The sequence below is a fragment of the Hylobates moloch genome, unplaced genomic scaffold, assembly GCF_009828535.3.
Source record: "Hylobates moloch isolate HMO894 unplaced genomic scaffold, HMol_V3 SCAFFOLD_16, whole genome shotgun sequence".
Taxonomy (NCBI): Eukaryota; Metazoa; Chordata; class Mammalia; order Primates; family Hylobatidae; genus Hylobates; species Hylobates moloch.
In genome coordinates, this window is record NW_026652291.1 from 17,860,322 (window position 1) to 17,932,410 (window position 72,089).

The 72,089-nt window shown below is 40.2% G+C and overlaps 1 long non-coding RNA gene across 1 annotated transcript; it reads left to right on the plus strand.

The window, feature by feature from the left end:
* The first annotated feature begins 5,895 nt into the window (after positions 1-5,895).
* On the plus strand, positions 5,896-27,423 carry LOC116456314 (uncharacterized). Its single transcript, XR_004244604.1, has 3 exons — positions 5,896-6,053; positions 26,282-26,399; positions 27,154-27,423. It is a non-coding gene; the product is annotated as an uncharacterized LOC116456314 (long non-coding RNA).
* The last annotated feature ends 44,666 nt before the right edge of the window (positions 27,424-72,089 follow it).

Sequence of the window (72,089 nt, forward strand, 5' to 3'; positions counted from 1 at the left end):
TCTATAGGTTTGAGAAATTCTCTGATATTATCCCTTTGAATAAACTTTCTACCACAGTCTCTTTCTCTGTCTCTCTTTAAGACAAATAACTCTTATATTCACCCCTTTTAGGCTATTTTCTAGATTTTGTTAAGTGTGCTTCATTTTTTAAACATTCTTTTTCCTTTTGTCTCCTCTTGCTGTGTAGTTGCAAATAGCTTATCGTCAAGTCACTGATTCTTTGTTTTGCTTGATCAATTCTGCTATTAAGAGACTCTGATGCATTCTTCAGTATGTCAATTGCATTCTTCAACTCCAGAGTTTCTGCTTGACTCTTTTTAATTTTTTGAATCTCTTTGCTAACTTACCTGGTAGAATTCTAAATTCCTTATCTGTGTTATATTGAATTTCTATGAGTTTCTTTAAAACAGCTATTTTGAATTCTCTGTTTGAAAAGTCACATATCTTTGTTTCTCCAGGATTGGTCCTTGTTGCATTACTTATTTCATTTGGTGAGGTAATATTTTCCTGCATGGTCTTGATGCTTATGGTTGTTCATTGGTGTCTGGGCATTAAAGAGTTAGGTATTTGTTGTAATCTTCTCAGTCTGGGTTTTTTTTGTACCCATCTTTCTTGGGAAGGCTTTCTAGGTATTTGAAGGGACTTGATCCATAAGCCCATTAATGCTGTGGTTCTTGCAAACTCGTAGAGGTACCACCTTGGCAGTCTTGGATAAGATTTGGAAGAATTCTCCAGATTATCAGGCAGAGACTCTTTTTCTCTTCCCTTACTTTCTCATAAACAAACAGAATCTCTCTCTCTCTCTCTGTGCTGAGCCACCTGGAGCTACAAGTAGGATGATGTCAGCACTTCTGTGGCCACCACCACTGGGACTGCATTGGGTCAGAACTGAAGCCAGCACAGCACTGGGTCTCATCAAGGGCCCTCTGTAACCACTGCCTGGCTACTGCCTATGTTCACTCTAGGGCTTTGGACTGTACAATCAACAAATGGGAAAGCCAGCCAGGTCTGTGTCCTTCCATTAAAGACAGTTGAGTTCCCCTAGGGCCTGGGTGGGTCCAGAGATGCTGTCTGGGAGTCAGGGACTGGCGTTCTTTTCTTTTGTGGCTAAGCTGGTCCTCAAACCCCAGGACAAAGTTCTTCCTGCTCTGCTTTCCCTCTTCCACAGGCAGAGAGCAGTTTTCCCTTGTGACCACCACCACCACAGGCCCATGGGGAGTACTGCCAGGCCACCACTGATGTTCACTTAAAGCCCAGGGGCTCTTCAGTCATCTTATGTTGAATGTTGCCAGGCCTGGGACTCACCTTTCAAGGTAGTGGGCTCCCTCTGGCCTAGGGCAGGTCCGGAAATGCTGTCTAAGATCCTAGGCCTGGACTTAGGGACCCCAGTAGTCTGCTTGGTGCTGGATCCCCACTGGCCTAGCTGGTACCTAGGGTACAAGACTTTTCCTTCTGCTTTTCTCAATCAGGGGTCTCTCACTGTAGCCCCCACAGCTGGGAATCTCACTTGAAGCCAGCACATCTCAAGAGTCTCAACCAAGGCTCATGGTGTACTACCTAGATATCACAATGGGTTATTCAGGGCCCAAGGGCTCTTTAGTTAGTAGGCAGTAGGCAGTGAATCCTGCCAGGACTGGGTCCTTCCCTTCAAGGCAGTGGGTTCCCTTATAGCCCAGAGTCAGTCTAGAAAAGTCCAGGAGCTGGTGCCTGTAAAGGTGGCCTCACGACTCTGCCCAGTTCCCTATGTTATTATGGCAGAACTGGTATCCCAGATGCATGACAAAGTCCTCCTTACTCTTCACTGTCCTCGGCTCAAGCAGAAGGAAGCAGATACTCTTGTTGCTGTGAGCTGTGCTAACTGGGGCTGGGGGAGGGGTAGTGCAAGCACATCCTTATTCGCCTTGTCTGGTATGTCATGACGTCATATGCTGCACTAGTCCACTGGTTTTAAGCCCAGCCCAGAACTAGAAGTTGCCTAGGGGTGACCCTTGTGTCCTAGACCACCTTTCAAGTTTACCTTGGAATCCAAAGCTCTTCAGCCTATGGTGGCAAGTCTTGCCAAGAAACTCAATTCTGACAACTGGGATTGGTGATTCTTCTTTGGTTATGGCTGGTCTAAATGTGCCCTCCATGGGCAGCCATTGGCTGAACCCAACACTGTTTTGCTCTTTGTGGTGACAAGATAGCATTGAGTTTAATGCCAAGTTCCCCCAGTGACCGTGCTTTCCCTCCCCCAAGCACATACTTTCTCCACATCATATGGCTACTGCCAGGGGATGAAGGAGAGGTGGTGATGGCAATTCAACACTGTCTTTCCTACCCTCTTCAATGCTTCTTTCAGCAATACAAAGTTAAAGCCAGGTACTGTGGTTGCTCACCTGATTTTTAGTTCTTATGATGGTGCTTTTAATGTGTAGTTAGTTGTTAAAATTTGGTGTTCTTGCAGGGGGGACAATTGATGGAGATTTCCATTCAGCCATCTTGCCTCTTCATCATCTTTATCTCATCCTCTTCAATTTACCGATGTGTGTGTCTAAAATTTATCCAAAATTGTCCCTATTTTTTCATTATTTCACCGAATATCTATCCTTCACTTTACCATATTCTTTGAAAGAAATAGTGCACAACCACCTTTTCTCTATTTTGTTTCTTGGGTCCCTATAGTCTTACTTATGTAAAAAAAGTTTCTACCTTAACCAACCTGTTTGCAAAATGTCACCGTGTCAGCCACACATTTCATCTTTGAAGCTTTTCCTCCTTATCTTTCCAAAACACTTAAATCTTTTGATTCTTTTTCTTCTGGTTAGTTGATTCTGTGGTTGTCTTCCTCTCCTCTAATGGATCTTTTCTATCTTCCTTCATAATTGCACCATCCCCCATGAGTACACCTCAGTATTCAACTACTCAAACTAAATTTCCAGCCCCATACTTGAGTTCTGCATACCACCTGCTGATTGCACATTTTCCCCTGAATTTCTGCCAACTTTTCAAATGTAGTGTGCAAATGTGAGCTCATTTATTCAGTAGGATTGCTTATATGTTTACCATGTGCCAAGTTCTTTGCTGTGAATGAGATGCAGGCTTCAGGGAGTCTAATAGGAGAAAGAGATGTAGCTACATCACTGTAATGCAGTTCAGAGGATCTATGGTACAGAGATGTGCTTAGGGGTACAATGAAAGCATAGAGGAAGGTCCTCAAGCAACCTGAACAGAGCATTAGATCAGAGGTATTATTAACAGGACAACAAAGGAGAATGGGTGGTGGAGGAGCAGGAAAGAATGGCCCATTCAGAGGGGATTGTATAGAGCAGAGCACACAACTGAGTGAAGGAAAGATCTGGTTTCTATCCAGTGATAAGGTCTTCTTCATGATTTCCCACTTTGGGTCAGTGAGACTTCCCTCTTCTTCAAGCAGTGGCTTAATGCATATGAAAACTTTTGGAGTAGTTCCTGGCTTAACTGAAGTGTCCAATGAGTATTTGTTGAAGAGCAGGAGCGGTAAAATTTAGATGTTACCATTTCACAGATCATGTTTGCCACTCAGGTCATAGATTGAGGATTTCTTGTCTGTGTTAGCTGAGGTCTCTACATGGTTCTCTGGCAAGGGTACGTCTCCTGAAGGCCCTTCCTCCTGGCTTTAGGTGATTGTGACCTCATCTACATGCCTTGTGCTTATGTCTGGCTTAATTTCATACCTAGAACCCTCCTTGCTAATGTCTTTACTAATCAAACAGTCTCCAAGAAAGGATCTGAGCACATTCGTTGGCACTGTGTATCCTCACCTACTGGCTTTGACCCCTAAAAGTCCCCTGGCAATATTTAATGGAAATATTATGACTTACTAGAAGGATTTCAGACTTTTGAAGGTGAAGAAAGTGGTATTTTTTTTTAAGAGACAGTGGCCCTTGATGAAATCAGACCTGCCTATCTTAAGGCTTACTCAGAATGCCCAGATGCCATCTGCCTTTTCTCAAATTCCTGGACTTGGAGAAAGACGACAGGGGATGCTGAGTGTTTTGGTAAACTGGAACTTGCACACATTGCCTAAAGCGTGCTCTTTCTAAGGCTCTCGCTGGTGAAAGCAAGTGACAACGCTTTAATGCAAACCCAGTATTGCCAAATCCACTAGTGATTCCAGAAATCAGATATCTATGTGAAATATTCCCAATTTAAAAACATTGGAATCTAAGTTACATTTTTTTTAGATGGAATCTCACTCTGTCACCCAGGCTGGAGTGCAGTGGCATGATCTCGGCTCACTGCAACCTCCGCCTCCTGTGTTCAAGCGATTCTCCTGCCTCAGCCTCCTGAGTAGCTGGGACTACAGGCATGCACCATCACGCCCCACTAATTTTTGTATTTTTAGTTGAGACGGGGTTTCACCGTATTGGTCAGGCTGGTCTTGAACTCCTGACATTGTGATCCGACTGCCTCAGCCTCCTCCCCAAGTGCCAGGATCACAGGCGTAAACCACTGCGCCCGGCCTCTAAGTTAATTTTTAAGAAAACATTGCATAGAACAAGTGAAGCACCTCTCTAGACTGCCTTCTACCTGCAGGCCTCCAGCTAATAATCCCTGACACTTAGCAAATGAGAGTGAGTGCAAGGCTAGTAGCTCCACTAGAAGAGAAATGTGCTAAAAATCTCTTACATTAAAAGCACCAAGAAATGACTCAGTAGAGTTAAATATGGGACAACAACATGAACACAGCTCTTGAGAAATCTCTTTACTCAGATATGAAAATCAGCCAATGTGCCTTTGCTATCATCCAAGTCCTGTAAGACTCACCAGTGTGTGCTTCTAGAATCCAGATGATCATTTCTTGCAGGGTTTTCCACCCACTGAACCAGAGATCCAGAGAAAGAGGTTGGTCAGCACCAGATTGTGGAGCAGAGAAAGAAACAAATACCTAGAACTTGGGACTTTGTCTGAAAGCAGCATTATTTTCAGAGAGGTCTGAGGAGTGCTAAAAAAGGGCAGAGAGCCCAGTCTATGTGCTCCTCTACACAGAGCGGGGCTATAGATGGCAAACTGAGCATGAAATAAAATAAAACAAAACATCACTGGAGTTCACCAGGGCTGCTGACATAATACGGTGGCTGAGTCTCCCCTCGTTCTGGAAAACTTTCTTCTTGTGAAGCCACTGCCCCTTTATACTCCAGATTAACATTACCATTCTGGGAGAATTTACACTAAAATATTATATATATATGTCTGATTCGAGGCTTTTTTTTTTTTTTTTTTTTTGGTAAGACCATGAAAGTCCCTCTGGTACAGAATGTCACTAAGCATAAATTATGCAAAAACCTTGATTTGGATAAAATGATTTGCCTTTCAGACATTCTTTCCTATTTGTGCATGTCAAAGCAACTTACACCTTTTAGCATAATCAATGCAATTGATTTGTTCAGTGAGATGCATGAATGATTGAGGTACTGTAGAACTCATCGTCTTATTTCAAGGTAAAGAATCGTCCATGACCTATAGAACTGACTTTGTTCAAATGGCAGTTCTGAATCAAAGTAAATGAGTCATAATATGTTCATTTAATCTTCCTAGCTAGATGCCATTCTCTCCATCCTCTCTATCTTTTTCTTTCTCCCTACTTACCTCCCAGTTCTCCTATATTAGCTTTGGGATTTTTAAAAATTCCTCAGAAAGAACTTAATCCTGGCTAACTTAAGCAGAAGAGTATTTATTGGAAGGTTTTCGAGGGCTCAAAATTAAGAAAATAGAGAAGGTGAGTTAGGAATGGGTGCTTCCTGATTTGAAGGCTCTGTTGGGGCAGCTCCAGCAAGAACACTCAAAGTGGTAAGATTCCGGCTGGGAAGTCATAGAACTATCACTCCTTTTCATGCTTGCATTATTTGGTCAACAGAAACTGGTAGCAAATGCAGCAATAGGTTTAGTGAGGATGGATGACTGCCAACTTCTTTCCATTTTTTTACTGGACATTCAATCAGATTATGCCCCAGTCTCCCATGCAAATAGATGCAACCATGTAACAGAGTTGTGGCCATCGGAATGGGCAGAAGTAACATGGGCCCTGCCAGGTGGGTAATAGAAAACCCTCTCACGGACAGCTTACCATTCTCTTTCTCCAATCTGCCAGTGAAATGATGAGGACTCTGAGGATATAGAGTGTAGCTTTTTCTAGCTGTCAGTCTGTTATTTATGTTTTCTTAAATTTCCAATCCACTAGGAAGCCACATGTGCTGCGTGAGTCTGACCCCAACCAAAATGGTCTATACTCTGTTGAGTGAGAAAAATCCACTCACCATGAACTTGAATATTGCAGCAATGGCCAGTTTCTAAAGTTTCCATATGCTCTCCCTCAATTTCCATACTTCCCTCATTGAGACCATTCATAAACGGCTCCTGGGCTAATCCAAGCCATGGACTGGCAGTGGCCTGTGAATGAAAGTTTGCATGGCACTGATCTGGAGAAGTGGTGCCATGTTGGAAGGAACCTGGTCCTTGAGCCACCCCTTGGAGTGGAGCTGCTCAGGAAAACCAACAAACTGGAGACACCTGAGTCGTCACTTTCACAACAACAACAAAAAATCTATATTTAGCTTCTGAAATTAGGGGGTCAGTTGACAGATCCTAACTAATAATGCAGATTAGAGGTACAGTGCTTACCCCCTTCTTGCCAGAAAGCAGCCAGTCTCCTGTGTGGGCATTATCAAGAAGCAGGAAACACACTGGATAAAAATAAGAGGAAAACCCCAAATCAGAGCTTGAAAATGGAGGTAAAAAATGACATACTGTTTTTTCATAGCACGTTTTTTTCCTAATTGCCAAAATGATGTACATAGTCACCCTCACTTTTGTCAATGTCTCTAATGCCTCCAGAATGGATGGCTTAAGATGTAAAGTGGCCTTTGACTGTAGTGATGCCTCTGTGTCTTATATTATAGTCAATTGCACATCTCTCTCTCTCTCTCTCTCGCACACACACACACACACACACACACACACACACACACACACACAGAGAGAGAGAGAGAGAGAGGTAGAAAACTATTTGAGGGTAGGAATAAAAAGGTGCTCTTGTCTTCTCTCCAGTGCGAAGGGCACGAGCATACAGCTGAAGCTCCAGATGGTTTTACTGAATCACTTGATAAATATGAACATCCTCATTTTGGTAGCCATGTGGCTACATTATCTCAATTTTGCCATCCCTTTAGCCCCCACCTGCACAGCTGCAGGACCTCAAGGAACCCCATCTCAGCTTCCCTCTTCCACCCACCCACCAACTGCCAAGTTTACCAGGAGTTCCTTGTCGCACAGTTCTCTGGATGGCCTTGGACTGATCCTGTTCCTTCTTCAATCTCGCTTGTAGTTCTCAGGAATAACTGTACAATGTGCTGAGAATGCAACAGCCTGAGATAGGCAGGAACTAACCAGAACAGCTCAGGGTCTTCTCCATTTCTCCCAAGAAATAGGATGTTCTTTGGTGCTTTAGCCCAGCCTGTCATGTTGTCCCTGGGATATATAACCCAGGGCAGGCTGCATTCTGAGGTCCTACAGCTGAGGTGTAAGTGAAGTACATGCAGATGAGGAGATTCCATTCACCCCAGGCCGATTTCCTGAGCCTTGGGGGGCCAACTTGCAATGAGTTGTAGGCTTCTGTTGTCCTTTGTCTATTGTTCCCATCTGTAAATCATACATCCATTTCATGTAACTTGTTGTGCTTAAGTGGGGCCTGTCTCAGCAGACTGACACAAGCTGGTAACCAGTGCACAGTGAACCTGCTTCAGACTGCTCATCTATGCTCAGGAAATATTCACTTAATCTTTTCATCCCTAATATGCTTTTGAGGTTTACATGGGCATTTGAGCCAGCCATGTCTCTCATATAATCCTACTCCCTGATATGCCAGCATATTGCCATTGTCCAGCAGGTACTGCATTTACTCTCTGGTCACCAGCCTGGGCATCAGGGAGGCTCCACTGGAAGATAATGGCCTTCCCTCTACCACTTTATTGTGACAAGCCCATAGGCATTGGAGTCAAACACAGTTAGGTTCAAAACTCAAATCTGCCACTTTGTGATTTTGGATAAGTCACGATATCTCTAAACCTATATTTAACCAGCTATTTAAAAAAATGAGTTAATAGGAGCCCTGAAGTGATAGTTTATGTTTCATAATTAAATGAGAAAACATACGTACAGCCCCCAGAAGGAAAATTAGTCCATTTAGTAAGCATTCAATAAATATTAGCCACCAGAATTATTATCAGAACAGCTATTGATGTCAATGGAGTTGTTATAAAGAATGATTGATGTCATCAGAGATGACTATTTCCTCTTCTGTTCTATACTACTGAGTTCTCAGTCCTAGACCCAGGTTTCTCTTAATCCTGTGATAGCAAGATTTTAAATAAGCACTTCAGTCTCTTTCTATAGTCACTGACTCTTTATGGTGGCATTTGTACCACTTGCACATGGGACTCTGTGTTTACTGAGGTATGGGCATAGAAGAGGAAACTTGTTACTCCTTTTTTTTGTATATTTATTTGTCTGAATACCTAAACACCGGCATTTATTTTGATTTTTTTATGTAAAGGTACAAACCATGCTCCTGCTACTACTTAAGACATGTGCATGAAGAAAATATTTATTTTTTCTGAACATTAAGCCAGCCAAACACACTGTCTGGTGATAAATTGTGCCCCTATGGCTTTTTCTGATGAAGAAGCTCATGGCTTATAGTGAAAGGCTGTAGCTGCCCATATTGCAGTTATTACCATATAAATGCTTATCTCTGTCATGGATGTGCATAATCATGAAATATGCTACCTTCCAAGTAGGAATGTGCAACAGATTGTTTTGCAGAACGTTATAGCATCTTATAGTATTGCAATATTTATGGTTGAATTTTCTTTTTCAGTATAAGCAGGTATAATAATTTCCTCCTAATATGTCAGTATGAACTTTCTTAGACTTGACTAAAGACCAGAAGTAGATGATTTTGCTGGCACATGTGGACAACCTTAGCAATCCCCCCAGTATTGGTATAATTTATGTATTACACTTTAAATATCCTATCTATTCTGAGACATAAAATAGTTTGAATATTTTTGACTGAATTAACTAATCAACTGATCAACAATTTGAGGACTTACTTTTGAAATCCAGATTTTTGAAATCTAAAGAGGTACTAACATGCATCTTGCTTTCAAATTCAATAACCTAAATGGCATCAGCCCGGAAATTGTGGGTGGCATGATGTCTCATCTCTGATATAGGCAAAATTATTGTGGATCTTTATTGTTTACCGTTGTATCTTCAGGGGCCTGTGACTTATCGATTAATCATTTATTGAAAGGATTCACAGCTTAGTAAATATTTGTGAATTGCACTTTGTTTATATTTGGAGACTCTCCTTTCCCCTTTGTGATCACCACCATGAGCCTGTGAGCTTGAATGTCCTTGCCAAGGACCACTGTGCCTTTTCCCCCATCTTTTACTCATCTATTCCCACTTACTTGTTTGTAGCAAGCACACTCACAGTAGTACCTGTGCCATGGATATTTGCAATTAACAAGGAGCAGAAACCTTAAAATGAAACAATAGCAATCTGACTGGTAAACTTTCAGGCAGAATGATGATTTTAGACATCTGCTTCTTCTTAGAGCCCCAGTACCACACTTGTTTGTGGTTACCAACTCTCATCTGCCTAATATTGCTCTGTTGTACTTAAAAAACAGCTGGACTAAATTGTGCAAATGCACTACTGTTTTTAAATAACTATTTTCAGTTACAAACAAAATTGGGTGTTTTAATATTTTGAATGCAAGGGCCAACTTGTGTACTTTCATGTACAACTTCTTTTACACATTTGACTCTTGATTGCTTCTTAATGTGGTATCTCATTTCCACCAGCAGTATTAGTCAGTGTTATTATTTGGACCAGCATGCTGCATATCCTAGTTCTCTGAAAGATGCTGCTAATAGTTGAACCCAAACAAACAAACCACATCACTTTATTTAATACTTATATTAATTTATTTCAAATATGGGTATATACTTTAAGTAAAATATGCCAGATTTAGATTCTGCCAAGAGTAACACAGATTCCAAGAAGAATGACTTAAACAGAAATTTGTTTCTCTATTACATAAAAGAAGCCTATAGGTGGTATTCCAGCACGGCTATAGTAGCTGGAATATGAAATCGCCTATGATCCAGCTTACTGTTCCACCTAGCATGGAGATTCAGTACTCATGGTCCCAGATGGCTGCTGTATATCCAGCCATCAAAATCTTATTTCATACTGCAGAATGAAGGGAAAAAGAAGGGTATTGTATTAGTCCATTTTCACACTGCTATAAAGAACTACCTGAGAATGGGTAATTTATAAAGAAAACAGATTTAATTGACTCACAGTTATGCATGGCTGGAGAGGCCTCAGGAAATTTACAATCACAGCAGAAGGCAAAGGGGAAGCAAGGCACATCTTACATGGTGGCAGGAGAGAGAGAGCAGAGAAGTGCCACACCTTTAAATCATTACATCTCATGAGAACTCACTATCGTGAGAACAGCAAAAGGGAAGTCTGCCCCCATGATCTAATCACCTCCCATCAGGTCCCTCCCCTGACAGATGAGGATTACAACTCCACATGAAATTTGGGTGGAGACACAGAGCCAAACCATATCATTTCACCCCTGGTCCCTCCCAAAACTCATGGTCTTCCCACTTTTCAAAACCTGATCATACCTTCCCAAGAGTCCCCCAAAGTCTTAATTCATTCCAGAGTTAACCCCAAAGTCCAAGTCCAAAGTCGCATCTGAGACAAGGCAGATCTCTATCAACTATGAGCCTGTAAAATCAAAAGCAAGTAAGTTACTTTCAAGATACAATGGGGCTACAGGCATTGGGTAAATGCTTCCATTCAAAATGGGAGAAATTGGACAAAACAAAGGGCATATAGGCCCCATGCAAGTCTGAAAGCCAGCAGGGCAGTTATTAAATCTTAAGACTCCAAAATAATCTCCTTTGACTTCATATCTCAAATCCAGGACATGCTGAAGCAAGAGTTGGGCTCCCAAGGCCTTGGAAATCTCCAATCCTGTGGCTCTGCAGGGTTCAGTCCCTGTGGCTGCTTTCACAGGCTGGCGTTGAATGACTGTGGCTTTTGGAGGCACACAATGCAATCTGTCAGTGGATCTGTCACTCTGGGGTCTGGAGGACAGTGGCTGTCTCCTCACAGCTCCAATAGGCAGTGCCCCAGTGTGAACTCTGTGTGGCAGCTCCAACCCCACATTTCCCCTCTACACTGCCTTCGTAGAGGTTCTCCATGAGGGCTCCGCTCATGTAACAGACTTCTGCCTGGACATCCAAGTGTTCCCATACATCCTCTGAAATCTAGGCAAAGGCTCCAAACTCTTGCCTTCTGTGCACCTGTAGGCCTAACACCATGTAGAAGCCACCAAGGCTTGGGGCTTGTACCCTTTGAAGCAATGGCCTGAACTGTACCTTGGCCTCTTTTAGCCAGAGCTGGAACTGGGGCTTCTGGGACACAGGGCACCATTTCAGGAGGCTTCACAGAGCAGAGGGCCCTGGGCCTGGCCCAGGAAACCAATTTTCCCTCCTAGGCCTCTGGGCCTGTTACAAGAGGGGCTGCTGCTAAGGTCTCTGACATGCCCTAGAGACATTTTCCCATTGTTATGGCTATTAACATTTGGCTCCTCTTTACTTATGCAAATTTATGCAGCCTTGAATTTCTCCCCAGAAAATGGCTTTTTCTTTTCTACCACATGATCAGGCTGTACATTTTCCAAACTTTTATGCTCTGCTACCCTTTTAAACATAAGTTCTAATTTTGGACCATCTCTTTGTGAACTTATATGACTCTACACTTTTGGAAACAGCCAGGTCACATCTTGAAGGCTTTGCTGCTTAGAAATTTCTTCTGCTAGATACCCTAAATCATCTCTCTCATGTTCAAAGCTCCACAGATCTCTAGGGCAGGGGCAAAATGCCACTAGTCTCTTTGCTAAAGCATAGCAAGAGTGACTTGCTATTGGAACTATTCCCATTAAGTTCCTCCTCTCCATCTGAGACCACCTCAGCCTGGACTTCATTGTCCATATCACTATAAGCATTCTGGTCACAACCATTCAACAGGTCTCTAAGAAGTTCTAAACATTCCCTCATCTTCCTCTCTTATTCTGAGGCCTCCAAACTGTTCCAGCCTCTGCCCATTACCCAGTTCCAAATTTGCTTCCACATTTTCAGGTATAGCAGTTTCCCACTCTCCTGGTACCAATTTTATGTATTAGTTCATTTTCACATTGCTAGAAATAACTACATGAGACTGGGTAATTTATAAAACAAAAAGAGGTTTAATTGATTTACAGTTCTCCATGGCTGGGGAAGCCTCAGGAAACTTACAATCATGGCAGAAGGCAATGGGGAAACAAGACATGTCTTACAGGGTGGCAGGAGAGAGAGAAGGGGGAAGTGCCACATTTTAAACCATTGAATCTCATGAGAACTCACTCACTATCATGAGAACAGGATGGGGGAAATCTCCCTGTGATCCAGTCACCTCCCACCAGGTCGCTTCCTTGACACGTGGGGATTAAAATTCCACAAGAGATTTAGATGCCTGGACATCCAGGTGTTCCCATACCTCCTTTGAAATCTAGGCAAGTGCTCCAAACTCCTGCCTTCTGTGCACTTGCAGGCCTAACACCATGTAGAAGCCACCAAGGCTTGGGGCTTTTGTACCCTTTGAAGACAGAGCCAAACCATATCAAGTATATATTCACTAAAAAGTGCTTCTGGAATATCTCAACATTATTTACACTTAAGTTTCACTGGTCAGAACTTAGTCACGTGGCCACATTTCACTTCAGATAAGTCTGGTAAGAGCAGTTTTTAGCTGTTCAGCAATGTTATCAACTACAAATACCGATTGCGCCACAAAAAGGGAATCACTATCAGATAATGTGTTCATTTTCTCTTGCTCTACAACATATCATCACCAATTTAGTGGCCTAAACCAATTATCCAGTTAATATCTCATTGCTTCTATGAGTCAGAAGTCTGGGAATACTTGAGTTCGGTTTTCTGCCCAGTTTCTCACAAGGCTGAAATCAAGGTGTCAACTGGGTTTCAAACTCATCTGAAGTCTCGACTAGGAAAGGACCTACTTCCAAGAGCTTTCAGTTGCTGGCAAAATGTATTTGCCTAGGGTTATAGAGTTCATAACATCTTGCTTCTTCAAGCTAGCAACAGAGAAAGTGTCTCTGCTACTTTAAATCTTTAACTTCAGGGAAGGTGTGGACCCGCTTTTAAAGGGATCACCTAATTATGTTGGGTGCATCCAGAATAATCTCCTTTTTTTATTAACTCACAATTGACTGATTGGGCACCTAATGGCTTCTTCAAAGTCCCTTCACTCTTGCCATATTGGTTAGAAGCAAGTCACAGGTTCCATCAACACTCAAGGGCATGGGATTATACATAGAGTGACTCACTGGGGACCACCCTGGGGTGTTTACTTTAGGCATATGATTGGCAATATTTGCCCCACACAATATATGATAGTTCTTTTTACGCTACAGTCATCCATTAAACAATGATGTGTCAGATCCAAAAAAAAGAGTTGCCTGAGATATTATTTGATGGATTTATGCAAGTTATTTAAGCTACTCAGTGCTGCATAAGCAAAATTTAGCTGCCACTGGTTAAACTGATGGATGCCATCTATTCAAGTTAGTTGTTTGTCTTATAATTTCAACATATGCTTGTGATATGGCTTGGCTATGTCCCCACCCAAATCTCATCTTGAATGGTAGCTCCCATAATTCCCACATGTCATGGGAGGGACCCAGTGCGAGGTAATTGAATCATGGGGGCAGATTTTTCCTGTGCTGTTCTCATGATAATGAGTAAGTCTCATGAACTTTGATGGATTTATAAAGGGGAGATCCCCTGCACATGCTCTTCTGCCTGCTGCCACATAAGACATGATTTTGCTCCTCCTTTGCTTTCTGCCATGATTGTGAAGCCTCCTCAGCCATGTGGAACTGTGAGTCAGTTAAACCTCTTTCCTAATCCCAGCACTTTGGGAGGCCAAGGCAGACAGATCATGAGGTCAGCAGTTCGAGACCAGCCTGGCCAACATGGTGAAACCCCGTCTCTACTAAAATACAAAAATTAGCCAGGCAACGTGGTGTGTGCCTATGATCCCAGCTACTCAGGAGGCTGAGGCAGGAGAATCACTTGAACCCAGGAGGCGGAGGTTGCAGTGAGCTGAGATTGCACCACTGCACTCCAGCCTGGGCAATAGAGTGAGACTCCATCTCAAAACAAAATAAAACAACAAAACATCTTTCCTTTATAAATTACCCAGTTTTGGGTATGTCTTTATTAGCAGTGTGAGAACAGAATAATGCAGTTTGTATTATTTTATAAAGTAATTTAACTTTTATTTTTAAATTTCACACTGTCAGAAATTAAAAATAATTTTTGCTATTCACTGTAAGTGCACATTGTAGTTGATAAGCACCAGTTCATCATTGTATCAAAAATTGTAACTAAAAATTCTCAATGTCAAAAGAATTTGAGAAATTCTAACCTTGACAATACCAATGGGTTTTTTGAATAGCAGTGAGAGTGGCTAGGAGTTTAACTCTTTCCATCAAATGCAGTCTCTTAATAGCGCTTTCACTTAAAGATGATTATTTAATAAGATTGCCAAGTCTGCAGCAATAAGACTGTCATCAAAAAGAAGCAGTGATATACTGCAGAAAATACTTAACACTTATGTATCCACAGGTCTCCTGGCTCGTGTCTATATCCAATAAGAAGAGTAATAAAGAAGAAGAAAAAAGTACCTGGTCTGTGAATAGATATTAAAAAGTTTGGATATTAAAGTTCATGCATTTACTTGATTTAGGGACTGTCTTGGAAGCCTTCCCATTTGCTTTGTAATTCTATTAGTCTTAGTTATCTGGCTTCTTAGTCCTTACATGAGAAGAGAAATAATTGAACAAGCAGAGATTGAGACCCCAGGAGTGCCAAGAAGTGGCCTCCTTAGGGAAAGACAGAACAAACACAAAACAGAACTAGTTCAAAATTTTGTGTGTGGAATGGTGAGACCATTTATTTCAGGGACATGACACCATGTGTCACTACATCATCTTTATAAACTGAACCATTCACAGGTAATCATAATCATAAGCTCAGGTTATAAAATGTATTGAATGCCTTTTACAAAGTTTCCAAACATGAATGATTCTTATTTTTTAAAATTTTTTCCCACAACATTACAATGAACTGATGGCTCTAAGTGTATGAAAAAGGAGCTGAAATGTAGTAAGTCCTCAGTGATGTTAGTTGTTACTATCTATAACTGTTTATCACCTATGATTAGTTATTATTTGTAACTATAACAGTCGGTTTTGTGCAGCTATCACAGAATATCGTAGCCTGGGTCATTTATAAAAGAACAGAAATTTATTTCTCACAGCTCTGGAGGCTGGAAAGTCCAAGATCAAGGCACTGGCATCTGGAGTCCTCACATGGCAGCAGGCAGGAGGGCAAAAAGGCAATGAATGCTGTTTTCTCACCTGAGAGAAGAGCAGAAGAGAGTGAATCCACTCCCTCAAGACGTTTTATAATGCATTAATCTATTCATAATGGCAGAGCCCTCATGACCTAAACACTTCCAGAAAGGCTCAGTCTCCCAACACTGTCGCACTGGGGATTAAGTTTCCAACACATGAATGTTAAGGGACGTATTCAGACCACAGCATCGTTACTTCTTGGCTAACCTCAGCCATGATAATTATCAATCTTAATATCTCCCATTTCATATCAGCATATCCTGATTCCCTTCCTAAGACACAATTAACCCAGGAGTTTTCTAACAATTTGGGGTCCATATTGGCCCAGCTAGGCTCTCATTCTCTTATTTTTGTAGCTAAGAGTCAGGAGAGCAGTATGAGGATTCCTCAAAAAATTAAAAATACAACTACCATGTGATTCAGCAATTACACCTCTGGGTATGTGTGCACAAAAATTAACAAACATTTTGAAGAGACATCTGCACCCTCATCTTCCTTGCAGTATTATTCACAATATGGAAGATACAGAAACAAACTGTTCATTGACAGATGAGTGGACTAAAAAATGTGGTATATGTATGTGCGTGTGTAAAGATATATATATATATATATATATATGTAATATATATATGAATATTATTCTCATAAGAAGAAGGAGATCTTAACCATTTGTGACAACATGGATGAGCCTGCAGGACATTACACAAGTGAAATGAGCTAGACACAGAAAGAAAAATACAGTATGATATCACTTATATGTGGAATCTAAAAATGTCAAACTTCAGAAGCAGAGAGGAGAGTGGTGTTTGCCAGGGACTGGAATGTGGGGAAAAATAGGGAGATACTGGAAGATAAATAAGTTCTGGGGATCTAAAGTACATCATGATGACTCTAGTTAATAATACTGCATTGTTTACTTGAAATTCTATAGCAGATTTTAAGTGTCCTCACTACACATACATACACACACAGATAGTATAACTATGGATGGTGGTGGATATTAATTAATTTGACTGTGATAATCAGGATACAGTGCATATGTAATCAAATCATCACATTGTTCACCTGGCATACGTACGATTTTATTTGTCAATTAAACTTTTTTTTAAAAGAAATACATTAAATACATTAAAAATGTCTTATAGGTGTCTGTACATGGTATAAAACCACTCCAACTTTAAGAGCCTTATGCGATCTGATCACTGAAGTTGCTTGGTGACTGAACACTTACTTTTCTAGTTATGGCACAGTTCCATGTGCCAACAAACAATTCAACAAATAAATGTGCAAGGACAATAGGTTGCCATGGAAACCAGTATTACAATGCCCAAAGTCATCTAGCTCTGTGACAGTGATGCATTAATGAGATGTTTCAGCAGTTAGTGTGCTCTGGAAAAGTGTGTGCCTGCAAGGCTATGTATGTTCCCCTCTCAATACTTAACATAAGAATCTCATTTTGAGGTAGTTACTTTGTACATCATCATGCGAGATAAAATATAGATGGATATTTTCATAATGCATCTTTTTTTAAAAAAAAAACAGATATTGCAAATGCATCATTTTATTGTTCTTGTTATATATCCTGTGGGTGTAAGAATAATGGTTCCATTAGAATTTTATGTATCTCCTGAACCAGGGAATGGTCAATTATTGGCAACAATCACATTCCCCACACCTCCCTAATGGCTAGTGGCCCACACTGTAAATTAAGTAGAAGACATAGAGCAAGCAGAAAATGTGGACCCCTGCTTTGGCTAATTTAAAAGGTGTTTCATAACATTAACCCTGCGTGGAGAAATTTCTGCCAGTTGCCACGGTACCATAGGAATATGTGTAGCGTATGGATGTCAGATTTGGGTGCTGCATTTTGAGACTGTCATTAACTATCTGGATGGTTACCAGGGTAATGAAGGACGTGGAAACTGCACTGAATGGTTGAGTGATTGGTTGGAGGAAATGGGATGATTTCACTCAGGTAAAGGAAAATTTGGGGAAGACATCGCAGCTGCCTTCAAATATTTGAAAGCCTGTGAAGGAAAGCTGACAAATTCTGCTTTAAGTGGTCATAATTTGAACCATAGTTAGAAATTACAGGTTAGAAATCAGGCTCCATATAAGAAGGAGCTTTAAAATAATTAGAGCTATCCACCAAAGCAATGGTCTACTCTGCGAAGAAGTAAATGCGTACTCTTTAATGTATCATTTCTTTGGAAATGTTCAAACAAACCCTGATGAATGTGATTGTGGATAGGTTTATTATATAGCAGGGGGAGTTAGACTAGATGATATTTTGGGTTTCTTTTATCTTAGGATTTACCTGACTTTCCCTCTTTCCCTCATGCCTCTGCTGTTTTGCTTTTGCACATTATCCTCAAATAGAAAGAATCTTCAGCAAAGAAACAGAGAGACTGACAATAATATTTCATTCATTCCACAGCCATACCTGTGTGCCTTACATATGCGAGCCACCCCTATGTGGGAGAAATTCATGGAGACTGTGGGTGCTTGTTTTTATAGGTTGGTTCTGCACCATTATCCTGTAATATCAGTGAAAGAATAAATTAAGATCATACTAAATGATCTCTTGGAGTTGATCAGACCAAGGAGGCTTTTGCTTCCTGTCATATACTACAGACTGCTAGATGTGGCCTCATGCCACCTGTTCTGTCTTTTGACCCTCACTTAGCTTCAGCTCAGTGCACCTGGTCAATAGCATAGTCTACACAATCTTAAAAAAAATTGCTGTTGCAAAGCATTTCAGAATGCATCCTTTTAGTTCTGGTAGCCTAGTTTCAAACTTTTTAGAGTTTTAAGGTTAAGATTTATTTCCCCTAGAAAAGTTGATTGCAGAGTGCTGGTGAGCTCCCATAATTGAAAGTGTCAAGGGTCACTTGTGAAAGGAGGTAGAGCCGGCAGCTCTGCTGTGACAACTGAATAGATTTGCTGTTTAGTAACTACATCTTCACATTTGGTGAAATCTCCATCTCTGGCCTTGGGCCAAGTGCTCTGTGAGTACTCACTGAATGTGAGTTGGCAGAAATGATTTGTTCAGAGGCTATTTCCACGTAGCCGGTTCAGATTCACTCACACTTAATTGGCTTGGCAATTTTTCTATTTAGGCTTAATAGAGGCTTTCTCCAGGACGGCATGGCAATGAGGGGTTGGGATTGTACTATGTCAAACTGTGTGTTCCAGCTTTTGACTAGCTATTGGAAATTGCAGGAATTTCTGGGAACATCATAAATGTGTTCTACAAAGGTTTCTTAAATTCATTTCAACTTTGAAAAGACAATGTAAGTTACATAGAACATTTTTGGAGTTTCAGGAAGTACAAAATATTAGGAGAATTAGACAATATCTGCTTAGGTTTTCGGAAAAATGGATATTAATTGAGAAGTTATGAAGACTAATATATTGGACAAAATAATGCTTTGATAAAAACAATAGTAGTGCCATACTTTCACTACTCCTTTTGAATTGAAGAAAAGATGGAAGAAACAGGCTGATGTATCCTGCGTTTGGTGATTCTGCTGGCAGAAGTAGTGAGGAAAAAGACTGAATTTGCTTTTAACCAACTACATATCCCAGGAATGTATAGTTATGGCATAGAGATAACATGCTGAAAGTGTTCTTAGTATTTGTCAAAAAGAAGGGAGTGCGGAAGAGGAAAAGCTCTCCAGCCCTGGGTTATTGGGACTTAGGTTGCATTTCTGACCCCAGTAGGGTGTTCTTTGTCCCTTAGACCTGCCAGACTCTGCCTTTGTGGGTTGACTACAGGCAGCACGTTGCTCTTGTTCTCCAAACCAAAGTCAGCTATGTCAATCTCATTTCATTTTCAGCTTTGTGTGAAGCCATTCTCTTCGATATTTTTGACACACATTCTTAGATCAGATCCATATGCTTATTAATTCCAAAAGAAATCCAGTGGGAATCCGATCTGGGCAATTTATGACTCCTCAAACCCTGGAAAGATTATGAAAATATTTTAATAATAAAATACAATATGCAGTTATTCCAGAAATTTTTTGTCACTTATCTTCATAACCATAAATTATTTCATACCTAATTACAAACAGGCAGACTGAATAATTGTCTTCATTGAGGGATGTTTGACACTGAGGAAGTATAGCCTTATTTTATAAACCTTTTAATGTTCAGACTATAAATATGTCACAGCTAAGGAGTACTGCATCTTTAAGTGTATTAAAGCCACTCTTGTGTAACCAAACATAATGGGATTTTTAAATGAATTATAACTAAAGTACTTAACAAACAACTTTTTAAACTTTCAACATGTATAAAGCTATTTGAAACTGTCCATTTCGTGTTAAATGTCCAAAGTATATTCTTAGCCATTTGGCAAAAATTTTGTATTGGTGGAGGCTTTGTCAAGATATAGATTTAATAGAAATTAAATTATTTGATAGAAAATTTAATAGCTGTTCTCCTCTCATATGCATAAGCTATCACATCAATGAGGTGTCAGAGCTGTGTTTTGTGTTTGTGAGAGTTTTGGAACAAAAGCAATGCATATGCATTTAATAAGAGGATTGTCCATCTGTATTTTGGTGCCTTGGAATGAAGTAATGAAGTTGTTAAAAACACAAGCCTTTCCTTTTCAATTCACACCACAGAATGGCTGTCTGGACCTTGGAAAGTAAGAGTCTGAATCTTTATCTAGTCAGTCATTCATTCATTGCCCTGTGTATGTTATTTCAGAATTCTTATGACAGATTGTAATAGCCAGTTTATATAAATCTTCAGTTGACATCAAGATTGGTTCTTAAACTCTAGAAGAGTAAGGGCTCTGTTTTGATCACCACTGTATTCTGGAAAATAATAATTAAATGAACATGTTTTGAATGAATGGATGAATGAGTGCATACACATTTATTGAAGTGTTGCTTGTTGGAATTTGGAAATATAAGGACAAGCAAAAAACCCCTGCTGTCAAAGACCCTACTCTTCAAAATAGAGAATGATTCCATCAGCTTGTGAATCTGGAGAGCTTCAAAGAGAAATGTAGTGAATCCAAGCACCATCTGCCATTTTGCTTTGGTGTTTAACAGGCAGTGACTTTGTGCAAGATGTACTGCCAGAGCATCTGGCTACAGCATTCTAGGCCTGACGGTTATAAAGGTTGATTGACTTGCCTTGGGCCCAGTTTAATCATGGGCAGAAGGACCCTACACTCCTAAATTTATGAGAAACCACTGCATTGTAAAGTCCTTTTGGTAGCAGAAAAAGGGGTGCCACCTTCATCTGAAAGAGATATGTTGGCCATGTCCATCAAAACCCATTGAAGTGACACAGTCTGCACAGTGGCATGAGGAATAATGTGAATGACGCTACTAGGGAATCACTTTTGCAGTATTTGAGCCTTGCTCTCAGAATAGAATGTTTTCTATTGAATTCATTGCAACACCAGTAGCCCAAGGTCCAAGGTGTGTATATTCGAGGCCTAGACTGGGGCCTTTGTTATAATCTCCATGGATTCTGGGTCAGGGAGGAACAAGTTATTGAGCTTGGGCAGTGCACAAATCTCAGCTGTGATTCCAGTTAGCTAAGAAAAAGTCGAGCCTAAAATAAATTATTGAATCTTATATCTTTAAGCACAATTCTATTCCAACAATAAGAAATAACCTAAATGAAGCAAAACCTTCTTTACCACTAGGAACTGATTACAACAATTTGAAAAGACAAAAAGATCTTCCTTTCTTTCTGCACCTTCTCTGATGATATATTCTAAATTCAGAGTATAAGCGTGGGGACCTAATTAATATTTTTATTTCATAAATAACAAACGTCTCAGGCAATGGGGGAAATTCTAACCAAAGGAAGAGCAAAGGATTTAAGTAGTCTTCCCTTGTTCCCCCACTGCTTGTTGTTAAAAAGAAAAAAAAAGTCAGATCTTTCTCCTTGTCCAATGGTGTTTTCTTCTTATCAGAACATCAGGAAATATAAAACTGAGGTTGACTGGGGTTCATGCTTTTCACTTCATCTTTCTGGTATCACTTCTGTGAATGCAGTTATTCTGGGAATAAAATTCATCCTTTGGCCTAAATGATGGTGAGACAGACTGCCCCCCTCCAGCTGTTTGAGATTGTGGGTTGTTATCATGGATGAAAGAAAGATTACAAAACAGAACAGAGCAAAACAAGCAGGGCAGGTGGTACTGGATGGGATGGTCATCTGCTGGGTTATTTCAAAGGATGGCTCCATAGGGATATTTCATAATACAGGGGAGTTTTGCTTAAAAATACGTACTTTCCTTTTTCCTCCCATCAACTTTGCCCTCTTGTCTCATCAACTCATTTCCGATAAAGTTGATTGTCTGATGCTGCTGTGCGTCAAAAAAGTGAGAGACCTCTGTGGACTTCTCTTTTTGCCTTATTTATGATAGCAAGAGCCAAAGCACACAGGGCCTGTTGAGTGTATCAATGAGAGAAGTCAAAGAGAGTTTGCTTTATGCCAGGAAGAATCTGAAAGTCTTTATTGATTTTACTTTTTAAATTTAAGAACTAAATATTTTCCTCTTTCTAAAACTCAATGGATAAAGAGTGATGTGAATAAAGTCCAATGGGTCAGCCAAGGAGATCACACCTAAAGAATGTTTCACATCAGCTGTTATCATTTCTGTATGCGTGTACACACATAACACTCAGAAGATGGAGCACACAAATCATAATAGCAAAGGTCCCATAATAATTCTGAAGCCTTGAGGAGGCCACAGAAAGTTCCTACTGGGTTGCGTGTTGGACTTGATCTCTCATAATTTAATGTCTGGCCTGGCAAGGTTAGGTGGAGATGACTTGTGGAGCTGAACTCCTCGGATGGCCTCCATTGCTCTCTCAGAGCCCTGGGACAAAAGTCCCTTTTCTCTGTGTGTGATGTGGAGGGCAAGTTACATGATCTTCTCTTTAAAATCCTCATCCCTATGAAATGGGAATCTCCTGCTTCTGTCTCTGGACCATAGAGCTGAACACTGAGTCAGCCAAGCAAGCTTCCTTGATGTTAGACAGGATAGTATAGGGTTCAGAGCATGGAGTCTAGATCTAGAGTGCTAGCTGCAAATACTGGCTTTGCCATTGACCAGCAGCCGGCTGGGAGTAAGTTCTACTAACCTAGGAGCAGGGAAGGTTCTTCACCTGTAAGATGGGGGGATAATGGCAGGCTGTGCCTGAACCAAAGCAGTGCTGCAGGACTTATTATTGACACTATTATTATTCACTCATTCATCCTTTTCTGAATCCAATACATATTCACTCAGTGCCAACTCTATACAAGACACTGTGTGCTAGGATCTAGGCTGTAGTGGTAAAAATCAATAAGCTTTTCCTTTCTTAGAGATTCCAATTTGGCATGCGGAGACAATGTGTAAAAAACATAGATATATTATTAAGATAATTTTAGATTTAATAAGTGCTAGTGATAAGTGTGATAAGAAGGAGATAAAGCAGGGTAACTAGAGAATACATGGTGGGGAGTTCTATGGATCAAGGTACTCAAAGGTGTCCCCTCCCAGGATCAGAAGCAATTTTACCACAAAGAGAATGAACCATGGGCTTCAGGGACCTTCTTGTGCCCGGGCCCCTTCCAAGGCTGCAGATGTGTTTTTATATGTAGTTGTGTGCTCTTTTTCATAAAAGATTCCCAAAGATGTGTAAGTTTCAGACCCCATAAAACCTGGACGTGCCTCTGCTGATGCAGTAATAAGTGAGGAACCACTTGATGGTAAGTGGGGGCAGCACGTCCCAGAGGAAGTGCCTTCAGGTAGCGGCAGCCAAGAGCTTCAAGCTGGAGGAATGTCAAGAGGCCAGTGTGGTGAGGGCTAAGTGAGCTTAGAAAGACAGACAGGTAGGGCCTTGCTAACTGAGTAAGCGAGCTCTTCAGGTTTGCTCTAGGTGGATGTTGTGGGTTGCATGTGTCTCCCCCCAAAAAGATATGTTGAAGTCCTGAGGCTCAGAATCAGAATGTAATCTTATTTGGAAATAGCATCTTTATTGATATAATAGAGTTAAAATGACATCATTAGGGTGGGCCTAATAAAAAGGCCTGGTGTCCTTATGAAAAGGGGAGATTTGGGCACAGAGACAGACAACCATAGATAGAAGATGAACGAAGACACAGACACAATGCCATTTGAAGCTAGAGAAGTAGAAAGATCTCTCTATGAGCCGAGGAATGCCAAAAATTGCTAGCACACCACAGAAGCTAGAGGAGGTAGAGAGGGATTGCCCTATGGGTTTCAGAGGGGCTGTGGCCCTGTCAACACCTTGATTTCAGACTTCTAGCCTCCAGAATTGTAAGACAATAAATTTTTGTCCTTCACAACCACCCAGTTTGTGGAACTTTATGATAGTCCCTAGAAAACAAATACAGATGAAAAGACATTGGAGGATTTTAGGTCTATGAGTGACAGGATTTACATTTACATAAGATGACATCTGCTTTGTAAAGAGTACATTGAAAGGAAGTGGAAGAAAATAAACCAGTCTAGGACTTGGAGGGATCCAGGTCTTAGGTGATGTTGGCAGGGACTGTGGTCATGGCTGTGGAAACAGAAAAAAGTAGATGGGCCTTATTAAGGTAGGGGTGAGGAAAAGAAAAGAAAAAGAAAAATGTCGATGGTTCCCAGATGAGTTTTTGATAGTTGACCTGATGAGATTTGCCAGTGGGTTGGACATAGGGAGTAAGGATGACTAAATCCTTGAGATTTTCCATCCATCTTACCTAGTATGTGGTCTGTCTTCTAGCTGAGAAACATTCAAAGTGCCTCTGAAATCCTTACTCACCAATTTCATGGCACCATTTCACTTAATAATCTCTCTTGTTTATTAACTTTAATGGCATTGTATCATTTAGTTCCCATGCTACGAGGAAATCCATTATGCCAGATGATTCCACAATAATGATCGTCATACTTACATGAGTTGTACCTGAGTGCACTATTTATTTTTGCTGATTACTGGTGCAGTTTTGAACCCATTAAAGCCCTAAAGCTCTGCCAATAGACACCTAAATAAGGCCCTATAATCTTGAAGAAGAATTTAGTATGTGGTTGTTGAGCTACTAAACTCTCCCCGGCTACACTACTGTTTCAGTCATTGAGAGTTTAACGGAGGAGAAAATCAGAATATTGATTTTCTCTTCTGCCCCTTGGAAGAGGCATTCCAAGTTGTTTTTATGATGTTTTGAAGCACACGTGACAGTGCCTTTTAAGGATTAGAGAAAATCCAAATCTGCTACATGAACGTAGAGCCAGCTTTCACTTGGGGTTTGGCTTGGAGCTAATGTAAAGCCATGTGTCAGGAACACAAGGCAGAGGGAAATTGGGACAGACTTTCTCTCCTTAGAAGCACGTGTGTGTGTGTGTGTGTGTGTGTTCATGTGCCAAGCATTCTGACCGCAGGTCAGATTCAAGCACTGAATTTTCCATGCTGATTTCAAGGATTATACTTCAGCTCTGTGAAACTTTTGGACATTTGCTCACAGCTCCTTTTTACAATTTTGTATGTAAAAAATATCACTAGAAATAACCCCTTATAGTTTTAAATTCCCCTAAAGCTACTGCCAGACACCTCTTCCTTTGTCCCTTTCCTTTTTTCCACTACCTTTTTTTTTTCTCTCTTCCTCTCTATTAATTTAGATCAGGAGGTCATATATTTTTGGGGTCATGGATATGAAAGATTACAGAAACTTGCCCAAGCAAAAATGTTTTAATGATGAACACATGTTAAGGGGCCATAAGGCACATTTAGTAAGAGTTTGTGGGCACAGACACGTTGTTGAAATAGAGCACTGGGATGGGAGTGGCTGAATCTGGGATTTATTTCTGACTTTTACTACCTCTCTGACCCTCAGAATTTTTTATCTATGAAAGATGTGGATAACGATCATTGTAGTGAAGGTCTGCTGAAACAATATATGTGAAAGGACTTAACAAACTGTTAAGTGCTAGATGCAAGTGGAGGTATTGCTACTAGGGATCTTCAAAATAAAATACTATGCTGACTTGGAACGAATTTCAGGATTTGTTGTGAAGTAAAACTAAGCAAAACAAAAAGCAATATGTATGGTGTGATTTGCATTTATGTGAATTTTTATTTAAAAGAAAACCAGAAGTAACATATGCATTTGTGTCCAATGTATAGAAAAATGATGGGAAGAGCCAGGCGCTGTGGCTTACACCTGTAATCCCAGTACTTTGAGAGGCTGAGGTGGGTGGATCACCTGAGGTCAGGAGTTCCACACTAGCCTGGCCAACATGGCGAAACCTTATCTTTACTAAAAATACAAAAACTAGCTGGGCGTGGTGGCATGTGCCTGTAATTCCAGCTACTTGGGGGGCTGAGGCAGGACAATCACTTGAACCAAGGAGGAGGAGGTTACAATGAGCTGACATTCAGCCACTGCACTCCAGTCTGGGCGACAGAGTGTGACTCTATATCAAAAAGAAAAGAAAGCAAGAAAGAAAAATGATGGGATGGATGTGGTGCACAGATCTGTGGTCATATCTCAGACAGGAGACACCGGTTATCTCTGCGGAAGGAACAAGCTGGAGCCAGCTAAGGGGACACTTTGCATATTGAACTCTCATATTGCATGACAGGGATGTTTTATGTCCTATTGACCCTTGAACAGCATGGATTTGAACTACATGGTTTCACTTTTATGTGGATTTTCTTCAGCTGCTGCTGCCCCTGAGACAGTAAGACTGACTCCTCCTCTTTCTCCTCCTCCTCATCCTACACTATGTGAGGACAAGAATGAAGACCTTTGTGATGATCCACTTCCAACGAATGATTAGTAAATATATTTTCTCTTTCTGATGATATTCTTAATAATAATTTCTTTTCTGTAGCTTACTTCATTGTAAGAATCAGTTTATCGTACATATAATACACAAATATGTGTTAATTGACTGCTTATGTTATCACTGAGGCTCCTGGTCAACAGTAGGCTTTCAGTAAAGTTTTTGGGGATTGAAAAGTTATAATTGGATTTTCAACTGTGCAGGGGTTTGGCATCCTTAACTCCCATGTTGTTCAAGTGTCAGCTGTATTACTGAATAAAATACAGATAAAATAAAACCAAGTTAAGCCTTTTAAGTTAAAAATGTAATCACTAAGAGACTGTGGTCAACAATGGAGGTCATGACAATAAAATTCTGCTTTTGTTATTTATCCAAGTTACATTTTTTAATTCATCTCCTCAGTCAGCAACAAATACTTCTTCAGTACTTTGTGTCAGTTCTGCAGTCTACCAGGCACTGATCCTTCCCCAAAAATACAATGGAATGGTTTCTTTGTAGTTGGCATCCTTTACAATGTTTAAATTCTTGTGACATCCTGGACTGTAAGGGAAACAAATATTTCCAATAGGATGAAGATAAAACTATATTTAAAGATAAAGAATTGTGGCATGCTCGGTTACCTACTCAATATTCATTTCACCTTCTTTCCTATAAAGAGGATCTTGATTGTGTTCAGACAGTAACACACCCAGAACCTCAGGTCATGATCATGAGATCCTTTTGTCTCTTTTCTTATTTCTCTTGTAGCTAAGAGTATCCACGTGACCTGAACCTGGGTGAGTGGGCCCTTGAAAAATTTTTGCTTTCTTGCTACTCTTCCTTCTTCCCACTGGAATATAAATGTAAAGGGTGGAGCTGCAGCAGCCATCTTGCTATCACAAAAGAAAGATTGAGAGAACAGCAGAAGAGTTGACCTTAATGTTGTTGAACCACTGAATCAACGCTGTAAACAATCTATCTCCAAAATTCTTGATATGTGAGAAACTAAACTATTTATTTAAGTTGGATTGTCTGTTAAGTGCAGCTGAATGTCTTCCTAATTGATATAGAAATGCACTTAAAAAATAGCATGTACACTTTTTAGTATGAGCTAAGAAAATGAGTAAGAACACAGCACATTGAACCCAATTTTGCATATGCAAACCCCAAAGAACCCTGGTACACTTTCATAGAATATTAATGTGAAACCTAAGTTTGGGGAATGTCTCTGATGGGAAATTGGGAAACAGATAAAGTGCCAGAGACCGATCTATGGTGCAAAGATAAATTTTGGGTAGAAAGAAAAGAGCAAGAACATGCACAAAAATGTGTAGCAGAACCAGGCTGTGGGCAGGAACCAGAGGAGCTGTCTACTATGGTTGTATTTAATATGACTGCTGATGATAAAGCTCTGGTTTTTTTTATCTGGCCCAAATTCCTATCTAAGGTGTCTGGAGAGTCATGCCTTACAAACCATACATTCTCATCAGATGGGTTTTATTTAACCCCATATATTGTGACTTACTTTCCAGTCTGACTCTGGCATAACATTATGTGACAAAAAAGAAAGTCAAAATATTTTACCCCAAAACATCTTTCTTTGTCATATTTTGAAATGGCCCTGCAAATCTGTCCTTTGTGGGGGGAAATTTATATCTGTAAAGAATCTCTATTAACATAGCTATAGCCTTTTCTTCCAGGCCCTCCCAATCCTGAAGAGATTAAGTAAGAGTCTAGCACCTTTTAAAGGTCTGAATAGGAAACATTTGTCATCTATTCCCCCTAAGAATAGCCACTGTAAGACTTCAAAAGAACTTTGGTCTCCACAATCTTTTATCTTAACCTGAACATTTCTTTTCTATGGAACCCAGGTCTTTAGACAAACTCAACCGTCAACCAGAAAATGTTTAAATGTTTCTATAGCCTGGAAGCCCCCTCCTCCCCACCACCACCCCATCCCACTTTGAGTTGTCTGGTCTTTCTAGACCAAACCAATGCATTTCTTAAATGTATTTGTTTGATGTCTCATGCCTCCCTAAAATGTACAAAACCAAGCTGTGTCCGACCACCTTGGGCACATGTCCTCAGGACCTTCTGAGGGCTGTGTCACCAGATGTGGTCATTCATATTTGGCTCAGAATCAATCTCTTCAAATATTTTACAGAGTTTGACTCTTTTTCTTGACACATAACTGCCCAAGGGGTTCACCTTGTCTGCTGCGTAGACAGAGCCGATTCATCAAGACCGGGAGAATTGTAATGGAGAAAGAGTGATTCACGCAAAGCTGGCTGTGCAGGAGACTGGAGTTTTATTATTACTTAAATCAGTCTCCCTGAGCATTCAGGGAGCAGAGTTTTTAAGGATAACTTGGTGGGTGGGGGAAGCCAGCGAGCCAGGAATGCTGATTGGTCAGGGATGAAATCAGAGGGTGTTGAAACAGTCTTCTTGTCCTGAGTCATTTCCTGAGTGGGGGCCACAAGATCAGATGAGCCAGTTAATTGATCTGGGTGGTGCCAACTGATCCATCAAGTGCAGGGTCTGCAAAATATCTCAAGCACTGATCTTAGGAGCAGTTTATGGAGGGCCAGAATCTTGTAGCCTGCAGCTGCATGACTCCCAAACCATAATTTCTAATATTGTGGCTAATGTTGGTCTAATCCCCAGGCAAGAAGGAAGTCTGCTTTGGGAAAGGGCTGTTACTGTCTTTGTTTAAACTGTAAACTACAAACTAAGTTTCTCCTTTAATTAGTTCAGCTTATGCCCAGGAATGAACAAGGACAGCTTGGAGGATGGAAGCAAGATGGAGTCCGTGAAATGAGATCTCTTCCACTGTCTCAGTCATATTTTGCAAAGGCAATTTCAGGCACGGCCAAATATTTCCCATTTTCCTTCTTAACAGATAGGGTTGCTAGATTTAAAAATACAGATGCCCAGTTAAATCTGAATTTTAGATAAACAATGAATGACTTTTGAGTATAAAGCATGTCCCATGTAATATCTAGCATTATTTAACTCAAAAGTTATTCGTCATTTATCTGAAATTCAAATTTAACTGGACATCCTGTATTTAATCTGGCAACCCAATTTTCAGGCCTGTGCTAGAACTCTATTTCTTAATCTCCTTCTAGTTCAGATATTAACTAACTAATCGATTCCTCAGTGTCCAGTCTTACAGAAGAGTTCTTGTTAACCTTGTACCCTGGACTGGAGGAGCACAGGTTCCATCTGCTACTCTGTTTCATCCAACGATGAGACTGGAAGTTGCATTGTTTTGTGCCTTAGGTTTTCTCACCTGGGTTTTAGGCTAGTTACTTCTTGACATCATAATTAGATCCTAAAATTGAATTGCTCAATAATAGATACACGCAAAATCTGGAGCCCAGCAGTGAAACAAAATGTAAAACAATTTACAGGGCCTGACATTTGGCTTTGAAGCAAATGTTAGGAAATGATCTCCCCCTAAGTGTTCAAGCAATGAGAGTAGATTCACCTTTCAGAAGATATTTAGTTCAGTAATGGGAAGGGTTCTAGAAACAGCAGGGTATTGTTATGACAGAGGCACATAAATTGGTGAAATTAAGTGAGCAAATGCGCTGAACACAGAACCTTTGTTCTCCAAAAGTAGGTTATCACTGCTTGTCAACGAGTTTTGTGAAAAGAGTTCCTTCCCTTTTCTCAGTATGTGTGCTGTTGATTTCTTTTTATTGTCTGTGCTTTCTCTCTATATATTTAGAGATTAAAAAAGTGAGTCATGGCCTGTTAAGTTGACTTAGACCCACTGCGGATTCTCTGGTGTGGTTCCTTTTATTCTCTCTCTGAATTTGGGTGGAGGCTGGAATCAGAGGAAAGGTACAGTGGGAGGGGCAGGCAGAGATGAGGCTGGCTTGGGCCATGGTACTTCAAATCAGACCCCTGGCCGAGTGTCACAATCTGCTGCAGGGCACCACATCGGACAGCACGCATTCAAAGTTGAATGCCACCTCAAAGTTGAATGCCACCGGCATTCTCAGATGCACTGCCTGCCCATGAGCACTGTGCCCGTGCCTGATGCAGTTTGGCTCTGCAGACCTTCTCACGTCAGTCTTCATCTAAATTAGAAGGAGAAGAGATATTCAGCTTCGGATTTCTGCCAGGCTTTAATTAATCCTCTAGACATAGGCAGGATCTGTCTCACTTGTTCCTTTTCTTTCCCAGCAAAATGACACTTAAGGAAGAAGGTACCTCTGAACACACTGCTACATCCCTGACAAACTTTCATAAATATGCCCAGCTGTTTCCCCAATCGCCGCTCTGTGTCGCCTGCAAATCACCGATTAATTTGCACACAGCTGCTCCAGATTCTAGAAAGACAAGCTCCTGAGAAACATTCAGTGTTGCTGGTATTAAGCCTCTAATTTCCCTGAGTGAAAAGTTTCTAAAACTGTTCAAATTGTCTGAGGAAGCTGCAAAGGCTGGGCGGCTGGGCTTCCTCTCTGCTTGTCTGATAGACTCACTGTCTTGCTGAAAAATCCACTCAACCATCCTATGTCTGTTCTCTAAAATCTAGGAGCTATCAAGCCACAGTCTGGCACTTTTTATTGAAGCCTGTTTTGAAAACCTATTTGTGAAAGGCACAAAAAAAGGAGACAGTGTATTGTCATGGATAGGACCTTGAATTGTAGTCAAAGAAACTGAAGGTACAATCCCTTCTTTTCTGCCTAGCTTGGCCTCAGGCCCTGTACTTACTGTAATAATTGAGCCTACCTCAAAAGGCTCTCGGTTATTTAATGAGTTAATATATTCAACAGGAAAATCTTAAAGCGTTTTCATTGCCTTTTCCTCATTCACCGCCTAAGGGAAATTTGGGATCCTTTTGCCTGTTCCCGTTGTGCAAATCAGGATAAGGGGATGAGAAGGCAATTTGGAAAAATCGGAAGACCATCTGGAATTCCCTTGGAAAGGGCAGATATCTACTCCTGGAAGAGAATTATAACTGCAGAGAGATGAGAGGAAGAGGGAGGATAGGAGAATGGACTGAATATTTGAGAAAGCACTTGGGAACCTGGGAAGAGAGGAAGGGGGTGAGGGATCACGTCTCCTGTGCTCTGCCACTTGGGACAGAGCAAGAAGAGGAAAGATAAAGGAAGGAATACATGTGGCTGTGAGTTATGAATAAACTTACTGGAGTTTTTCAATTCTTTTTTGATGTCGGAGCCACTGAAGCATTTTGGACATGGAAATGATGTGGCCATAGCTTTGTTTTATGGTGATTACAAGGCAGGATGCAATATTCCCTGGGGAAGGAGAGCCTAGGAGAAGATAGACCATCATAAAAATAGACTAGAGAGGAGATAAGGACTTACTAACTGGGTATTCGGTGGCACAGCCGGCAATCACTGAGATGAGCAGATGGCGTTAGAATTGGGTCCTTCTTCTAATGATTCTGCTAATTACAGATACTTTTCCCATTCCTCCCTGCTGACCACATTCTTCTCATTCCTGAAGGTCCAATTCAATTCTTCCCCTCCTTGAAGTCTCTCCACCATTCTGAACAGCATCATTTCTGAAGTTCAGATTTCTGAATCAAAGCCTGTTCCTCTATCTTCATATCCATACACCATTATTGGATTATTTCCTGGCCCAGGTCCATTTTTCAATTAGATTGCAAACTCCTCGAAGACAGTTAATCTGTAGCTCTCTCTGTCTTTTATCCTTGGTGCCAAGCACACTGCTAAAAACAAATAGTAACTATTAGATTGAACTGAGTTGAGTTTCAGGGTGCACCTTGCAGGATGACTGGTAAAAAAAAAAACTACTAGGGAAGGATAACAAGGAAAGAAGTATTAGAAACATGGGCAATGGATATAGATGATCCTTGAATATTCCATGACAATGAAACTCGCCTTGTAGTATCTTTGAAGAATTTAGAAAAATCAGCTTAATATAACATAAATATATATGGTGAGTCACAATCTCTGCTAAGCTAAGAACTGACCATTCCTGGAAGCATATAAAGAAATGAACGAGTCACTGTTTTGATACACCCATGTGTGAGTTGCTCCTTCTTTAATGGAAGCCTGTCCAAAGAGACTTTAAATTATTAATACAGATGGTTTGGGTGGTTATATATTTATTGAATTTCACTAATCTCGTTTCTTCGAAAATCCTGAAATGATTCCTTGAGAAGCCATTATCTTAGTTTAAATAAGATTTTTTTTGTTGTTGCTTAATTTCATGAATTGAATCAAGGAAACAGAGTCCCTAAATACAGAAATCAAAACCTCTCCACCTTCTGAGAGCACAAAAGGTGAAGTCTATGCTTGACAGTGATCAGGGAGAAATGTAGGGGAGGGGAAATGTGTACAAGAAAATAAAGAGCAAGTTTGGCAACTTTCAGGATATTTGGTTTGTGTGTATTTTTACAGAGAACTTTAAGAAGCAGAGAAGTTGAAAGGTGAGGTTGGTGGCTGGAAAATCTTAATTTTCCCAGTTTCACATGAATAAACTGAGATCCAGGAAGATGATATCATTTGAAAATAACCAGTTAAATAATGCTGGTTTGGTCATTGGGGGAATCTGGCTTTAAAATATTTATCATATAAAAGCTTATAAGATCTATGCATGAAGGGAGTGTCTACTCCTATAAAAAAGGAATTATTTACTTAACAGAAGTTAAGTTTCTTTCCCAAAGTTTCTTTATAAACCACGCCAGCCAGTGCACTTAAATTCAGATTTGATTTTTAAATATTTGATTTACCCATTATTTTTTTCAAGAATTCTTCAATTTTATAAAAACATATTGAAACTCAGGCAAAGGTAGGCCAGTTCAGTTTCAACTTGAATTAGAAATGACCACAGTGTCTAAAAAGGCACTATTTCCTCCAGATCAGCTTGTATTTAACTTTGTTTCTTTACAGAGTGGATTTTTTTTTTTTTTTTTTTTTTTTTTACTTTGTGTGACTTTCCAGTAAAGATAGATATTTTTAGGTGTGATTCAGCTTTAGCTTCTATTTTCTTATCTGCCTGAGATGCAGTTGTTCAAAACCAATTTACTTGGCTAATTCTTTCCTCTGTCATCATTGTAATTATTTCCCATAGGCTTTGGCCAGACAATTCTTTCTCCATCATGTGGTTTCAGCTCAGCTGAAAGTTTGTGTCCACAAAGTCAGTTACCATGGTAACAGCTGGGCTGTTACCAGCTCAATATTAAGTCTTTGCTGCAAGGAAAGGAAAAGGGAAATGAGTGGGGGTGGAGAGAAATAAGTGGCCATTTCTACATATCTGTTTTTAAGTAATTTATCTCATCCCTGTTATAGTTAATTCTTTTGCACGATTCTCTCCTTTTAAGGACCTTGAGTTCCAGTATATTCATCATCTTATGCACATTTATAATTTAATTGATATTTATTGAGAAGGAACCATAAGGTGTGGTCTAGCAGAAGCTCAGTAATTCTTTCATTTGTATGTGCACTTTATAAATACAGATTGAGCGCCTGCCCTGTGCTAGGCCAGGTTTTAGGATCTGGACTCAGCAGTGAGAAAGTCAGATCAGTTGGTGGCTCTCCCAGAGCCTACATTCTAATGGAAGAGTCAGGCAGTGAAAAGTGAATGCATCAATAAGATGGATTCAGATAATGACATGTTATATGAAGAAGATAAAGTAGAGCGCTGTGTTAGAGCAAAGGGAAGTGTTTGAAAGGGCACTTGGGGAAAGCTTGAAGAGTGGATATTGGAGCTGTTTCCTCAATGATGAGAAGCAGAGGAGCATGTGAACACCACAGGGAAAGGTTTTCAAGGTGGAGGGAACAGCACGTGTGAAGGAACTGAGGCATGAAATTGCTTGAAAATATTTAACAACTAAAAATGGCTGAGTCTGGAAAGTAGGAAGCAGGGGAACAAAGAGCCAGAGAGGAGGTCTCAGATGCAAGCAGGAGTCCAATGACTGGTGGCAACAACCAGAGCCAACTTCATACGCGTATGACCTATGAAGTCATACAGGGCCTCCAAATCAGAAGGGTACTGCCTCTGGTTTAATACTCTGCTGTGGCTATCTTGAAATTCTTAATAATTTCATTTTTGAACTTGTGTTTTGCCAAATGATATCTGATGGGACAACAGAGCATGCATGTGGGCAGAGGAGATATGCACAGTGTGTCTGTCTGTTGTTGTCACCCCATGCGTATATAGAGCTCTTGATGCCTCATCAGTGCAGAATTCTGGTGGCCCCACCATGTGTGGAGTTTAGCAAGACTTAAAGAAGTACAAAGTAATTGTGCTGTATTAATGACTCTATAATCAGAGGCATTGTTGCCCTAGATTCTCCATGCACTCCTTTGGAACCAGAACTGGTCTTGAATAGAGAAAAAAGGCAATGGCATTCTAGAAAACACTAAGGACAAAGGCACTCTATCATATTCTTTCTCACTCATGTTTCTTCCCTCTATTAGTCAACCACTTGTGATGAAAGTGATGACATCAATGAAAGGAATAACTCATAGTTCATTTTCCTTTTAGTCCTTTCTTATTTGTCAGTAAGCCAAAGGCAGAGAGTGTTGCATCTACAAGTGAAATAAAAATATTTAAGTTGTGCACTTATCCTGTTTAAATGAAATGTATATACATGTATGAATTCTCAAATACAGAGATCTTGTGATTTCACGTAGAAATTAAATGTACTTATATTTGCATTTAAAACTGGCATTGCATAATATAAAGATACATGGTAAAATTCATGTTAATAATTTAAATTTTTTATATTTCTTTACTGAGAATAACATTAAGTAGCAAGTAAAAATGACCATAAAATATAGAGGGAGAGAGGGTGGAAGAAAAGAAAAGGTATTATATTTTAGTGCACTTAAGAACACTGTTTCCTGTTTTGTTTGAACAAGGTGCTCTGAATTTTAATTTTTCAGTGGATTTCATAAATTTTATGGCCATCCCTGGTAATAAGTCACAGGCAACAGATATTTCATAAAAGAACTCAGGATAAGTTACTTAGCATTTCTGAGCTTTCATTTCCTCGGGGAGAGAAGAATACTTGATGAATAAGGTTGTAATGAAGATAATTTCACAAGATATGGTACATCCCTCACTGAACAGAGTCCTTTATGTTTGGCAGATATTCAATAAATAGTAGATGTGGTACTTGCAAATGCACCCTACAAAATAGGTTCTGTGTGGACATAATTTATCTTGAGGTTATAGAGATGGGAAAGGCTCTTCAGGTGTAACAATCTTTATATCTGCATAGAGAAACTCTTGCTTTAAAAAACTTGAAAGATAGCATGTGACAATAAATCTGTAATGGCTAATTTTTATGTCAACTTGTTTTATATGTCAACTTGACTGAGCTAAAGGATGCCAAGATAGCTGGTAAAACATTATTTCTGGGTGAGTTTGTGAGAGTGTTTCCAGAAGAGATTAGCATTTGAATTGGTAGATTGAGTAAAAAGATCACCCTCTCCAATGTGGATGGGTATCATCCAAACCACTGAGGAACCCAATAGAACAAAGCAAACAAACAAGCAAAACAAATGAGGAAGGGCAAATTTGCTCTTTGTTCTTGAGCTAGGACATCCATCTTCTCCTGCCCTCAGACACTGGGGCTCCTGGTTCTTGGGTGGCTGGACTCTGGGACTTAGACCAGTAACCACTCCTCTCACTGCGTCACCTCCACCCTGATTTTCAGGTCTTTGGATTCCATAATCTCTCTCTCTCTCTCGCTCTCTCTCTCTCTCTCTCTCTCTATATATATATATATATATACACAAAAATATACACACACACACATATACACACACATGTGTATATAGATGATACATATCTATCTATATATACGTATACATGATAGATAGCTAGATAGATATAAACAGAACCAATGGTGTGTGTGTGTGTGTGTGTGTGTGTATGTATATATAGTGGAAGAGCCTTTCCCATCTCTGTAACCTTAAGAAACGTAATTTGTTGGGCCAGGCACAGTGGCTCATGCCTGTAATCCCAGCACTTTGGGAGGCCGAGGTGGGTGGATCACAAGGTCAGGAGATCGAGATCGTCCTGGCCAACATGGTGAAATCCCGTCTCCACTAAAAAAAAAAAAAATTAGCCGGATGTGGTGGCGGGCACCTGTAGTCCCAGCTACTTGGGAGGCTGAGGCAGGAGAATGGCATGAACCCAGGAGGTGGAGCTTGCAGTGAGCCGAGATTATGCCACAGCATAAACTAAGATAATGGCTGGGTGACAGCCTGGGTGACAGAGACTCTGTCTCAAAAAAAAAAAAAAAAAAAAAAAAGATAAATTATATCCACACATAACCTCCTGTTTTGTAGGGTACATTTACAAGTGCCATATCCACTATACACACACATACACACACACACACACAACCATTGGTTCTGTTTCTCTGGTGAACCCTGATTAATATAGTATCCTATCATACCTTGGCTTCAGGAAGCATTTGATAAATTATCTCATGCTCGTTTGTGGAAAAAGGAGAAAGCAGGCTAATTCTGCTTTCGGTAATTCTGAAAGATTTATGTTAGTTTACTGAGTTTACTAGGAGAGTTTGATGTATAGATTATGGTAGCTTGGAGAGTGAGTTCTAGTGACACAACAGAAAACTCTGTTGTTGACTCTGGCTTATATAATATTTTAATTCAGCAGCTTCCTTGAACATATGTCAGGCATTATTACCAAAATGTGACTGAAGCAATGTTAGATGGAAGAGCTAAAAGTTTAGGAATGGATGATCAAAGTTATTTTGATAAGCTGGAATAATGAAACAAATCTGTTGAGCTGAAATTTAATGTGGTTAAAAGTTAGTTAAAAGTAAAATCATAGGATGGCATGTCATAAGATTATAAGAGGTTCTCGTTTCAAAGAACTAAGGGTCAGAATTGGCTATAAGCCATTCATTCAGCATGGTTTCCTTAACATATAAGTGCCAATCACCAGGCTGGTTGCTATCCAGAATATGGAAGTGCTACAAACTGGAAATACAGTGTGAACATGGCAGAGACAACATGGCCCAGTCATGTGAAGTGATCTGGGGAAGGGCAAGAAGTGTTGATGTCAGCCCAACATGTGAACTTTGTTCATGGAATATTTTGTTTGAATCCAGAGATTACAGACTTACACATAGTCCTATTGAATAGTGTGATTTATGTCTAGTTCTAGGAAATACTATCACAACATCCATCCAGAAGAGAAGTGATATGGATAAAACATTAAAAATTCTGCCACGTGAGGAATGAATGGACTAATTGAGCATTTCTCATTGTTATTGCTGTTATAATTGATAAAAGATTATGATATAAAAACCAAAAAAGAATCTCTGAGTCAGCCAGTTTTCTCTAGCCTGGAAAAAACACTTGGGAAATGCCCAATTGCTATCTTTAAATATTTAACAGACTTTTATGTGAAATATAAAATTAGGCTTTCTTTTTGTTGAATCTTATTTAGAATTAAAACAAATGAGCAGATGTTAGAGAAAAAAGGGTTTTAGGTCAATGTACAAAAAGTCTTTCTGCTAAGAGTTGATATTCCCATCAATGGAATTGTCCTTTTTGGGCCTGAATGACCACTTTCCAGGTGTGATACCAAATTAAAATTGAACCATATAGCTTCTATGGTTCTTTCTTACACTAAGAATGTTATGGAATTTAATTCAACAATCATGATGGCCCCTTGGCCAATATATGTGACAGCCACGTTACAATGCAAGTCAGAATTTATGCAAGCACTCAGAAAATATTTTGCTTTCAATGAACATATGTTTTACGTGACTGACCAAAAATATTTAACCAAGAAAAGTTATCCCAAAGACATTCAGTTTGAGTTAAATGTTGAATGAGGCAAGGACTTTAGTTCCAGAAATATATGAACAAAATGATAGAACAGAAAAATATTGTATATGAGATTCTTATAAAAATCAGCAGAAATTTAACTTTACTAGTATCTTGGAAGTATATCCTTAGTTGTTTGCTGCAAAGTGAGCTTTAGGTAAAGTTAAGCCCATTTTAAGCAGTTGTTTCCGTATACTGTGTTGGGTATATTGAGGAGACACAGAAGGGTCAGGAATTGTGGAAATGGCTTTGTGGAACTTGTCCTCCAGAGCAACCACATGTTTATCTCATGCTCACCCCGCTCTGAGTGGTTCTTTATATATGGGTCACACTTCTTGGCACCATATGAACCTGGCATCTGGGCCACAGCTAATCAGAATGAGGACAAGTACACTGGGTGACCAGAGTAGGCAGGGGTCACATTTTTGCAAGTGTGAATATGAAATATGGAAAGGAATCAGCCAACAGTAGGACATGGTAGAAGCCAAGACACACAGAGGGATGGCAGAGAACAGAATACACGAGGTAGCAGAGTAATGGCATGCAGATAGTGAGAGTAAAGAGAAAACCAACAGAGCAAAGCAGGCACAGCTGAGGCAGAGAGGGACAATAAGTAGGTCATGACCACAATATCAAAGTTTCAGACACTGAAACAATTGGACGCTAGGGAGACAAGATAACAACATAGGCATTGAAGGTCCACCCAAGTGTCAACTTCTCTGGTAAATAGTGAAACTCGTAAAAAAATAAGAGAGGGACAAGATCACATGGACTTGGCAGGGAGAGAGGGCTCCCTGGAAAAGGTAATATGGTTTGGCTCTGTGTCCCTACCCAAATCTGATGTTGAATTGTAATCTCCAATGTTGGGGGAGGGATCTAGCAGGAGGTAATTAGATCATGGGGGCAGATATCTCCCTTGCTGTTCTCATGATAGTGAGTGAGTTCTCATGAGATATGGTTGTTTAAAAGTGTGTATCACTTCTCCCTCCACTCTCTCCCTCTCTCCAGCTGCCATGTGAAGCTGTGCTTGCTTTCCCTTCACCCTTTTGCCATGATTTTAAGTTTCCTGAGGCCTCCCCAGCCTGCCTCCTGTACAGCCTGTGGAACCATGAGTCAATTAAATTTCTTTTATTTATGCATTACCCAGTCTCAGCCAGTGCTTTATAGTAGTGTGAAAACAGACTAATACAGACAATTGGTACCATCAGAGTAGGGCACTGCTATAAAGATAACCTGAAAATGTGGACGTGACTTTGGAACTGGGTAACAGGTAGAAGTTGGAAAAGTTTGGAGAACTTAGAAGAAGACAGGAAGATATGGGAAAGTTTGGAACTTCCTAGAGACTTGTTGAATAATTTTGACCAAAATGCTGATAGTGATATGGACAATAAAGTCCAGGCTGTGGTCATCTTAGATGGAGATGAGAAACTTACTGGGAACTGAATTAAAAGTCACTCTTGTTATGCCTTAGCAAAGACACTGGTGACATTTTGCCCCTGGCCTAGAGATCTGTGGAACTTTGAACTTGAGAGAAATGATTTGGGGTATCTGGTGGAAGAAATTTATAAGCAGCAAAACATTGAAGAAATGACCTGAGTGATTTTGAAGATGTTCAGTCATATGCATTCACAAAGAGATGATATGAAACTGCGACTTTTATTTAAAAGGGGAGTAGAACATAAAAGTTTGGAAAATTTACAACTTGACCATGTGGTATAAAAGAAAACCTTATTTTCTGGGGAGGAATTCAGGCTGGCTGCAGACGTTTGCATAAGTAATGAGGACCTGAATGTTAGCAGCCAAGACAATGGGGAGCATGTCTTAGGGTATGTCAGAGATCTTCATGGTAGCCCCTCTCATCAGAGTCTTGGTGGCCTGGGAGAAAAAAATTGTTTCCTGGGACAGGATCGGGGTCCTGGTACTCTGTGCAGCCCCAGGACGTGGTGCCCTGCATCTCAGCCACTCTAGCTCCTGCCATGGCTAAAAGGGGCCAAGATACAGCTCAGGCCATTGCTTCAGAGGGTGAAAGTCCCAAGCCTTAGAGGCTTCCATGTGATGTTGGCCCTGTGGGTGCACAGAATAGAAGAGTTGAGCTTTGGGAGCCTCCACATATATTTCAGAGGATGTATAGAAATGCCTGGACGCCCAGGCAGAAGTCTGCTGCAGGGTGGGGCCCTCATAGAGAATCTCTGCTAGGCCAGTGCAAAAGGAAAATGTGGGGTTGGAGCCCCCACACAGAGTCTCCACCAGGGCACTCCCTAGTGGAGCTGTGAGAAGAGGGCCATTGCCCTCCAGACACCAGAATGGTATATCCACTGACAGCTTAAATCACGTGCTTGGGAAAGCTACAGCTCATGAAAGTAGCTGTGGGAGCTGTACCCTGCAGAGTCACAGTGATGGAGCTGTGTGGGAGCCCATTTGAGATATGGAGTCAAAGGAGATTTTGGAGCTTTAAGATTTAATAACTGCCTGGCTAGGTTGTGGACTTGCATGCAGCCTGTATCCCCTTCGTTTTGGTCAATTTCTCCCATCCAGAATGGGAAAATTTACCCAATGCCTGTATCTCTATTGTATCTAGGAAGTAACTAACTTGCTTTTGATTTTACAGGCTCATAGGCAGGAGGGACTTGCCTTGTCTCAAGTGAGACTTTGGACTTGGACTTTTGAGTTAATGCTGGAATGAGTTAAGACTTCAGGGTACTGTTGGGGAGACATGATTCTGTTTTGAAGTGTGAGAAGGACCAGAGATTTCAAGGGACCAGGAGCAGAATAATATGGTTTGGTTCTGTGTCTTCACTGAAATCTCATGGTGAATTGTAATCTCCAATGTTGGGTGAGCGATCTGCTGGGAGGTTATTGGATCACAGGGGTGGATTTCCCTCTTGTTCTCATGATAGTGAGTTCTCACAAGAACTGCTTGTTTAAAAGTTCGTAGCACTTCCCTCTTTGCTCTTTCTCTCCTGCTGTCACGTGAAGATGTTCTTGCTTCCCTTTCACCATTTTAACGTAATTGTAAGTTTCCTGAGGCTCCCCCAGCCATGTCTCCTGTATTGCCTGTGTAACTGTGTGCCAATTAAGTATCTTTTCTTTATAAATTACACAGTCTTAGGCAGTTCTTTATAGCAGTATGAAAATGGACTAATACAAGAGGCAAAGTTTAAGGCGATATGGATAGAATTTGAATTGCCAAGGATGCTGTCAGTGGAAAATGAGAATGGGAAGGCTTATTTGTGGGGACACAAAGACCAATGTTTTTAAGAGATTATACTTGGTAAAAATGGAAGTGTTTCTTGCCAAGTGAGGGCAGAGAAGACTCATTTCACAGAACCCGTTGCTTTCAAAATGTCAAAATGTCCTTCTTGGGATGCTTTCTTGTATAACAGCTTATTCTACAGAAGATAAAGTTCCTGCTGGAGAGGGAGCATCAATGTTGAACCCCTCTTGCTTACTCTCTCATCCTCAAGATCTTTTCCACAGACACACTGAACTCCAAGCTTTTACATTCACCTTTACTGTGACAGGGCATTGGGCTTGTACTGATGGTTTAATACTCTCTCCTGACAAAATGTAAATTGTGGGGAGTGATGTGGGGACTGTGGACAACTGACCATGGGAGCAGGGTAGAGGGCTTCTAATCATTTTCTTTTCTTTCTTTTTTTTTTTTTTTTTTTTTTTTGAGACGGAGTCATGCTCTGTCAATCAGGCGAGAGTGCAGTGGCACAATCTTGGTTCATTGCAACCGCAACCTCCATCTCCCAGGTTCAAGCAATTCTCCTGCCTCAGCCTCCTGAGTAGTTGGGTGCACACCACCATGCCCAGCTAATTTTTGTATTTTTGGTAGAGATGGGCTTTCACCATGTTGGCCAGGCTGGTCTTGAACTCCTGACCTTGTGATCTGCCCACCTCAGCCTCCCAAAGTGCTGGGATTACAGACATGAGCCACCGTGCCTGGCCTCTACTCATTTCCTATAAATAATTGAACTTTTTTTTTCAGCTGGTAATGATTTTCTGTCTTCCTTGGCAAAGCCTGAACTTGAACCAAGAAGCAAATTGTTCTTTCTCCACAGGTTGTCTGACTAAAAACAATGGGGTCAATAATGGACACAGGTGGTTACAGGAAGAAAGCATGGTTTTTCTTTTGCCACTGATGAGTTTTAAACAAATCTGTTTCCTAGGGTTTAAATTAAGAATCCATCACAGTACAGTGAGAGGTATAAACAGAGCTCCTTCTCTACTCCCTGCTGAGGGTCAGAGAAAGCTGTTTCTGTGTTTGTTCTGAATAGAAAAATTTAGCTGAGGGTCAAAATGATAGGACAAAACTTCAGTAAGTGCACATAACACAAAGCAAGGCCTAGTTTATTAAGATCCTATTAACTGGCTCGCAAATTTTCACAAAAATACTGCCAAATTTGCCTGTTGGTTTAGTACTCATATACCAGAAGAAGTCTCTTGGAGGAGATCAGGAAGACTATTTTGACCAGCCAATTCAACTGAGGTTTCTGATGAAATGACAAACACAATAGAATTCAGAAGGGTTAAGAAATGAGGTAGAAAATGAAAGCTAAGTTGTATTACTATGATTTGCCTTGTGTGAAGCAGCTGGAGAGATAAGTGGGTTAACATTTTTTTTTTTTTTTTTTTTTTGAGATGGAGTCTCACTCTGTTGCCCAGGCTGGAGTGCAGTGGCATGATCTCTGCTCACTACAACCTCCGCCTTCCAGGTTCAAGCAATTCTACTGCCTCAGCCTCCCGAGTGGCTGGGACTACAGGTGCCCGCCACCACACCCGGCTAATTTTTTGTATTTTTAGTAGAGATGGAATTTCACCATGTTAGTCAGGATGGTCTTGATCTCCTGACCTTGTGATCCGCCTGCCTCGGTCTCCGAAAGTGCTGAGATTACAGGCGTGAGCCACTGCACCCGGCCTAAAGAATTTAAAAATCTGCATACATCCTCTAATAATAGAACCTGGGATCCCTATCTGTCTGCTTCATGAGTAGAGGACAAGCCTGGTTGCACAAGCTAGGAGATTAACCTATGAGAGCTACCACCACTTTGCTACATCCATAGGATATTGGCACCGTGTCCTATGAGAAGAGCCTAGTCCCCAGAGTTGCCTGTTTTTGCCTTGAATCTGTAACACTTAAGACTTAACTGCTACATAATGGGTGAATCTGCATTCATACTAAAATTACTCTGAGTTCTAGGACATTGGGCCCAGGGAAGAATTATGTTGGAGGAGTGGTCACAGAAGATAAAATGGCTGTCAGTGACTGCAAACTACAAGTCCCTTGAAAATACTTTCTCTGTGTTATTCGATCAATGGGCATTCATTGGGATTTATTGATAGGCCAGGGTGATCTACTAAGAAGGTCTGGGTTTTAATGTACTGTTTAGAGAACTAGAAGAGGATTTGATGACCTGCCCTGGAAGCCTATGTGACTTTGGTTAGAAAATCCACCTTTGTGCCCTGATACTTCAGATGATGGAATGACAACAATGACAATTGCAGGCCATTAATGGAGGACTGGTACCTGGGCTCCTCTTGCCTCCTGCTGCAGGGAGGAGGATACTAAACTAATGGTTGAGCCTAGTAGATGCTCCCTTTAGGAGAAGACACTTATCACCTCAGCTACTGAGAGTGTTAACTATTGACAGCTCATTGCTGTGTTCCTTTCAGGACAGGGCTACACTGCTCAAGGTCATCCCCTTCCCCTGGTATAACCTTTATCCAGTGACTTCTCATGACAGGATACAAAGGCCCAGCCTTCATGCCTCAACTCAAGACAACTTGAAGTGCCATCTCAGATCCAGAGCTTCATGTATGATTGACTGAGGCCTTTGTCGCACCTGCGTCACAGTTCAACTTCTCTTTCTGCCCAGCCTTGCTCTTCTGCTGTCCTTTCTCTACCAAACCCTAAGGTTGATCCTGAGATGTCCTTCAGTAACCTTTCTGCATGTGAATCTTTGCTTCACAGTCTGGTTTCTAGGAAGACCAGTCTCAGAGAAAGAGAGTCTAAGATACTGATTATAACTAATATATTCTAGAACTGGGATTTTAGCTAAGTTGTTTAGTTTGAGTTTTTAAATACCATTGAAGAAGAGCTTGAGAGATGTTTATCATAAAGGGTCATGAGTTAGAAAAGGCTTAGCCATGCTATCATATACTTTCAGGGACCTGCAAGTAGCCAGGAGATGGATTTTGTGTGGACCTGGGAACATTCTAGAACATTAAATATAATACCTGTCATCTAGGTGTCAGGTTTCTTGGATGGGTACGTCTGCTTGCTTAGTGTTATATTGTGTTTACAATGCAGTTTTTATTCAGCAGGCTTGGCTGTTAAAGGGCAACAATCCTCTCGTTCACACCCTGAACGTTGGCGGATTCTAATCCTCCCTCTGTTCTGCTGCACTTCTTCTCACTACAGAAAATTTGGGGAACTTCATTTCCTTTGTTGTCTTTCTCTTGTTCTACACTGAGGCAACATTGTTGTTTCCAGGGAGACAGTGAAAAGAAAAAGTTAATTCAAAGAGCTCTAAAGAGAAATATTAATAAAGTACACGAGAGGCCAGTAATTTAGAGGAAAGCAGAAACATCTTCAAGGAGGCTGCAGATAAACAGAGAGCTTTTCACAAGGCCATATGAATATTCAAAGCTCTTCATCAAAGCTGAAATATATTTATTTAGTGATTATAGCAATGGATTAATATTTACCATTAGGGAGCCTATTACTCAATAGTTGGAAAAGCCACAAAACATCTAGGTGCAAAAAGTAAATTATAGATGATACATTTTCTTAACATCTGTCGTTGAGAGCAACCTATCTTTTTCAATACCCATCCATCAACATAATACCTCTTGTCATTTTCTGTAGTTCACTGTTCTATTCTCCCTAGTACCTTTTATTACCTTTCATGTTATAGAATTTTGCGACTTTTTGGAAGAGATCAAAGATAGTCCTTATTATCAACCACTGCTGTGCTTCTTTTTATTTAAATCAGAATAGGGAGATTATGTGGCACTACTGGACAAAAGTCTATTACCACTATTGAAAAAGCAACTTGAGAAATCTTAGGTGTGCAAATTGGTGTGGGAGTGGTCAAAGAGGGACAGAGAGTGAAGTGATAGACCAAGGTGAAATTTGAAGTCTAATACCAATGGACAGTGAAGACGGCAGAGCAAGAGGTATTTAGTCATCTGGATGCGTCATCTTAAGTCAAATGAATGGGAAAGAGGCAAATTCAGCTTTTCAAATAACTGCTTTTTCTAAAACAACAAACCTATCAAAAAATGACTTAATAGTGAGAAGGTAGGCAGAATAAATGATCTGTGGCCTTTTATGTATTGGTCTGTGCTTACGTAAGTAATAGCTGTTTTGATATCGTCAATGGCCGCTGGCCATGCACTGGGGGCTTTCTTCAATCCAAGAAAAAGTGTGGCCACTGGCCACTAGAGAGCAGCAGAGAGCTAAGAACAGATCTGAGGCTCCTGATGGAGGGACTTCCACACACCAAGATTACTTCCTCCATCAACCCCCTACCTGAGAGAGATATACTCCCCACCCCAACCCGCTTTGCTGTTGTTGTTGTTTGTTTGGGGAAGATATTCCAATCAAGACGCTGCTTCTGAGGTTGGATGATGCCGGGTTATCGTTCAGGAAGTTGTAGCTGTAAAACCTCTCTGTGCCTCAAGGTTGTCATCAGTAAAATGGGGCTACTAATAGCACATAACACACAGAGCTCCTGTGAGCACTAAGCACAAAGACACGGGCATTCAGTGGCCACTCAGTGAACAGTGCCATCATAAACATCATAGTGATCATTCTGTGGGACGGGGCTTGTTCAGAGCGTTTGGGGTTAGGGTTTCTTTAGACTACTTGGTGCAGGACAGATTTCCTAATTAATTCTAGTAGTGTTTCCTTCTGAGCTCAGAAGTGGGTTTACAGTCTGCGTCCCCACATGGTGCAGCTGCAATCACTCTCAAATAGCCTCTCACAGATGAGGAGACCTGGCTCACTAAAGATGATAGAGCTGATGGGAGATGGAATTAAAGTCTTAAGGAATCCCTCGACACCATTCAGGACATAGGCAGTGGCAGAGATTTTATGATGAACACGCGAAAAGTAATTGAAACAAAAACAAAAACTGACAAATGGGGTCCAGTTAAACTACAGAGATTCTGTACAGCTAGCAAACAAAAACCACCCCCCTCCAAAAAAAAACTATCAACAGAGTAAACAGAATGGCAGACAATTTTTGCAAGCTATGCCTTCAACAAAGGTCTAATATCCATCATCTATAAGAAACTTAAAAATCATTTACAAGAAAAAAACCACAACCCCATAAAGAAGTGGGCAAAATAAAAGACACTTTACCAAAGAAGATATGCATGCAGCCAACAATCATATGAAAAAAGCTGAACATCACTGATCATTAGAGAAATGCAAATTAAAACCACAATGAGATACCATCTAACACTAGTCAGATGGCTATTATTACAAAGTCAAAAAATAACAGATGCTGGCGAGGTTGTGGTGAAAAAAGGATGCTTATTAGTTCAGCCATTGTGGAAGACAGTGTGGCGATTCCTAAAAAACCTAAAGACGGAAATACTATTAACCCAGCAATCCCATTACTGGATATATACCCAGAGGAATATAAATCATTCTGTTATAAAGACACATGCATGGGTATGTTCATTGCCACACTATTCACAATAGCAAAGACACGGAATCTACCTAAATGCCTGTCAGTGACAGACCAGATAAAGAAAATGTGGACCATATTATGCAGCCATAAGAAATGAATGAGATCATGTCCTTTGGGGGGACATGGATGGAGCTGGTAGCCATTATCCTTAGGAAATTAACACAGAACGGAAAACCAAATACCGCATGTTCTCATTTATAGGTGGGAGCTAACTGATCAAAACACATAGACACAAAGAGGGGAACAACAGACATTGGGGCCTTTCAGAGGGTGAAGGGTGAGAGGAGGGACAAGATCAGGAAAAGTAACTACTGGGTACTAGGCTTGATACCTGGGTGATGAAATAATCTTTACAGCAAACCCCCCATGACACACACTTATCTATGTAATGAACCTGCATTTGTACCCCTGAACTTAACATAAAAGTTAAAAGAAAGAACCCCGCCCCCACCCCACCGCTTAAAAGTGATGTTCCTTCTGAAAGTAGGAGAGGCTGGTTTGGAGCAATGAAATTAGAAAATATGGTTTCATTACCTTTCAGCCAATGGTCACTTTAATTGGACAACTATATTTTAATTAGAAGTTTTTAGGGTCTTGCTGTTCCCAAAATGTTGGTCTTCAAGAAGGTTAATATTTCTGTAATATAGGTAAATTCCAAACTGGCCCTTGGTTGGATATTCCAGTAAAATAAGAGCTTACTGAGCCCCTGCTCTGGACACATTATTGTGCTGGATTCTATAGGAGATTCGGTCTACAATCCAGGATCATAACAGCCGACACAGTAGGGGGCTGGATGAATCCAAGATGCTTTCCCGTATCTATTACTTCCTGAGAGATTTTTCTGCACAGAAAGGTAACTAGAAGATGTAAATCACTAGTTTTCCAAATAATGACTCATAGGGTTAAGACTAGAGTCACAATGCCAGAACCATATTTCTTTTGTTCACACTGTGAGGGGTGTCGTAAATATCACCGACTATTGACTTTTCATTACCTGTTTTCTCTTTTTTCTGGTTAATGATGCATCCAAATTGGCTTAATGGACAAAGTTACTCACTAATCACCGGGAGAGACAAATAAACAAAAATGATCTACAGTAAAAGTATAGTGTGGGGAAAATAAATTGGGGTTTTGGTTGAAGTACGCTAAATGTAAGTCAATGGTGGGATGTGGCAGGCAAAAGAGATAACGCAATCTGAAATTACTAATGCACACTGTCTGAAGGAGGGAAGTGTTAGACCGGTGGCTCTCAATATCTTTAATCACTGATTTATTTGAAAATATGTAAGCTATGAAACTGTCCTAAGAAATAGTCATATACATATACAAATTTGAACAGACTCTTACAGATTAAATGTTATTACCTCACTACAGTGTCCTGTCAATATTTAATTAATTTCATATTAATCATGTCCTGTGTATAGATGTACAGGCACTGTTCATGCCTATGAAAAAATAATCAGTCTCCTGTTCCCTCCACCCACCTGAGAGTATGTAGGTGAGTGGGTTCTTGCATCATAGTGATTCTAAATGACTAGAAGTGAAGGGTCTGTCTGGCACAGCAGCTGGGGACCAGTACTGACATTTCAGGAGTTCCGATATGACCGTCTTTGTGGATCAGGCTGCCTTTACATTCAAGGTCAGAAGCAGAGGTGAGGATAAAATTCAATAGCTGCTAACTGCATGGCATTCAATAGACCCATAAAGTAGGGGAGTTATGTTGGAATTTACTAGATAATGAGATGCATCCTAGAATGTTTAGGGGAAAGTATGTGGATGTATAGAGTTAACTTTGAAATGCATCAGAAATACGATGGATGGATGTATGGACAGTAGATTAAATGGTTAGATAAATGGTAAGCTAAAAATGTTAATGGTGAAATCTAAGTCATGTACACTGTAAAATTCTTTCATTTTTCTGTTCCATATTAAAAGTATAGAGAAATATAATTTGGAATTCACTCAGCCAAGTCAATCCCAATGGCAGTAACTAATTCAATGGAAATATTCCATCACTGTGATTATTTCCAGGAAACGAAACTTAACTCACAATAATTGATGCTGATTGCGCTTGTCATTAATCTTTTTGGAATCTGTCTCACTCCATTTTCTCAGTTTTGTATGACAGCCAGTCATAGAGAATTGGGTTTCATAGAGCAACACTTTCTCCTCATGCTTGAAGAAGGTGGCTGTAGTGGTGGGAAATGTTCTGTGTGGAGGGCATTTGCTGTTCTAATTTTCTCAAGGGGCAAAATGTAATGGATGAACATAATAGAGTAAATGCTCATGGATGTAAAGGGTTTTTAAAAATTTGCATTTTTATGTGTTTCTATCTTTTATTTTTTTTTTAGATGGAGTCTTGCTCTGTCGTCTTAGGCTGGAATGCAGTGGTCCAGTCTCGGCTCACTGCAACCTCTGCCTCCCATGTTTAAGCAATTCTCCTGCTTCAGTCTCCCAAGTAGCTGGGATTACAGGCATGTGCCACCACACCTGGATAATTTTTGCATTTTTAGTAGTGCCAGGGTTTCACCATGTTGGCCAGGCTGGTCTCAAACTCCCTGACCTCAGGTGATCCACCTATCTCAGCCTCCCAAAGTGCTGGGATTACAGGCGTGAGCCACTGCACCCGGCCAGCATTTTTATGTGTTTATTTAGAGCATCGTTCATTTGCTTTAGATCAAGATAAATAATACCAGCCATTTCTATATTTAAGTCATTCTGTCTCTTCTGGACCCAAAATATATTAGTTATACCATCCCTGTGCTTAGGCTCACTCAGTGTTTAGGTCAACAACCTGTTGGCTGTTTTATTGCTTTGCGTTTCTTAGCAGAAGTGTGTGTGTGTGTGAGAGATTCTGTCCTCCTTGCCCTGGAGCCCATCACCTGTACATTTAATTTTCATTGCATGTAATGGTAAAAGACAGTCCTTTGTTATTTAATTGAAAATAAACCTACTTTTGCTTTATTCCATGACACAATTTTTAGAATTTCTTATGACCTTTTTTTTGGAGTGGGGGATAAATTTATACTTAAAGGAAAGTCACAAAAGTAGTACAGAGAGTTCCCATACACTCTTCACCTGCATTCTCTAATGCTGCCAAATGACATAAGCATTGTATAATCATTAGCATCAGGATATTGACGTGGTTACAATAGTGTTAATGAATCCATGGACTTTATTTGTATTTCACTGATTTCCCCACAAATATGGTTCCCTTTTTCTGGTCTGCGATCTAGCCTAGTATCTCACGTTGCATTTAGCTGTTGGGTCTTGTCTATAAAGTAGTCTCTGTAGTTTCACTTTCCACTATTTCAGCTACCTGCGGTCAACCATGGTCCAGAAATATTAAATGGAAAATTCCAGAAACACACAATTCATAGGTTTTAAACTCAGTGCCCTTCCGAGAAGCATGATGAAGTCTTGCATCGTCCGACTCCATCCTGCCCAGGATGTGAATCCCCCCTTTGTCTGCCATCTCCACATGGCTTATTCCACCACCTGTGAGTCACACAGTAGCTGCCTCAGTGATCAGATCAACTGTCACTGTACTGTAGTGCTTCTGCCGGTTCGGTGTTCCCTCCTCACCTCCCCAGTATTGGGATACAAGGCAGCCACCATGTCAGTAATTTTTAGGAGAGGGGGTGATCTCGATCTCCTGACCTCGCGATCTACCTGCCTCAGCCTCCCAAAGTGCTGGGATTACAGGCGTGAGCCACCATGTCTGGCCTCAGGTCACCTTTATATTTAATAAGGGGCCTCAAAGTGCAAGATGAGTGATGTCGGTAATTCAGAATTGCCAAAGAGAAGCCAGCAAGTGCTTCCATCAAGAGAAAGGATGAAAGTTTGCAACTTTATAAGAAAATTAAAAAAATCATATGCTGAGGTTGCTAAAATCTTCACTAAGAACAGATGTTCCATTTGTGAAATTATGAAGGGTATTTTGTTATAATTATTCTATTTCATTATTAGTTATTGCTGTTAATCTCTTACAGTGCCTAATTTATAGATTAAGCTCTATCATACGTATGTATTTTTAGGTAAAAACATAATACGGATAGGATTTGTACTATCCATGGTTTCAGGCATCCAAAGGGAGTGTTGGAATATATTCCCTGTGTATAATGGGGTCTACTGTAAATTCCTAGAAGTGAAATTGCTGAGTTAAAATGTAATTCTATGTAGTTTTATTAGACAATGCCAGAAGTCTCCTAGAGGTTTATACCAGTTTGCATTCCCACCAGCAATGTATGAGTGTGCCTATTTCCTAAAAACATAACCAGCAGAATGTGTTCTCATACATTTTGTTCTGTCAGTCTAATAAGTGAGAAATGGTATCTCACTGTTTATTAAAATTGGCATTTCTCTAATTATGAGTGAGCTTTAACATTATTTATTTATTATTTGAGGACTATTTTTATTTAATTATTGTGAATGGTCTGTTGATACCTTTTCTCCACTTTTCTATTGGGATTTTGGTTCTTTTCAATTTTTAAGAGTTTTTTTTTTTTTAAGTTTCTCTTTGGTATTTTTTCCATATTCTTTCTTCCATGGAGTCAATTATCTTTTTTACTTTGATTTTGACTTTTTTTTCCTCTATAAAAAGATTTTAAAAAGTTTATGCAATCACATTTATCAATCTTTTATTGCTATACTAAGTTATAGTTAGAAAGCTTACTGTATACTGAGGTTAAAAGGGAATTCTCTTGTGTTTTTCTCTGAGACCTGTACACTTCCTTCTCTTCTTCCTTCTTTTTTTTTCACTTTTTATTTTGTTTTTAATTGATACATAATAATTGTACATTATTTGTGGGGTACAGAGGGAAGTTTTGATACATGTGTACAATGTATAATGATCAAATCATGGTGTTCAGCATATTCATAACCTCAAATATTCATCATTTCTTTGTGGTGAGAACATTCAGCCCCCTCTTTTCTAGTTATTTAGATCTTTAGAAATATACACTATAATATCATTTACTAGAGTCACCCTATTGTGCTATAGAACACCAGAACTTACTCTCATCTAACTGTAATTTTGTACTCTTTTTTTTTTCTGAAGACATGCCAGTTTTATTTTTTTTTTTGCACACAAAACATTTTCTAAAAATACATACAAACAAAAAGATGCATATCAAACATATTAGGAAGGTTGCACACGGGAAGACAGGGAATAGAAATGGGGGGTAGGAATGAACGAAAATAAATGAGAGAGGGACTTTGTATGGATCAATGATAATAACTCAATCCTCTATTTGACAAAGAAGAAGGAGAAGGAAGAGGAAGAAAAAGAAAGTGGGATAAAGGATCAGAAAGGGAGGAAAATAGAAAAAATTAGAGTATGACTCCAGGGTAGACCTGTTTTGTTGTTGCTGGGTTGGTTGGTTGGTTTGTCTGTTGTATTTTTCATATGTTTCCCCATGTTGGCCAGGCTGGTCCTGAACTCCTGCCCTCCGTGGTAGACCTCCCAGACGGGGCGGCGGGGCAGAGGCGCTCCTCACTTCCCAGATGGGACGGCCGGGCAGAGGCGCTCCTCACTTCCCAGACCTCCTCACTTCCCAGACGGGGCGGCCGGGCAGAGGCGCTCCTCACTTCCCAGACGGGGCGGCGGGGCAGAGACGCTCCCCACATCCCAGACCGGGCGGCCGGGCAGAGGCGCTCCTCACATCCCAGACGATGGGCGGTCAGGCAGAGATGCTCCCCACCTCCCAGATGGGGCGGCGGCCGGGCAGAGGCTGCAATCCTAGCACCCTGGGAGGCCAAGGCAGGCGGCTGGGAGGCAGAGGCTACAGTGAGCCAAGACCATGCCACCGCACTCCAGCCCGGGGAACACGGAGCACCGAGTGAGCGAGACTCCGTCTGCAGTCCCAGCACCTCGGGAGGCCGAGGTGGGCAGACCACTCGAGATCAGGAGCTGGAGAGCAGCGTGGCCAACATGGTGAAACCGCGCCTCCAGCCAAAGGACGAAAAGCAGGCAGGGGTGGTGGCGTGTGCCCGCAATCCCAGGCAGCCCACAGGCCGAGGCAGGAGAATCATGGGAGCCAGACGCAGGGAGTCTGCAGCAAGACGAGTATACTCCAGCCTGGGCCACGGAGAGAAGAAAAAAGAAAAGAAAGAAAGAGGAAGGGAGGGAGGGAAGGAAGGAAGGAAGGAAGGTCTTCTTCCTTCTTCTTTGCATTTAGATTCCTGATACATTTGGAGTTCATTCTAGTGTATGGTGTGAGGTATTGATCTTTTCCTAAGTGACTATATAGTTGTCCCAGAACTCTTTATTTGAAAAGTTTATCATTGTTTCAATGATTTAAGATAACATTTTTATCTTATATTAAGTTTTCACTGGTATTTGGCTTGACTTCTAGACTTTGTATTTTGTTCTACTGATCTATTTGTATATTCGTGTACCAGTATCATCTTGTCTGAAATACAGAGGCTGTGTAATATGTCCTAACTTCTAGAAGCCTAGTTGCCATTGTTTTCTTGTTCACAGGACTGACAAAAGCCTTCAACATTTTTTCCCTCTTGTTCATTTTAAAAATCATGTTTCTCTTTGTCTCGGTTAGTGTTCCTTATATTGAATTCAATTTTGTTAGATGTGACCACTACAATACTTTCTTTTACAAGTTTGTATTTACCTGCATATTTTCATTTTTCCCCTTTAAGGAAGAAAAAATCCAAGTAACATATTCACTAAAACAAATTGTGCTAAAAAGCTTATTTTTAAAAAAAGGAAAAAATAACAGCAAAAATTGGTTTCCTGGTCTCTCTGCACCCTACCTGCATTGTTACTTATCAGATGCAACCAACTCCTTATACTCCTTTTCATGTTTTTAGTATTTACTTCTATATCATTAATATTATGCTTATATCATTATTGCTTTATTTGTTATTTAAAACATAGTTTTCTGACTTTCAAGGTAGTGGAGATGTTGCTTTACATTCTCCCCTCCTTGAACCCCAATCATCTTTAACCGGGAAAATCCCAAGACAACACCACACATTTGCTTCCTTAATGACTGTATTCTTTTTAACATTGAACTTGACTTTATTTTTCAGTAATTTATTTCCCTCCAGTAATTTGGAATACATAATCAAATTTTTTGTTCTTCTTGTAATTGATTTGAGTATTTAGCTAAAATGCTTAATATTTATCAGTTTTTGAAATTAAAACTGATTTGGTGAGTATTGATTACTCCCATGAGAGATGAGGAAACTAGTTCACTTTCTGTGACTCACAGAATACCTACAACCCCTTTCTACTTTCTGTCTTGTATTGGTAGACTCGAGATTTCATTACACTTCATTATAATTAAAATAATAAATAGTTACATGAAGTATAATGAAACTATTATAAACTATAATACTATAATAAATACTATAATAAAATGAAATACTATAATAAACTATAACATAATACTGTAAGACTGTAATAAAATATTTTTTTGTTCAAGAATTAAAATATTCACATTCAGTTTTATAAACATAGCCAAAATAGCCCCCTAGATTAAATTATCTGCTAAGATAGTTCTAAGGTCTTCCCAATTCCTTCACAGAAAGATTTGCCTTTTTGCAATTTATTTTGATTTTTATCTTGATTAGCAGGGTTATGTCCTTGTGATATTTTAAGGAATAGTAGATGTTAATATGCTTCTGGAATCCCTGCATATTCGAGAATTTCTCTGTGTTTTTGTCATAAAGAGTGAAAACTAAGTTGGGGAAAATTCTTGGATTATACATGCCAGCACAAGAATCATGCTTCCTGTACAGCCTGTGGAAGCATGAGCCAATAAAACCTGTTTTCTCTATTAAAAAAAAGAATTTAGTAGACTTGCTCCATTGTTTTTTGGCATCTACATTTGTTTGAAGAACTCTGGGGCTGGTTTTCAAATTCAATAACTTATTCAAGAATAAACATACAATCCTCAATGTTTATAGATGTTAAGTGGTGAATGTTGATTCTTCTAAATCTGCATCCCAAATGTATTTCAGCTCAGGAACTTAGTTAAATTTGTGCTGCTGTAACAGAATACCTAAGACTAGGTATTTATAATGAACAGAATATATCTCTCACGGTTCTGAGGCTGGCAAGTCCAAGATCAAGGTGCCAGCAAATTCAGTTGTCTTGTGAGGGCTGCACTCTGCTTCCAAGATGGTGCCTGGTTGCTGCATCCCCTGGAGGGGAGGAACGTTGTGTCCTCCCATGTAATGACAGGGGCCAAAAGCTGCATGAAGCGTTTTTAAATAAGGGCCTAATCCCATTCTTAAAGGAGGACCCTTCATGGTCTAATCACTAAGGCCTTGCCTTTTAATCCTATCACATTGGCCACTAAGTTTCAACACCTGACATTTTTCTATTTTTTTATTATAGATAATGTTTTACAAATCCAGTACCATTTTTTTCTGCAGCGCTTATTCGGTATTTTGCTGCTGCAATTGTTTTAATTCCATTTCCCTTTATAATGAAAACTGTTTTGTTATTTCCTCTTTAATATGAATTATAGGATATATATGTTTCTTCAATTTCCTTGAGAATTTGAAACATTGTTGAAATATTACTTTTCTTTCTGAGATAATTTTTAACACAATTGTCTTCTTTATTTATATGCTATTTTTCTTTCTTTCTATTTGGTGTTGTCATTGCAGACTACTTTTGCATATGTCTCCCTTCTCTCATTTAAAAACTTTTATTAATCTCTTGAGTGTTGACAATTCTATCCAAGTCTTCCTTTTGATACTTCAGTCTGCACGAAGATTCATCGGGTTCCCTTCTTTGTTTTCATGGTGATAGGGTTTGGCTGTGGCCCCACTCAAATCTCATCTTGAATTCCCATGTGTTGTGGGAGGGACCTGGTGGGAGATAACTGAATTATGGGAGCAGGTCTTTCCCGTGCTCTTCTCATGATAGTGAATAAGTCTCATGAGACCTGATGGCTTTATAAGGGAGAGTTTCCCTGCACAACCTTTCTCTTTGCCTGCCGTCATCCACGTAAGACGTGACTTGCTCCTCCTTGACTTCCACCATGATTGTGAGGCTTCCCCAGCTATGTGGAACTGTAAGTCTATTAAACCTCTTTCTTTTATAAATTGCCTAGTCTCAAGTATCTTGATCAGCAGTGAGAAAAGGGACTAATACAGTAAATTGGTACCAGTAGAGTGGGACACTGATGAAAAGATACCTGAAAATGCGGAAGCATCTTTGGAACTGGGCAACGGATAGAGGTTGGAACAGTTTGGATTGCTCAAAAGAAGACAGGAAAGTGTGGGAAAATTTGGAACTCCCCAGAGACTTGTTGAATGGCTTTGACCAAAATGCTGATAGTGATATGGACAATAAGGTCCAGGCTGAGGTGGTCTGAGATGGAGATGAGGAACTTTTTGTGAACTGGAGCAAAGGTGACTCTTGTTATGTTTTAGCAAAGAAACTGGCAACATTTTGCCCCTGCCATAGAGATTTGTGGAACTTTGAACTTGAGAGAGATGATTTAGAGTATCTGGTGGAAGAAACTTCTAAGCAGCAAAGCGTTGAAGAGGTGACTTGGGTGCTGTTAAAGGCATTCAGTTTTAAATGGGAAACAGAGCATAAAAGTTTGGAAAATTTGCAGCCTGACAATGAGATAGAAAAGAAAATTCCATTTTCTGAGGAGAAATTCAAGCTGGCTGCAGAAATTTGCATAAGTCATGAGGAGCCAAATGTTAATCACCCAGACAATAGGGAAAATGTCTCCAGGGCATGTCAGAGACATTTGAGGCAGCCCCTTCTAACACAAACATGGAGATGTAGGAGGAAAAAATGGTTTCGTGGGCTGAGTCCAGGGTCCCTTTGTTGTGTGCAGTCTAGGAATTTGGTGCCCTGCATGCCAGCTGCTCCAGCCATGACAAATAGGGTCAGCAATGCTCAGGCTGTTGCTTCAGAGGGTACAAGCGTCAATCAAGCCTTGGCAGGTTCCATGTGGTGTTGAGCCTGCCAGTAAACAGAAGTCAAGAATTGGGGTTTGGGCATCTCCACCTAGATTTCACAGGATGTATGGAAAAGCCTGGTTGTCCAGGCAGAAGTTTGCTGCAGGGGTGGGGCCCTCATAGAGAACCTCTGCTAGGGCAGTGCCTAAGAGAAATGTGGGGTCAGAGCCCCCACACAGAATCCCCACTGGGGCACTGCCTAGTAGAGCTGTCAGAAGAGAGCCTCCATCTTCCAGACCCCAGAATGATAGATACACTGACAGCCTGCACTGTGCACCTGGAAAAGCCACAGACACTCAACACCAGCCCATAAAATCAGCTGGGAGGAAGCAGTACCCTGCAGAGTCATAACGATGGAGCTACTCAAGACCATGGAATCCACCTCTTGCATCAGTGTGAACTGTATGTGAGACATGGAGTTAAAGGAGATAATTTTGGAGCTTTAAGATTTGCCTTCCCCACTGGATTTTGGACTTGCATGGGGCCGGCCTGTAGCCCCTTTATTTTGGCCAATGTCTCTAATTTGGAATGGCTGTATTTACCCAACGTCTGTACCCCCATTGTATCTAGGAAGTAACTAACTTGCTTTTGATTTTACAGGCTTATAGGCAGAAGGGACTTGCCTTGTCGCAAATGAGGCTTTGGACTGTGGACTTTTGAGTTAATGCTAAAATGAGTTAAGACTTTGGAAGACTGTTGGGAAGGCATGATTGGTTTTGAAATGTGAAAACATGAGATTTGGAAGGGGCCAGAAGTGTAATGATATGGTTTGGCTGTGTCCCTACTCAAATCTCATCTTGAATTCCATATGTTGTGGAAGGGACCTGGTGGGAAGTAATTGAATCATGGGGGCAGGTCTTTCCCATGCTGTTCTTGTGATAGTGAATAAGTCTCACAAGATCTGATGGCTTTATAATGTGGAGTTTCCCTGAACAACCTCTCTCTTTGCCTGCTGCCATCCATGTAAGATGTGACTTGCTCCTCCTTGCCTTCTGCCATGATTGTAAGGCTTCTCCAGCCACGTGGAACTGTAAGTCTGTTAAACTTCTTTCTCTTATAAGTTGCCCAGTCTTGGATATGTCTTTATCAGAAGCATGAAGACAGACTAATATACATGGGTAGCATTCTAAGATTTCCTTAGGGAACAAGCACAGATGTGGGGAGCAGTATTTGATAAGTTTCCCTCCGGTTCTCTTATTTGACTGCCTGTTGCTGACATGAGAAACGCTGGGAGTACAGACTGGCCACACATGGCCAGAAAAATCTTCTTACTATTTTCTTACTCTTTTAAATGAATTATTTATTCTGCTTTTTGGAGGAAAATTTACAAACCTCCACTTATGACACTGTCTTTTTATCCAGGGCTTTTTTCTGTCTTCCTCTCTGTCAGTTTGAAATTTCATTTACTTTCTGTTTTTCAACATATATGCAAATGTATGTGTGCGTGTGTGTGCATGCATGTGCATATGTAGTATTTGCGTGTGTTTAAAGACAGAGAGAGAGAAGAGAAAGGAGAGAGAAAAATCAAAGAGAAGAGAAGATAGTAAGAGATAATCCAGCTAGATAATGATACACTGTAGGTTGAAACCTCTCTTATCCCTTTTCATATAATCCATGTGCCCAACTCAGTGCCTTTCTTAAAGTAAATTTGCAACCCAAATTTATTTCAGTTCAGGGACTTTGTTTGGTGCTGCTGTAACAGAATACCTGAGACTCAGTATTTATAAAGAAGAAAATTTGTTTTTCACAGTTCTGAGACTGGGAAGTCCAAGATTAATGTGCCAGCAATTTAAATTATCTGGTGAGGGCTTCTCTCTGCTTCCAAATGGTGCCTGGTTTCAAGTGGCAATAACAGTAATTGTGTGTGGGCCACTGACTCAGCCAGGCATGCTACTGAGCACTTTCACATAAAATATTTTATTTCACATACTCAACAGTATTAATGTGATATTTACCTTATTGTTCTATTTTATATAATAAACAAATTTATCAGAGGCTACATTGTCAGTAAATGGAGATGCCATGACTCCAACCCTGGACTGTCTGACTCCAAGGCAAATCCTCTTGACCAGAACATGTCCCTCTTAAACAACTTCTAATATTCTCCTTTAGCTGTGGGCCTGGACTGCCTCAGATCTCGGAGCCGGGACCGTGAGCACCTGAGCAGTATCTACTGTTGTTTTGTGTTTGTTTGTTTTTATACAGAGCGACCAGATTTCAATCCCCCTCATGAAAAAGTTGAAGATACCTCATAATTTCTTAGAATTTAAAATGACATATAAATCCAAACTTTAGTGGCTGAGAGCCAGCCATGGGAGCTGCCTTAGGAGGACTTGGTACTTTCCAATGGTGGCACATACTCGTGAACTATAAGCTGCAGCATTATCCTGGGACAATTGGAGGGAGCTCTTTCAGTCCTTCCTGGTAGTTTGGCATATTAAACTTTGTCTGGTCTGTGTCGTCCTAAATAACAAACAGAGAGAGGTTCTGTAAAAGAAAACATACTTATTTGACAATAGAGTGTTGTAACGGTTACATAGTTATATGTAAACTATGTAATGACATAGCTTACATTGTCAGTAAACTATGTGTTTTCAGGGAGGTAAAAGATAAGTGTTTGGATGGAAAAATAAGGAGGATTATATAACTGTTTTGAAATAATGATTTTGGCTACAAAGAGCAATAATAAAGGTCACTCTAGTCTGAGGCTGCACGGGCAGTTGCTGGGCAGATGTCCTCATAGGAGTATTGTTGTGTATGGCTTCAATGGCCTTTGCATAAGGTTATACTTTTCATAGGGTAGGGTCTTTTGTTGTCATAATGTATAACAATAAAACCCTTTCTTCATGAGGGTCCTCTCCAGGGTCTTCCTTGGCTGTGTTTGTCAGGGCTTTTTTGGGCTTTTTACACTAGTGACTCTGTTTTCACTTTGACAACTTTCATGCCTGATTGGATCTTGCCTTCTTCAGCCTTTTGTGGATCTCAGGCAGTTGATCTTAGGAACTTGGAATATGCCTGTACTCTTGATTTCGTGGCATCTCACTGACCACATAAGCCACGTTCTCAAACCTTGGCTTTCCTGCTTTGACCTTCATTGCACTGGATTTCAACATGACCTGTAAGGACAGTGGTGCCCTGGTTCCTTCTAAACATTAGATCTTGCCCAGGATGTTAACACTGAAAGGGTAGACAGGACAGTTTCTATGTGTGGATGACATTTTAAATGAATAGAAGCATTGAAGAAATGGGAAATCATTTCACCTAGATCTATTAAGAAGAAGAGAAATAAAAGAAGAAAATAGAAGAAGGGAGAGAGAGAGAGACTAAGAGTTTGTTTGTCTCAAACTTTCTTTAAGCACTTCACAAGCTTAGGGATGAAAGCTCTGTTTGGGGCAGCACAGAACAGCTATATTGATAATTGAGGGCAGATAATAACAGAAATAATTGCTAACACTTTTACAGCACTTACCAGTGGCCACATTTAATATTTAATCCTCACAGCAAGCCTATGTGGTAGGTATTATCGTTACATTTCTGCTTTAGAGATGAAGAAATTCCAGCTCATGAAGAGGGTGAGTGGCACTTCCCGTGTTCTGAGTGGGTGAGCATGACCCAGCCCTTCCTTGTTGTAGACTGAAATGGAGAGAAGATTTTCACTGGGACTAACTTGAATAGTCTTCAAGCCTTGAGCTGTTATATTTTCAGGACTGAGTGCCCTGCTGTCTGCTGCCAATATGGCCTGAGATTCTAGCCACAGTGGGCTTGATGGTACCGTGTCACTCAGAAATGGGGGACAAAATGCCTGTCACATGCCAGGAAACTCTGAATGTTGCCCTGAAGTAACAGTTGCACTTAACAATCAATAATCAATTTTAAACAATTCACAGATATTTCTTTTCCCCTTTCTGCCCTTTCAGATTCTTTGCTCCATTCCTTGTTTTCTTTTTCCAAAAATAATTCACATATTCTTATCCAAGAAACCTTAATTCTCTTGAATTTTTTTTTTCAGAATTCAATGTCTGAAGATCATGCTTTGATTTTAAAATGGCCACTACTCCAGTACTAGATAGATTCTGAAGTGGGCTGACCTGGACACTGGAGGTTTCTTGGATAAGGATATGTGATTTCTGCCCTTGTGGACACTTCCTTGAGTGTGTAGAGAGAGGTGGAGGGAGGTAGGACTGTGGTTAGTTTCAGTCTCCTTTTATTGGAGGTCCTAATATTGCCAGCTGTTGAATACTTGGTAACCAGTGCAAGTGAGGTGCCCTCTATAAAGTGATTATAGCATCATTATCTCATAAGCCCTCAAGGAATTGAGATACTCATGGAAAGGATATGTGATTAATTGCCTTTTCTAGTTTACAGAAATTTATGCAGAAAACTGTTTCTTTCAATTAATGTTGAGACCCTTTTTAAAAACAAAGGCATTATAGGAAGCACAAATCCTTTCTTTTTGTCCTGGAAAATTTATGGTACCTGAGGGCTGTCATTCTGAACTTGATTTTCATTATGTAGTAATATAGTTGTAGAAGGTATAAGTAAATAGCAGAATGTGTACAAATCCCAGGTTATCCCTGAGAACATAGATTACAAATAATTCTTGACACAAACCTGTTTTGTTGCCATTTTTTTCTTTAGGGTAATAAGGTGTAATGGAATGAGAACGGAACAAGCACAGGATCTGGAGACACAAGCCAGGTCTCCAGTCACTGCTCAGCCAGAGATGAATGGCTGGAGACCTTGGACACAATGCCACCTTGGGTCTCCAGAGGGGTTGCACCAGAAGATTTGTAAGGAATCTTCCAGCAGTAATATTTGATGATTTATGAGTTTGGGGAGGGAAAGTAAAAAGAATAAAAGAAGGAAGGAAGGGAGACAAAAGGAGACAGGGAGGGAGGAAATTGAAAGAAATCAGGACTGGTTCAAATTAGTTGGGTTTCTCATCTGCTTGTAACAAGGACAACACTAGTGATGCATAAATATTCAAACCTCCCGTCCCTCTGCTTTTTAACGGGGGTGGGGGTGGGGTTGGGGGGGAAATGAGTTACTTGGTGTCCAGCCAATTGTCTGGCCATGGTTCTTTCTGGATGATCAGAGTAGATGTTTAAAGCTGCAGAATTGGGAGTAGCTGAGAAAGACTAGATTTATCCACATTTGAAAAGGCAGACAAACCAAATCTGGAAAAGTAAGTTTCTAGGGGAGAGATTGTTGAGCAGCTGCTGGGAAGATTTGGAGGAAATAGATGAGCAGAGAGGATATTTAGGAAATTTTGCTATGTGTGTCATGAAAATGTAAACTACGCTTTTCACTCTTCAAGACTTCTGTCAATGCTTAAATTGTTTCTTAATGCTCTTTATTTGTTCGACTTGTGTCTTCCTTGAGTATCACACCATGCCAAGAATGGCCTCATTTTATCAGTGTTAGACGGGATTTTGTTCGATTGGGAATGGGGAAATGTAGGCAGATTCAAACTCTCATGGAGCATCCAGACAATACTTGCGGTAGGCATTTTTGGAAGTGGACTTCAAAGACTGTAGAGCTGAAGGAAAATGGAGAATCACAAAGGCAGGATGAAACTTTGACAGTAATATGCAGGTCTTTGGTTGGTAGTAGAACAATAAAGTTGTTGCTTTGTTCTTAAAGGAGAAATGTTCTTTTGATTGCCCATCTGCCTTTTTTGATTCTGAAAAGTCTTTCTCCAGCAGTCACATGCCCTCTTGGGAGTGGCCAGCAGGGAACTGATGACAGAATGGGGCAGAGTCTCAGTGAAGGCAGAGCTGATGCAAGAGCCTTGTGGTTGAAACGGTCCCTGAACAGTGCTCAGTGAAGCCCCTGAGTGTGGCTGCTATGGGCACTGCAGGAGGAGCCCCCTCTGACAGCAGCATCTGCTCCAGGCAGCTGCTTCTCCCCACAATATGTTGGAGATCAGCGGGGGAGGAATGCATGGCAGAGATTTTTCTAACTTGCCCCTTATTTCGGGTTCTCTGGTGATTTGAGGGTCCTCTCCAGCTGTGAGGATGTCTAACCTGGCTAAAAGCTAACATATTGCTGTGAATGCATGACAATTAGAATTAGATAAAATCATTTATAAACATTATTCTAAATATGAAGTCTCCAGCTGCTGATGGCTTTTTTGAAGGCATTCTGTTTGCAGTTTAGAGTGTAGGGATTTATTGCTATGCATCAAGTATTCTCTTGGCTATCTCATTTTTTTTTCTTTTTTGGAATTTCCTTTAGGCATTTTCACTTCTAAAAATCTGCTCCTGGAAGGATTATTTGAGTTGGGAGATGGTCTGAGGAATGAAAATTAGTAGGCTAAAATTCATTCTAATATAGAAATTATTGGGGAGAAAGTAAAAATCTTCCTCACACATGTTCCTGGACCAGGGAAGGCCACTGATATGTCTGTTTGGTGATGGGGTCTCTCTGCCAAAATATGTCTCTGAGATTAAAAACAAGAACAATACTTTCTGAGTATGCATGTGTTGAAGAAAGTGGTTTCTTTTAATGCTGCTAAATATTTCATTTTTTTCTTTAGGTTGTAATTTAAAACACAAATACAAAGGCAGACCATGCCTTTAAAATAGAAATAAAACTAGACCATCACTACTCATGGGAAAATGCAAAATAAAAATGTATGTTAGTAACCATATACTCCATTAAAACAAATTTTAGAAAGCTTGAAATAGCATTTTTAACTCACCTTAGTGGCACAGGAGATACAAATAAGTTTTTCAAGTTTTTTTAAAAAAATAATTTATTCTTTTTACTGTCTATTGACTGCAAGGTCACTCTACACTGTGGGAAAATCTCCTAGGATAGATGATATATGAAATTTCCTATCTTCTTCCCTGGCATTGGGACTTTTGCTGTTCAGTTAGTTCTGCTATGTATTATAACCTCTGCATTGTAACTAAATTGAATGTGCTCTCTACAGAGAATTTACCAGATAGAATTTTGCAATTTAATATAGTAGGTAAAAGAGAATCCCAGTTGTTCATTTTTAGGTAAATGCTGAGAAGATGTGTGGAAAAGCAAACTCACTTTGTACATATAAATGTGCTCTCCAGTGCTTTACCAAACCCTGACACAGGGCCCCTTGACTATTTGGGCTGCTGGAACCTGAGAGAGAGAAGGCCTTTTTGGGGTTGGAGCACCCGCTGGGGGCTGCTTGCTCCACAGCAGGTTCTGGAGACTGGGCACACCAGGAGGCCCGTTGACCTAGGCCAATAAAGACAGCAAGGCCAGGAAAGTCAGAATAAAGACCTGGAGAAGTTCTATACTAGGACCCCAGGGGTGAAATGCAGCAATAAATGTGGAATGAAACATAAGGGAGAGAAGCACATGGGGGTAGAGGTGTTAAATGGGCTTACAGAAGGTGTCCAAGGTGAGCAAAGTGGGTGATATGGGTTGATTTGTGTCCCCACCGAAATCTCATGTCAAATTGTAATCCCCAGTGTTGGAGGAGGGGCCTGGTAGGAGGTGATTGGATCATGGGGGCAGATTTCCTCCTTGCTGTTCTTGTGATAATGAGTGAGTTCTCATGAGATCTGATTGTTTAAAAGTGTGTAGCACCTCTTCCTGCTCTCTTTTCCTCCTTCTCTGGCCATGTAAGATGTGCCTGCTTCCCCTTCACCTTCCGCCATGATTGTAAGTTTCCTGAGGCCTCCCCAGCTGTGCCTTCTGTGCAGGCTGTGGAACTATGAGTCAATTAAACCTCTTTTCTTTATAAATTATGCAAGCTCAGGTAGTTCTTTATAGCAGTGATAGAAAGGACTAGTACAATGGAGAGTTTATGTTTCAAATTATTTTTTTTCTTTTTATAAAAATGAAAACTGTTTACTGCAGAAAAATTGGAAATGGAAGAAAACTTTTTAAAAGAAAAAAATTATGTGCACTTTCTATATTTTCCCTCATTATAGGTAACCATTTACAATGTTTTACTGAGTGTCCTTACTTTAGTTCATTTTCCCAAGCCTAAATACCTAATTAAGATTACATTATCCATTTTGTATATGACTAGAGTCCTACATTCCTTTTATGTCACTATAAAGGAATACCTGAGGCTGGGTAATTTATGAAAAAGAGAGGTTTATTTTGGCTCATGGTTCTATAGGCTGTACAGGAAGCATGGCACTGGTATCTGCTCCTGGTGAGGTCTCAGGAAGTTCTTACTCATGGCAGAAGGTGAAGGGGAGCCAGCATATCACATGGAGAGAGAGAGAGGAAGGCAGAGAGAAAGGAGGAGGAGCTAGTCTTTTTTAAACAACCAGCTCTCCTGTGAACTCATTGCTGCAGGAAGGGCATCAAGCCATTCATGACGGATCTATTGCCCTGGCCCAAACACTTCCCACCAGGCCCCACCTCCAATATTGGAAATAACATTTCAACATGAGATTTGCATGGGATACACATCCAAGCCATGCCAATAATTATATGTCATTCTTTTTTTCTCTTAATGCTAGTCATTTATTCAACATTGAAGAAGCATTTGCTTTATGCTTGCTTTTGGTCTTGGGGTTTAATAATGAGCAATACAGAGGTTCATCTCTCACACTGCTTCCATTTTTTGGAGAATAAAGTATACCATCAGGCAGTGACAATGTGGCATTACTTACTTGATGCCATTGTGAAGAGAATCCTCCAAAGGAACACATGGTGAAGACTACTTTGGAAACACGTGGAACTCCGTGGTCAATAAGCATGCCCTTAGTACCAGACTGGGAGCCTTAGGAAAGCTTTTCTGCAATGGAAGCTGTGCTCAGGGAAGGACCTATCCGGGGTGATGAAGAACATTCTAGGTAGAGGTCATAATGCATGTAAAGGTTGGAAAATTAGAGAACATACGACCCTAAAATGACTCCTCTGGGGATATGGAACAGGAGGCAGGTCTCAGGTCTTTAAGGAAGCATGTTGAAGTTTTCAGCTGTAAATAGGCTAACATTTGCCCTTATGAAGGCCGTGTTAGGTTCTGGTTGAAGATAAGTAGGGTAAAGCAGAAGTGTGCAAATTAGAATTACCTCCTCTTGTGAAGCTTATACATAGTTGGCTGGTCAAGTTGTAAACACTTGAAAATAAAGATGATGAAGCAAGACTACTGCTATGGCTTTAATGTGTCCCCAGAAGTTTAAGTGTTAAAAACTTAATTGCTGTTACAACAGCATTAAGAGGTGGTACCTTTAAGAGGTGATTAGGCTATGAGGGATCTTCTCTCATGAAGGGATTAATGCCCTTATTGTGAGAGTGAGTTAGCTACCCTGAAAACGGGCTTCTGATTAAAAAAAAAGTTTGGCCCCATTGCTCTGTTTCACATGCTCACTTGCCCTCCTGCTATGGAACTGTGCAGCAAGAAGGCCCTCACCAGAGGTCTATGCCATGCTCTTAGAATTCCCAGCCTCTGGTTCTGTAAGACAAATGCACTTCTGTTCCTTATAGATACCTCATTCTTTGGCATTGTGTTACAGCAGCAGAAAACAGACTAAGACAACTGTTGTCATATTCCCACCACCCAATTTATCAACTTTACCTCTACAGATACTCAAATGCATTCTCCTGTTACAGGGAGTTTGACACTGCTTCTAAGACCAATCTGTTATCTGTGTTCAGGATCCTGTCTTCTATTATCTCCTCAACCGCTTTGCTTTTTCTCTTTTCCTGTTGTCTACTGCTCTTTCCTGTGCATCAGCATATACACACACTCTCAAGTCCTCCATATTAAAAAATATATATTGACTTCCTATTCTTCTCCAGGGATGAACTTATTTCTCTACCTTCTTTCACAGAGTAGTGTCTTCAAAGTGATTCAACTGTTGTTTCCCCTTTCTTCTCATTTCCCCTTTTCTTCCCCAAACTCCAGTAAGACTTCTGTCATGTCTACTCTTCTGCCATCAATTACATCCAGGTTGCCAAATCTGTGGTGATTTATCTGTGCTCTTCTTATTAGTACTCACTGGAGCTTTTAACATAGTTGAACACTCCTCCTGTTATGAAGCACTTTATATCCAAAACATCCATGGCAGGACACTCACCTGCTATTCGCCCTACCCTTCGGCTCTGTCTCTTCTGTTCAATCTATTAAGGTTGTAGTGCCATGGGGCTCAGTCCTGGACCATCCTGTTTTTTGTTTTGTTTTTCTCTAGCCTACTTCTAATTTCCTCTTCCTCATTTGGTAACTAACGTCTCCATTACCCCAGTGTCTTCACCAAAATAGCCTATTCCTCTCACTGGTGATATGTAATTTATGAGCAAGTTGCTTTTAACTCTAAAATATGACCACCTTTCTCCAACTTTAATTCTATCGTGAAGTCAAATAGCAGCCTCTCATCTGGACTGCTATAAAGGCTTCCTAACTGGTTTCTCAGCTTCCACTTACCTCAATTCCACTATACCTTCCTAAAACATAAAGGGTTGTTGAGCTAAAAACAATTAAGAAGAAACAGATGCAGAAAAGCTCTCTTCCCTCTCCCTATTTTCCTAAATGTAGTGCATAAATTTGAAAGGTATTCCTTTCCCCTCTCTACCAGGAAGGACAGAAGTCAATTACTGGAGACAATTCTTATCAGTTCACATATGACACCAGAGGAATCTGCAAACAAGCCTGACTCCATTAATTTTCTCCCATATATTTACCTTTCCAGTTTCCTGCCTCTGGAAGCCTAGAACTGCTTTCCTGTCTTACTACTTCGCTAAAATTTATTGTTTGTTATTAGAGATCATATATAAGCCAGAGTTCTAAGCCATTGCTTTGAGTTACCTTTCACTGAGATGCACGCTGTACACATTAATAAACTAACTTGTTTTCTTCTTGTTAATCTATCTTTCATTACAGGAGTCTGTCCCAACTGCTAACTTAATGATCGCTGGTAATTCCCTTGCTTAAATCACTTTAGTAAGAAGCTCTTGCCCTTAGAATAAAATCCAAACCCTACCCTATGGTTGGCAGTGTGTTTTCTTCTTCCCCTCTGACACCATGTTTAACATTCTGCTAATTTACTACCCATTGGTACTTTGTTTATTTCCTGTTCCAGGTCAGTTAAGTCAATGTGGCTTCCTCCTCTGGGAATTCGCACTTCTGTCATCCTTCACATGGAGTGTCTGCATGATTTCACATTGACTTTCTTTTTCATTTAAATGTTTTTTTTTTTATATTATGTTTGGGTCTTGTCATCATGGGTTTTCCACACAAGTGTAATTTATGTGATCTGCTAGGCACTAATCTAACTGCTTTATCTAAATAAGCTCATGTAATCCTCATTACAATCTCATGAGGTAAGTTATATTGATACAGATGAGGACACTGAGAATGAGAGAAACTAAGCAGTTTCCTAAAGTCAAACATCTATTAAATTAAGTTGAGATAGTTCAATCTGGTAGGTTGAACTTAGAGTCTACATTCTCATGTTTCAGAATGATGTGGTTAGTATGGTGCCATTTATGTTAAGAAAAATACCCTTAAAACAACACCAATATGATGTCTGAGTAGGTATATGTGATGTAGGTATTCAAATGCTGAGAAAGGGGTCTAAAATCATGGACACTGAACTTAACAGTGGTGCCTCTAGAAGGGTTGGGAGGAAGGTCAAGATGGAGGATGGGTTTCAAAAGATTTAGCCTTATTTCTAAGGTTTAAACATTTGTTTTTCAAGATGACTATATCTATCTTTATTATATGATAAAAAGTTAAAGGATATTTTTATTTTCCACTTTATTGTGAATGCAGGAGAGATCATTCTTTCACCATTCATGGGTGACCACCTGTCTTAGTCCATTTTTAGTGCTATAAAGAAATGCCAGAGGCTAGGAAATTTATAAATAAAAGAGGTTTGTTTGGCTCATGATTCTGCTCGCTGTACAGAGAAGCATGGAACCAGCATCTGCTTCTGGTGAGGGCTTCCAGTTGCTTCCACTTATGATAAAAGGGGATGGGGAACTGTTATTGACAGAGATCACACAGCAATAAAGACGGTAAGAGAGAGGGGAGGATGGTTCCAGGCTCCTCTTAGTTCCAGGCTCCTCTGTTATTTCTTGAAGGTACTAACAGAGTGAGAATTCATTCATAATCATGAGGACAGCACCAAGACAGTCATTAGAGATCTGCCCCCATGACCCAAGCACCTTCCACTGGGTCCCACCTCCAACTTTGAGGCTCAAATTTCAACCTGAGCTTTGGAGGGTCAAATATCCAAACTATAGCAGCACCTGATGGCTGGCTGTTTCTGGCCTTCATTCAGCTTTTATATTCTCTAGAATACTTCTATTTTCTCTCGTTCACTCTATAAATCTTGTAAGTTGTAAGGAACATACAAGATTCATTAGCAATTGTAGAGAAATGTTTCTTCACATTTCTGTGCATATATTTTTATTTATGATATTTAATATCTGATGGGCAAGATTTCAGTTAATGAAGCAAGTAGCACAATCTTTTTCTCGCCTCAGAGCTGAGTATGATCACATTTTGTGAACTGTTGGAGCACTGGTGATGCACTCATAATGGTGTTAGCATGGAAGAGAAGCTCTCGCCTCCCTGTCTTGAGGAGCATTATGCCAGAATATTTTACAAACTGGATAGCAACTTGAATGAGTGGTTACCAGGAGTAACCATTTAATATGCATTTGCATTTAATATACATTTGCATTTTGTGCACTTTCAGAGCATGATGTCCTCTGAGGCTCAAGACTCTATATAAAGGAAGAAGGGCATGACGTATATTGAATCCATTCTCCAGATGATAAAACTGAGATTAAGAAAGGTGATGTGACCTGCCCATTGTTGCAGCCACTAAGAAGCTGAGATTCAAAGCCAGATTGTCTAAATTCAAATGCCCCAGCATTTTCACTGCACTGTGTTGCCTCCTAAATTATTTCAGGGTTGACCAGATGCTTTTTTACATTTACAGACACTCTAAATTACATTTTAGACATTTTATAATTTTCAGTAAGACTGAAGAGTAACTGGGACACCTAATTTAAAAGGAGAAAAAGCTGGGCTCCAGTGAATCAACTGTGTGGCACGTTAGTGTTTTCTGGCACTTTCAGTTAAAGAAATCTTTATTACCATTTGACTTCTGGTGTTTACATTAGATGTGAAACTTAAAGACAAATACCACTTTGGGGAAACATTAAAATGGCACAAGTGAGTTTCACTTTATTTAACTAACTGGCACCATTCTTGGAATCCTATAAAAGTATTCTTTTTGCCTTTTAGAAATGCTTGAATGTTTTCTCTCTCTTCATGGTATATGACAGGTGGGGCTCCATAAAACATCTTAGGCTTGTCTCAGGCATTAGAAAAACTCTAATCTTTCCATATCAATATTGGAAGAAACAACCAGACATTAACTTTCTTCAACTTCCTTTTTTATTTTTAAAATTATTGTGCTTATTATTCATAGTGTCAGGGTCTTGCTATGTTGCCCAGGCTGATCCCAAACTCTTGGGTTCAAGCAGTCCTCCTGCCCTGGCCTTCCGAAGTTCTGGGATTACAGACATGAGCCACCATGACTGGCTACTTTCTTCAGTTTCTTGAAGGAAGAAATTGAAGAGGACGTTACATCCTCCTTTAACCCCCTCAACTAGATGTCAGCTGTCCTTGAATGTATAACATAGTCCTTCAAAGAATAGTTCCCATTATTTGGGGGAAAAGCTAACTATTTGTTCATATATGTGTGTGTGTGTGTGTGTGTGTGTGTGTGTGTGTGTGTGTGTGTATATATATGTGGCTCTCATTCAGCTTTTATATTCTCTAGAATACTTCTATTTTCTCCCATTTACTCTACACATCTTGCAAGTTGTAAGGAGCATAAAAAATTGCATTCACTAGCAAAAGGGGATTCATTAGCAAAAGATTCATCAATTTATCTATCTGTAATCTGCAACCTTATAACTTTCACCTTCGTGTCCTAATTCTGTCCTTCTGAGTCACGTAGTGGGGAGAATATTTTGTGAACTACAAAGCACCACTCATATGTGAGCTCTTAGAGTTACACATGCTCATTCTATTTCTCCTTCCACTTAGGAAAGCAATAAAATAATTGGGAGACATTAAGGTGTAGCTTACGAAGGGCTGTGGTTTTCTCACGATTACCATCAAAACACTCCATATCTCAAATAAACATACATTCTTGGTTTAAATGTAAGTGTTTATGCTGTGCGAAAGTGGTTTCAAGGTATCCCATATGATAACAGTCTCTGTGAGAACAGTGAGTTTGCACACTCTACTTCTAGAGAAATTTCCTTCATTAGACCACAGCCCCTTAACCCCACATCTGTAAAAATTCTAAAGCATCCATTGCTGCAAATATTTTTAGCTATTCATTCCACTTCCAATAGCCTTTGATTTCTTCCATAACAATTTACCGCAGACAGTGGTTTAAACCACACACATTTATTACCTTATGGTTCTATGGATCAGAAATCCAATCTGAGACTTCCTGGGATAAAATCCCTTCTGCAAGCAACAGGGCTGCATTGTTTTTTGAAGGTTCTAGAGGAGAATCTATGTCTTTGTCTCTCATAGCTTCTAGAGGCCACTCATATTTCTTGGCTCATGGTGCCATTTCATCACCTTTAAAGCCAGCAATGAAGCAAGTGTCTGATCCTGTTTCTATTATTATTTCTTTGCCTCTGTCTGTTCTTCTGCCTCTCTTCTACATTCAGGGGCCCTTGTGATTACATTGAGCCAACTCAGATAATCTAGTATAATCTCCTTACCTTAAACTCAGCTGATTAGTAAACTTAATTCCATCTGCAACCTTAATTCCTCTTCGCCATGTAAGCTAACGTATTTACAGATTGTGAAGATTGGGACACAGACATTTATTTGTGTCATTGTGTGTGTATGTGTGTGTGGTGGGGCTTATTCTGCCTACCATGCTGCTCTTTTTAAGTCTTCTTGTTTCTTGTTTACCCATCATTTTTCTTCCTCATATGGTATCCTGTTGAATACATCACTTTCTAGTTTCTTTTCCCTGGGATTTTGTTTACTCGTAATACATTGTGAACTACTACGAAGTCGATGCTGTGTTAGATGCTGGGGAGTTCACATCTAGTAACAGGTGATTGTTCCAAAAAATTACAAGGATGTGACAGAGATATGTAAGAGGTACTGTTCCAGGCTCAGTTTGCCAGAAGACTAATTCTGAGATAGGAATTAGAGTGCAAGAGGTTTAGGGAGGGATTTGGGGATCAATGCCTGTGCAAGGGAAGGGATGGAAGTAGGAGTAGG